A 72089-nucleotide genomic window follows, 5' to 3' on the forward strand; every position below is an offset into this window, starting at 1 on the left:
ACATATATCCACAAATCATGCCCACAAAGAGTTAGCAAATTTTAATTTCTTCCCTCAATTGGGGCCTCTGGAGGTATTTTGACTACATGGAATGGGGCTCTTTTCAATGGTGAAATGATTTTCAAAAATAAATATCCTATCTCAGTCCAGTTTACTTGTAACACCACTAAACATTCCTGGATTCTCACTAATATTTATGGTCCTTGCAATCCTGAAGAAAAAATGGAATTCATAGACTGGTTCAGCTCAATTCAAATGCCTAATGAGACATAATGGATCATCATGGGGGATTTCAATTTTATCAGATCACCTGAGGACAGAAATAAATGTGGAGGGGATGTCAATCAAATGCTTATTTTCAATGAGGCTATTAGTAATCTGGGTTTGGTGGAACTACCTTGAAAAGGCAGGCAATTCGGCTAGAGTAATATGCAGGAAAGTCCTATTCTTGAAAAGTTAGATTGGTTTTTTACTTCTGCAGCATGGATGACATCGTTCCCTGACACCACTGCCCTTCCTTTGGCCAAACCAATCTCTGATCATCTTCCATGTATGATCAAAATTGGAACAAAAATTCCCAAGTCAAAGGTTTTCAGATTTGAAAATTATTGTTTGAAACATAGCTCTTTCAAGGACATTGTTCCGGGAGCCTAGAATATACCTGTGGGCTTCACAGACCCTACAAAGAAAATTAATACAAAATTTAAGAATTTAAGGAGGGCTATCAAATTGTGGACCAAGATTCTTTCATGTCTTAAAAAGCAGATTGAAGAGCTAAATGCTTGTATATTTCTTTGGGATATGATTGAGGAATACAAAGATCTCACAATGTTTGAAGCAAACTATAGGTCCCTGTTGAAAGAATTCTTGTTGGTGGTGCTAAATAATCAGAAGATTTATTGGAAGCAAATGGGGAAAATAAAAGGAGTCAAGTTTGGTGATGAGAATACCAAGTTCTTCCACACTAAATCATCTATCAATCACAGAGACAACAAAATTGCAATGCTTCTAAATGAAGATCAAGTGGAAATTACTAACCATGAAGGAAAGGCTGCTATTCTATGGGAAGCTTTTAAAAAAAGACTAGGACAATCCAATGGTCACACAATGCATTTTTATTTGAATGATCTATATGAACATAGAGTTGATCCTCAGATATTCCAAGACCTTGAGAAACCTTTTACCCAAGGGGAAATTGATGAAGTAGTGAAAAATCTTTCAAATGACAAATCTCTAGGACCAGATGGTTTCAATAATGAATTTATCAAAGCTTGTTGGGACATTATTAAGGGGGATATTACTAAAATTAATTATCATGGCTTTCCATGCTGGTAATGTCAATCTTGAGAGCATTAATACCTCATTCATTACCTTGATCCCAAAAAAGGAAGTGCCCCTCTCACCAAATGATTTCAGACCAATTTGTTTACTTAATGGAGTTCTTAAAATTATCACCAAGTTGTTAGCAAATAGACTACAAATAGTGATCCTACAGATGGTTCATCTTAATCAATATGGTTTTCTCAAAAATAGAATGATCCAGGATTTTCTTGGTTGGGATTATGAATATATCCATCAGTGTCACAAATCAAGAGAGGAAATGTTGGTGATTAAATTAGACTTTGAAAAAGCTTTTGACACTATTGAGCATTAGGCAATAATTGATATACTCAGAGCAAAAGGATTTGGGGGGAAATGGATTTCCTGGATGAATCTCATCTTCACATCTGCCTCATCTATAGTTATGTTAAATGGAGTCCCTTGGAAAAAATTCTACTGCAAAAGAGGAGTAAGCCAGGGTGATCCATATTCACCCTTGATTTTTGTTCTGGCTATTGGCTTACTTCATTCCATTCTTAATAAGGCTATGCGATTGGGGATTGTGACTCCTCCATTACAAGTCAATTCATGCCCTGATTTCCCAATAATTCAATATGCTGATGACACTTTGGTCCTTACGCAAGCAAATGCCAGAAAACTCATATGTCTCAAAGCATTACTAAATACTTTTGCATCAGCCACATGGTTAAAAGTTAATTATGGGAAGTCAATCATGGTGCCCATTAACATTGCAGAGGACAGAGTTAGTATCTTCACAAACACCTTGCAATGTACTAGAGGTCAATTCCCTTTTACATACTTGGGATTGCCTCTTGGAATTTACAAACCAACTATGGAGCAATGTTTGCCCTTGGTCCAAAGAATTGCTAAAAGATTAGCTGTGATTTCTACTTTTATGACTTAGGAAGGAAGATTACTTCTGGTAAAGTCAGTACTTGCATCCTTCCCAATTTTTTTGATGTGCTGCCTGGATGTACCTATCACCATCAAGAAACAAATCATCAAATATGCGAGGCACTGTTCGTGGAGGAGCCCTGATTGGGAAGATCATAGACCAGCTCCAGTAGCATGGCAAACTGTTTGCAGACCAAAAAGCCAAGGAGGACTAGGTGTTATGGATTTTTTCACACAAAACAAGACCTTGCTTATGAAAAATCTTCACAAGTTTTTTAACAGACATGATATCACTACAAAAAATACACTTCCATGATGATATGTGTTTGTCACAGTAGGTCACGTTTTTTGTCATGCATGTACATCCACGACGATTTTATGACAGAACCAAGATAGTCATACCTGTGCTGTCGTAGAAGTGTTCCATGACATTACCAAAATTATCATCACGGAAGTGTCCACTTCCATGACGATAAATTGTGCGTCATAGAAGTGCTTTTGTCAATGGTGACCGACACATGGCATCCACCATAACGGGTCGCCATTAAGCTATCGGGTTCCAGTTTGGACCCGATAACCCGTTAACAGCCCCGACCAATGGGGATTTTCCACATGCAAAATTCTCATTCGTCGGATAATGCACGTGTCAACTCATCGATGGGACAAATGTCATACCTACAATGGACGGAAGACAACTATGATATGTCGTGTCACACCCTAGCTAGTTCAAGCATTAGAGTGTGCATCATGTTTAAATTCCTTCTAAATTTGAAATGGGGAAGGCAGAAACCCCCAACACCCCCTGGAAACAACTAGGGTTTACTAAAATTATTTTCAATGAACCTGAAATGCCCTTCTAAAAAGTTCACCCTCTTTGTCTTGGGTTAGAATCTCTGGCAAAATTGGTGCACAATTTTCTAGGTCAACAGAAGGTCATTGAATTAAATCACAAGTATTTGAATTTGGGCATTTAAATGCTATAAAATAATTTAAATGCTCAAATAATTCTGGAAATAAATGTTTGCTATTGGAAATATTCTAAACAGAGCCCACAATTATTTTCAGGATTTTTGGAAAGGTTTTAGTATTTTTAATAAAGCCCAACAGTTGCAGTTAAATAGAAAAACAGAAACAAATCAAAAGAAAGAGAGAGAGAGGAAGCCCACCTGGGCCTTACCTGTGCTGGCCCAGCCCACCTGCCTCATCCCAGCCGACTGGCTTTGCCAGTTGTCGTCCTCCTCCCGCCAGAAGGACGAGGAGCGCGTGGCCGGCGCCCGCGGCCACACGCCGGCCACCTCCTACTTCTGCCGACGCCCTGGAGACGTCCAGGGATGCCACGCGACCCCCACATCCCCCTCTCATCCTCCCTCACTCTCCCCCTCGTCTCCCTCACTCTCCCCCGCGATGGCCGAGCGCGTTCCTCGCCGCCGTTCGCCGTAGACGCCACCAGAGCCACCCCCTCGCCCCTCCGACGAGCCTAATAGCTCCGCCTCGTCACCCTGGACCTCTCCGCTGACCCACGCGACTCCAAACGCCGCCGAACGCCGTCTTCGCCCTCGTCTTCAACCTCGGGCACCCGAGCCATCTCCGATCGATTCGTCGCCGCCAGGACCTCCCCGAGCTCGCTGACCCCCTCTCCGGCCCTGCTGTGAGCTCCTCTTCCTCTTCCCCTAGCTCCCGTGCTCGTTTGGCCTCTGTAGTCGCCACTTCCACCGCACCCGAGAGCTCCCCGCCGCTGGCCATGGCGCCGTCGTGGCCAGAGCCACAGTGGCTCGAAGCCAAGCTCGCCGTTGTGCTCAGCGCAGCACCAGGAACCCGTAGCCACCACCAGCTCCTTCTCCCGTGCACCATAGCGTCGAACCCAACCCCGCCCGAACTCCGGCCGCCGCCACAAGCTCGATTCCGGCGAGCTCGCTCCACCCCAGCTCCTCCCACTTGCCCCACTAGATGCGCGCGAGCCCCAGCTACGCGTAGGACCAAACCACGGTCGATTTGGTCGCCTGTGGGCGATTTCCGAAGCCCTCCGCCGTCCCGGCCTCGCCGGCGACTCAACGTCGGCGGGATTAGCCCCGCTGACCAGGGGTTTGACCCCAGTTTGACTCCCCTGAGTCAATGACAAGTGGGCCCCCCCTACTAACTAAATCAAATTCGTTTTAACTAAAAATAATTAGTTTAATTAACTACTGACACGCGGGACCCACCAGTCAGGTTTGACCTGGACGTCCCCGTTGACCACTGACGTCACCCTGACGCAATGTTGACGCAGTAATTAAATTACTGGAATTATTCTTATACAGGAAATTCCAGAAAATAGTCAAAACTTCTAAAAATCATAGAAAATCAACAATAGCTCCAAATGCAAAGATTTATATATGAAAAATTATCAGAAAAATTCAATCTGTCCATCTGTAATGGTTTCATGCATGACAAAACAAGTTTACCTTTCTGTTTAAGCAGAATGAGGTAATGCACTAATAAAGCCATGTTTAATAAGCTAATAATTGAATCTTTGACTCAAATGAGTTCATTCCTTTCTGATATAGCTTGCATTAGGCCAAGACAAATTCATATTGCCATGTCATAGCATGCATCATATTGTTGCATATCGTCATGTGTTGATTGTGTTCCGATGTGTTCTTCGTGGTAGGTTCCGCCTCCGAGGATATTCACGAGTATCCAACTGAAGGGCAGTATCCCACTACCACTCCATCAGGCAAGCAACCCATTGATCATTCCGATACAAACCCATGTTCTCGCTTTTGTTCTTGTTTACTGCATTAAGACAACGCGATTCAAACTGCTGTGTGCTACGGTAGTTGAACCCTTATACTCTGCATGACCTGTCATTGCCACAGTAACTAGATGAAACCCACTAGCATGTGTAGGAGTTGATTGAGCCATGTATGTGATTCCTACCTTGCTATGCCTGCTATGCTTAGAGTTGTGTCAGGTCTGGTTCATCTGGGTGATGGGCTAGAGTGAAATGCTTATGTCGGTAATATGAGGGATGTGTTGAACATGTTTTGGTAAAGGAATCGATGAGAGGCCATGTAGGAGTACATGGTGGGTTGTTTCATTGAGGCCGTCCCTAAGAACTGAGATCTGTATGTGTGATTTAAGATTCAGCTACTACCATGCATTGGGATCCTTAATTGACCCTCTCGGCTTCTTAATCACCCTAGTACTCTGTCCAGGAGTTGCAAATAGTTTCTGGTGTTTGTAGGTTATGTGTTGGCGGCCGTGCGTAGCGCTGACCCTAGGGGTGGGATATGTTGCGGTAGATACACCGTGGCACGGTGTATCGAGTCACCCGTTTGGTGTCTCGGGAACCCTGTTCACATCGTTCGGGGCCGTAAGTGGAAACCTCGGCCGGACTCCCTACGGATGGAACCTGGATAGGCGATAAACCTGGACTAGAGACTTAAGTGTTTAGGTAGGCCATGGCCGACACTCTCGCTGGGCTTCCGCTTGAAGGTTGCCGAGTACATGTCGTGTAAACGGCGGTAAGTGGTGAAAGCGTGTGTGAAGAAGTACACCCCTGCAGGGTATAAAATTATTCGAATAGCCGCGTCCGCAGTAAAGGACTACTTGGTTGCCTATACAGTTCATAGACAAGTTAATGGATACTACTAAAAGACTCAAGATAAGTGTGAGTACCGAGGATGGCCCTCCCGTAGGATGACGAGGGAGGATCGACAGTGGAGTATTGTGTTGGTGAGTAGTGGACTCGTGTGCGAAAACTATTTTACTAGTGAAGTTCCATAGGATAGCTTAGCCAAGAGTCAAAGCTGGCTTGCTGCAATAACCCCACCACCTTCTTGAGAATAAGCATGTATAGTAGGTTCTGATGTAAGACTTGCTGAGTACCTTTGTACTCATGTTTGCTTAATTACTGTTTTCAGACGACAACACCGCCCCCTCCGGTGGGTTCTACGTAGACCTTGACATCGACGAGTGACTAGCCACCCAGGTGGTGATCCTGGCCATGGAGGGCCCTATGTAGATAGACAGGCTTCGAGAAGCCTTCTTTCTTTCTAGAGTCTGTACTCAGACTAGTTGCTTCCACATGTGCTTGTATGATTGTATGACTTGAGTGTTGGGTCATGTGACCCCTATCTGTATGAACATGTTATGTATGGCTCTCTAGAGCCTTTAAATAAAGTACTTGAGTTGTAGAGTTTTGTTGTGATGCCATGTTGTATGTACTCATATCGGGCATATTGTGTGTATGATTGAAATGCTTGGTATGAGTGGGATCCGACAATCTAGTTATTTATCCTTTGCAGCCTTTCTTATGGGGAAATGTAGTCTAGTGTTCCTCGAGCCATAGTGGTCCGCTACAGCCCGGTTCACCGGAGTCCTGCTAGCCCAGCACTACTGTTCAGGACACTTGACTGGCCGGCATGTGTTTCACTTCGTTCCTATGTCTGTTCCTTTGGGGAAATGTCACGCGGTGATATCCGGAGTCCTGCCTAGCCTGCTACAGCCCGGGTTCCCCGGAGTCCTGTTAGCCCAGTGCTACAGCCCGGAATCACTCGCTGATGACCGACATGCTCGATGTGATTCATGTATGCCTGTCTCCATAGGTCTGTGCCGCTTTGGGTTCACGACTAGCCATGTCGGCCCGGGTTCTCTGTCATATGGATGCTAGCGACACTATCATATACGTGAGCCAATAGGCGCAAACGGTCCCAGCCCATGGTAAGGCGACACCCGTGGGATACCATGCGTGAGGCCGCAAAGTGATATGAGGTTTTACCGGCTAGATCGATGTGGCTTGGAATCGGGGTCCTGATAGCGTTGGCATCAGAGCCGGACTGCCTGTAGGTTCGTTGAACCAAACTGGTCGATGTTGAGTCTAGAAATGCTTTAGTTATATGTAGGGGAATTGATTGTGGGAGGGAACGTAAGGCTCTTTTACACCTTTACCCTATGCCTCTGATCTGAGTCATTCTCTTCTCATTCAACGTGGGTTAAGACCTAGGCTCTCTTCTTCTATCAGGTTCACGTGTTACTAATCCGTAGTAGCTTATAGGATTGTTGTTCAAGTCCTAGTTCAGTTTCTACTATTCTTAGTATGTTGCTAATTGGATCAGAACCTTGATATGATGTTGTTGAGTGGTATTGCCAACTGTTGTGGATGTCTCAAATCTTTTTCTGAGCATTTACAGCTGTTATGCTGTCCAATTTTCCCTAGAAATTCCGATGTCTTTGCATTGTGGTTGTGCTTTCAGATGGCCAACCGTGTTCAAAACCAAGTGGTTCGCCTGACCCGGTGTCTCGACGTGCCCGGTCATACTGCTATGTTAGTCCGGGTAATGATCGAGACGGGTTACCGTTGGTATCCCGAATACACCGTCGAAGAGCAATTCCGAGACTTTAATCAAAGCCAATATTCTGCACCGTCAGGATATTTCCTTCTTATCCTGGATCTATCGAGCCCCTTCACTGTTCCTATGGACTCGGGGTTACTGTTGAGATGGCTGTGCAGGATGCTGCCTATTCCATGATGACCATCATGCGAGTTCGGACTGGCCTGCTTCGGAACACCGACTTCCGTTACATGCCAGCTTCACTTCCGGGAGCGCAAGGGTATCTTCAGGCTATCTATGCTGACTCCACTCAGGAGGACTCATTAACTCGTACCACTACCGAGATGCTCGAAGATAAGGACCGAGAGAATCGGGCCTTGAGGCTGGAGCTTTTCAATACCTGTGCTGATCATTGGGCCACATTGACTCGGTTTGCACCTGCGGTGCAAGCTGGATGTATGGATACAAGGGATCTGTATCCTGTGAGATCTGCTTTGCCAGACATGGTGGATTGGCGTGATGTGGGAGGCATCACCCCACCCCGTGGTCCCCGCAGGCCACCGTTTGTTGGTCCAAGACCTCATCCTAGCCCCTATGGTCCACAGGCTCCTCAGGACCGTCTGTTCCCAGATGGTCACGTTGAACTTCCAGGCTATGGAGGTGACTTCTATGAGGACTACTACGGAGCTGTCTGAGTTAGTAGTAGTATCACTAGTATTGTAATAGTTGTATCTCCACTGTCCTGCGTGACTTGTGGAATATGACTTGGCGTGTAATCAATCCCGGAGGTGTAGACAAATAATGTATAGGAGCTTGGAATGCCTCCGATGAGATGTAACATCTTTCATCATAGTTGTACTGTAGCTTGGGCTTGTACTAAACTATGTATGATGTGTATGACCGTTGGTATATATATGGCAGTCTTATATTACCATGACATATAGATGAAAATCTCTACATTCCGTGTTATCCATTACATTCTGCACTTCCTTGCTAAGTTTGAGCCATCCTTATCTAAACCGTTGTCTTGTTTTTTCCTAGGATGGTCAACACCCGCAGCAACCCTGCTGCCTCGGAGCAGGGGGAAGCCAGTGCAGCTAGGGGTGAAAATCTGCCTCACCTGCCTTCTCTGGCCGAAGTAATGCTGGAGGCGGAAAGAAACAAGCGTGAGACTAACCGCCTGCTAGAGCGGATTGAGTAGAACACTGCATGCCATCCACGAAATGACTTGGTGTCAATCAATGACTTTATCAAGCTGTACCCACCAAAGTTTAACCATTCCGTCGAGCCCCTCGACGCGGATGACTGGCTTCGCAGCATCACCCACAAGCTACGTTCTGCCAACGTAGCCGAAGCCGACAAGGTTACTTACGCTGCCTACCATCTCAAAGGCCCTGCTAGCCTCTGGTGGGAGAATTTTGAAGCTATGCGCCCGGGCGGCCAAATCACTACTTGGGCTGAATTCAGTGAGGCTTTCGTGAGCATCACATTCCGGAAGGTCTCATGGATCGCAAGAGGGAGGAGTTCTGCAACTTCACCCAAGGAAGACTGACTGTGGATGCTTATAGTCGTGAATTTGGGAATCTGGCACGTTATGCCCCTGAAGAGGTATCTACTGACGCTAAGAAGCAGGCAAGGTTCCGCAAGGGACTTAGCCCTGAGCTTCGCCGCGATCTTCGTCTGCACGAGTGCACCTCCTTTCAGAAGTTGGTCAATAAAGCCATCAGTGCTGAGACAGGCCAGACTGATTATGACGCTTCATGCAAGCACTCCCGTGATTTTGGCTCTTCAGCCGGCTCTGGAGCTCAGAAGCGCCGGGTGTGGATTCCAAGCACGTCACTGCCACCCAGGTTCATCCCGAGGCCATCCTTTGAGGCGCCTCATCCCAACCAGCAATTTGCACCGCCCAAGCCCTATGGTGGCCCCGCTGCTAATGCCGCTCCACGCCCCAATGTGGTGACATGCTTTAAGTGTGGAGAGCCGGGTCACTATAGCTGAGAGTGTCCCCAGAACAACAACCCCATTCAAACTGGAAAGTCCGTTGGCCGTGGTAAGCCCGTGGGAAAGACATTCTACGCCAAGCCGGTCACCACTGCCCGTGGCCATGTCAACTATGTTTCAGCCGAGGAGGCTCATGAGGATCCTAAAGTCGTCCTTGGTACGCTCCTTGTTAACTGCCATCCGACATCTGTTCTTTTTGATACTGGAGCATCTCATTCATTCATATCCGAGAACTATGCTCGATTGCATAACACGACATTCTATGACATGCCCACTTCCATGGTAATTCAAACTCTGGGTTCCAAATGGCAAACTTCTAGAGTAAGCCATGGGAACGAAATTCTTGTCGATAGACTTGTCTTCCTTGCATCCTTAATAGCTCTCAAGTCCTCGGACATAAACATCATCTTGGGTATGGACTGGATGTCAGCTCATTATGCTAAGATCGATTGTGTCACTAGAACCGTTCAACTTACTCACCCATCAGGCAAGACAATCAATGTCTTAACTCGAGTGGCCAAGCGCCAGCTTTACTCCTTAAATGCCAACCCCCTTCCAGACCTTGAAGATGTTCCGGTAGTTCGAGACTTTCCAGATGTCTTTCCAGAAGAACTGCCAGGTGTTCCACCTGACAGGGGTGTTGAGTTTGTGATAGACCTTGTTCCAGGAACCGTTCCAATTTCTAGAAGACCCTACAAGATGGCACCCTTAGAACTAGCCGAGCTTAAGAACCAACTCGATGAGTCCTTGAAAAAGGGTTTCATCCGTCCTAGTTCCTCTCCTTGGGCTTGCCCCGTCCTCTTCGTCAAGAAGAAGGATGGAACGGATCGAATGGTTGTAGATTACCGACCTGTCAACTTGGTCACCATCAAGAACAAATACCCGCTTCCCAGGATCAATGATCTGTATGATCAGCTCGCTGGATCCTCAGTCTTTTCCAAGATGGATTTGAGGTTGGGCTACCATCAAATCAAAATCAGAAACAGGGACATTCCCAAAAACGGCCTTTGTTACTCGTTATGGCCAATACGAGTATACCGTTATGTCCTTAGGTTTAACCAATGCCCCAGCCACCTTCTCCCGGTTAATGAACTCGGTTTTCATGGAGTACTTGGATAAATTCGTCGTAGTATACCTTTATGACATACTCATCTACTCCAAGAATGAAGAGGAACATGCCGAACATCTAAGGCTGGTATTGATGAAACTTCGAGAGCATCGCCTTTATGCCAAATTCTCCAAGTGTGAATTTTGGTTGCCAGAAGTGACCTATCTAGGCCATGTAATCTCTGGTAAGGGTATTGCTATCAATCCTGAGCGAGCTCAAGCTGTCCTTGATTGGACTCTACCTGAGACGGTCAAGCAAGTTCGGAGCTTCCTTGGCTTAGCGAGCTATTGCCGCCGCTTCGTCGAGAATTTCTCCAAGGTTGCTAAACCTCTAACTGAACTCCTCAAGAAAGTTAAAAAGCTCGAGTGGACTCCACAGTGCGAGTTCAGTTTTCAGGAGCTGAAAATACGCCTGACATCTGCTCCCGTACTGGTACCACCAGACTTCTCCAAGGACTTTATTATCTATTGCGATGCCTCGCGACAAGGACTAGGTTGCATACTCATGCAGGATCGTCAGGTAATTGCCTATGCTTCACGGCAATTACACCCACATGAGGAAAATTATCCCACACATGATCTAGAGCTTGCAGCTGTAGTCCATGCACTTAAAACTTGGCAACATTACCTTCTCGGTAATCGTTGCGAGATCTTCACCGATCACCAAAGTTTGAAATATATCTTCACCCAACCAGATTTGAATCTCAGGCAAAGACGTTGGGTTGAGTTGATCTCGGATTACGATTTAGGAATAACTTACACCCCGGGCAAAGCCAATGTCATGGCTGATGCACTAAGCCGTAAGTCCTATTGTAACAACCTGATGTTACAACAAAGTCAACCACTTCTCCATGAGGAATTTCATAAGCTAAATCTTCACATTGTTCCTCGAGGATTCCTATCCACCCTGGTGGCGAAACCTACCCTTACGGATCAGATCATCAAAGCACAGAAGGTAGATCCGGGAATCTCCCGTATTAAGAGAAACATTAAGAAAGGGGTTGCGAATTGTTTCTCCATTGATGATCAAGGTGTCGTATACTTTGGAAATTGCCTAGTGGTTCCAAAGGCACGAAACCTGAGGCGGCTGATCCTTAAGGAAGCTCATGAATCCCCTCTCACCATTCATCCCGGTAGTACTAAAATGTATCAAGACCTACGCCAGAGGTTTTGGTGGACTAGGATGAAGAGAGAAATCGCTCAATACATTGCTAATTGCGACGTTTGTCGTCGTGTTAAAGCAGAGCACCAACGGCCTGCTGGCACCCTTCAACCTTTGGCTATTCCCGAGTGGAAATGGGATAAAATCAGTATGGATTTCATCACTGGGTTTCCCAGGACCAAGAGAGGGAATAATGCCATCTTCGTCGTGATCGACCAACTTTCCAAAGTAGCCCATTTCCTACCTGTTCGTGAGAGTATCACCGCTAGCCAACTAGCCGATTTATACATCTCCCGAATAGTGTCTCTTCATGGTGTCCCATTGGAAATTAACTCACACCGTGGGAGTCTCTTCACCTCTCAATTTTGGGAAAGTTTCCAAAATGCTATGGGAACTCGTCTCTCTTTTAGTACTGCCTTCCATCCTCAATCAAGTGGTCAAGTAGAGAGAGTCAATCAAATTCTGGAAGATATGCTCCGAGCTTCTGTCATCTCGTTGGGAATGAGTTGGGAGAAATGCCTTCCATTCGCGGAGTTTGCTTATAACAATAGTTATCAAGCCAGCTTGGGCAAGGATCCTTTCGAAGTTCTCTATGGACGAAAATGTCGAACGCCTCTTAACTGGTCAGAAACCGGGGAAATACAACTCTTTGGCACGTATATGATTCAGGAAGCAGAAGAGCAGGTTCGCGTTATTCGTGAGAAATTGAAAACAGCCCAATCTCGTCAAAAGAGTCAATATGATCGTAAACATAAGCCTATGACTTATGAAGTCGGCGAGAAGGCTTACCTTTGGGTTACTCCGTTAAAGGGAACCCATCGTTTCGGTATCAAAGGCAAATTGGCTCCTCGTTACATTGGACCCTTTCGCATTCTTGCCAAACGAGGAGAAGTTGCCTACCAATTGGAACTACCTTTGCATCTTTCCAGAGTTCACGATGTCTTTCACGTTTCTCAACTTAGGCGTTGCTTCGCGGATCCTATCCGTGGAGTGGACCACGAAATGCTTGATCTACAAGATAACCTCTCATATCAGGAATATCCCGTTCGTATCCTTGATCAAGCCGAGCGTACCACTCGACGTCGTAATATCAAGTTTCTCAAGGTTCAATGGTCACACCATTCCGAGAAAGAAGCCACTTGGGAAAGGGAGGATCGTCTTCGACTCGAGTACCCCACCTTCTTCCCGAAGGATCCTAAATCTCAGGACGAGATTCTTTTGAGTGGGGGTGAGTTGTCACACCATAGCTAGTTCAAGCATTAGAGTGTGCATCATGTTTAAATTCCTTTTAAATTTGAAATGGGGAAGGCAGAAACCCCCAACACCCCCTGGAAACAACTAGGGTTTACTAAAATTATTTTCAATGAACCTGAAATGCCCTTCTAAAAAGTTCACCCTCTTTGTCTTGGGTTAGAACCTCTGGCAAAATTGGTGCACAATTTTCTAGGTCAACAGAAGGTCATTGAATTAAATCATAAGTATTTGAATTTGGGCATTTAAATGCTATAAAATAATTTAAATGCTCAAATAATTCTAGAAATAAATGTTTGCTGTTGGAAATATTCTAAACAGAGCCCACAATTATTTTCAGGATTTTTGGAAACGTTTTAGTATTTTTAATAAAGCCCAACAATTGCAGTTAAATAGAAAAACAGAAACAAATCAAAAAAAAGAGAGAGAGGAAGCCCATCTGGGCCTTACCTGTGCTGGCCCAGCCGACTGGCTTTGCCAGTCGTCGTCCTCCTCCCGCTAGAAGGACGAGGAGCGCATGGCCGGCGCCCGCGGCCACATGCCGGCCACCTCCTGCTTCTGCCGACACCCTGGAGACGTCCAGGGATTCCACGCGACCCCCACGTCCCCCTCTCATCCTCCCTCACTCTCCCCCTCGTCTCCCTCACTCTCCCCTGCGATGGCCGAGCGCGTTCCTCGCCGCCATTCACCGTAGACACCACCAGAGCCACCCCCTCGCCCCTCCAACGAGCCTAATAGCTCCGCCTCGTCGCCCTGGACCTCTTCGCTGACCCACGTGACTCCAAACGCCACCGAACACCGTCTTCGCCCTCATCTTCAACCTCGGGCACCCGAGCCATCATTGGTCGATTCGCCGCCGCCAGGACCTCCCCGAGCTCGCTGACCCCCTCTCCGACCCCGCTGTGAGCTCCTCTTCCTCTTCCCCTAGCTCTTGTGCTCGTTTGGCCTCTGTAGTCGCCACTTCCACCGCACCCGAGAGCTCCCCGCCGCTGGCCATGGCGCCGTCGTGGCCATAGCCATAGTGGCTCGAAGCCAAGCTCGCCGTTGTGCTCAGCGCAGCACCAGGAACCCGTAGCCACCACCAGCTCCTTCTCCCATGCACCATAGCGTCGAACCCAACCTCGCCCGAACTCCGGCCGCCGCCACGAGCTCGATTCCGGCGAGCTCGCTCCACCCCAGCTCCTCCCACTTGCCCCACTAGATGCGCGCGAGCCCCAGCTACGCGTAGGACCAAACCACGGTCGATTTGGTCGCCTGTGGGCGATTTCCGAAGCCCTCCGCCGTCCCGGCCTCGCCGGCGACTCAACGCCGGCGGGATTAGCCCCGCTGACCAGGGGTTTGACCCCAGTTTGACTCCCCTGAGTCAATGACAAGTGGGCCCTCCTGCTAACTAAATCAAATTAGTTTTAACTAAAAATAATTAGTTTAATTAACTACTGACACGCGGGACCCACCAGTCAGGTTTGACCTGGACGTCCCCGTTGACCACTGACGTCACCCTGACGTAATGCTGACGCAGTAATTAAATTACTGGAATTATTCTTATACAGGAAATTCCAGAAAATAGTCAAAACTTCTAAAAATCATAGAAAATCAACCATAGCTCCAAATGCAAAGATTTATATATGAAAAATGATCAAAAAAATTCAATCTATCCATCTGTAATGGTTTCATGCATGACGAAACAAGTTTACCTTGCTGTTTAAGCAGAATGAGGTAATGCACTAATAAAGCCATGTTTAATAAGCTAATAATTGAATCTTTGACTCAAATGAGTTCATTCCTTTCTGATATAGCTTGCATTAGGCCAAGACACATTCATATTGCCATGTCATAGCATGCATCATATTGTTGCATATAGTCATGTGTTGATTGTGTTCCGATGTGTTCTTCGTGGTAGGTTCTGCCTCCGAGGATATTCACGAGTATCCAACTGAAGGGCAGTATCCCACTACCACTCCATCAGGCAAGCAACCCATTGATCATTACGATACAAACCCATGTTCTCGCTTCTGCTCTTGTTTACTGCGTTAAGACAACGCGATTCAAACTGCTGTGTGCTATGGTAGTTGAACCCTTATCCTCTGCATGACCTGTCATTGCCAAAGTAACTAGATGAAACCCACTAGCATGTGTAGGAGTTGATTGAGCCATGTATGTGATTCCTACCTTGCTATGCCTGCTATGCTTAGAGTTGTGTCAGGTCTGGTTCATCTGGGTGATGGGCTAGAGTGAAATGCTTATGTCGGTAATATAAGGGATGTGTTGAACATGTTTTGGTAAAGGAATCAATGAGAGGCCATGTAGGAGTACATGGTGGGTTGTTTCATTGAGGCCGTCCCTAAGAACTGAGATCTGTATGTGTGATTTAAGATTCAGCTACTACCATGCATTGGGATCCTTAATTGACCATCTCGGCTTCTTAATCACCCTAGTACTCTGTCCAGGAGTTGCAAATAGTTTTTGGTGTTTGTAGGTTATGTGTTGGCGGCCGTGCGTAGCACTGACCCTAGGGATGGGCTATGTTGCGGTAGATACACCGTGGCACAGAGTACCGAGTCACCCGTTTGGTGTCTCGGGAACCCTGTTCACATCGTTCGGGGCCGTAAGTGGAAACCTCGGCCGGACCCCTGCGGATGGAACCTGGATAGGCGATAAACCTGGACTAGAGACTTAAGTGTTTAGGTAGGCCATGGCTGACACCCTCGCCGGGCTTCCGCTTGAAGGTTGCCGAGTACATGTCATGTAAACGGCGGTAAGTGGTGAAAGCGTGTGTGAAGAAGTACACCCCTGCAGGGTATAAAACTATTCGAATAGCCGCGTCCGCGGTAAAGGACTACTTGGTTGCCTATACAGTTCGTAGACAAGTTAATGGATACTACTAAAAGACTCAAGATAAGTGTGAGTACCGAGGAATGCCCTCTCGTAGGATGACGAGGGAGGATCGACGGTGGAGTATTGTGTTGGTGAGTAGTGGACTCGTGTGCAAAAACTATTTTACTAGTGAAGTTCCGTAGGATAGCTTAGCCAAGAGTCAAAGCTGGCTTGCTGCAATAACCCCACCACCTTCTTGGGAATAAGCATGTATAGTAGGTTCTGATGTAAGACTTGCTGAGTACCTTTGTACTCATGTTTGCTTAATTACTGTTTTCAGACGACAACACCGCCCCCTCCGATGGGTTCTACGTAGACCTTGACGTCGACGAGTGACTAGCCACCCAAGTGGTGATCCTGGCCATGGAGGGCCCTATGTAGATAGACAGGCTTCGAGAAGCCTTCTTTCTTTCTAGAGTCTGTACTCAGACTAGTTGCTTCCGCATGTGCTTGTATGATTGTATGACTTGAGTGTAGGGTCATGTGACCCCTATCTATATGAACATGTTATGTATGGCTCTCTAGAGCCTTTAAATAAAGTACTTGAGTTGTAGAGTTTTGTTGTGATGCCATGTTGTATGTACTCATATCGGGCATATTGTGTGTATGATTGAAATGCTTGGTATGAGTGGGATCTGACAATCTAGTTATTTATCCTTGGCAGCCTTTCTTATGGGGAAATATAGTCTAGTGTTCCTCGAGCCATAGTAGTCCGCTACAGCCCGGTTCACCGGAGTCCTGCTAGCCCAGCACTACTGTTCAGGACACTTGACTGGCCGGCATGTGTTTCACTTTGTTCCTATGTCTGTTCCTTCGGGGAAATGTCACGCGGTGATATCCGGAGTCCTGCCTAGCCTGCTACAGCCCGGGTTCCCCGGAGTCCTGTTAGCCCAGTGCTACAGCCCGGAATCACTCGCTGATGACCGACATGCTCGATGTGATTCATGTATGCCTGTCTCCATAGGTCTGTGCCGCTTTGGGTTCACGACTAGCCATGTCGGCCCGGGTTCTCTGTCATATGGATGCTAGCGACACTATCATATACGTGAGCCAATAGGCGCAAACGGTCCCGAGGCATGGTAAGGCGACACCCGTGGGATACCGTGCGTGAGGCCGCAAAGTGATACGAGGTGTTACCAGCTAGATCGATGTGGCTTGGAATCGGGGTCCTGACATGTCGACACGTGGCACAACCCAACAGTGGCCAGTTTAAGGTAAAAAGGCTGGCCTAGCTAAAGGCCCGCCATATTTTCTCAGACACTAGTGGGCTGGCCCATTAACAGCCTGTCATGTTTTGGGTCAAATTGAGGCCCATATCAGATCAGGCCCGTTCATAGCTTGTTGTGTTTTGGGCCAAATTACAGCCCATATCGGATCAGGCCCGTTAACATGCCACTGTTCTTTTTGGCCCATTCCAAGCCAGGTTTGTATTTAAGCCTGTTAAATGCCCGTTTACCAGTTCGGCCCCATAATAGTTTCATCCTGTTAGCGGCCTGTGGTGAATCTGGGACGTTGTCGGCCCGGTTTAACTTTAGTCCATTTAACGACCCATGCAGAAACTGGGCTATTCTTGTTCGAAGTAACTTTAGGCCTCTTAACGACCCATAGTCTTCGTGGATAAATTTCAGCCCAACTGGCCTATCGGCTTGTTAATGGCATGTGTAATAGTTGGGCCTAATTACAACCCGCGTTGAATCCGGCCTGCTTACAGTCCATCTGATAATGGCCCGTGACACTTTTGGGCCTACGGCCCGCGTGGATACCGACCTGCTTAAAGCCCATAATTTTATTGGGCCAAACAAGGCCCAGATATATTTTGGCCTGTTAACGTCTCGTCCTATTTGGGCGAAACATGGGCCTTAGGAAGTTTTGGCATGTATTGGCCCGTGAATTTTTTGGCTCAACGCTAGCCGAATCTAGTTTTTAGCCTGTTAAAAGCCCATGGTATTCTCTGGCCAAGCTAGCTAGAACTTTACTCGGCCTATTAAAGGCGGAAAACTACTATAGGTTTAGACCTGCTAACGGCCCAAGATGATTATAGGCCCATGTTTTGGCCCATATGAGTAACGAATACCCACAACACTGAGATCCATTGAACCTTCCGGCCTAAATTATAGCATACCGACCAAGAATAAACCTAGACTATATAATAAAGAAATTATGGCATATTACATCCACTAGGAATCAAAGTTCACCACCGGTGATAATAAAGCGCAACGTGAACGCGGATTACATACACTGGGCATCAAAGGTCGCCACCAGTGCATATAAACGCGCCGACAAAAGAATATACAAAACTAAGAGCACTTTAGAAGGCATTATGCTTGGCCAGGACGGGTACCGCAAGTTGCCGAACAAGCTGATGAGACCTCAGTTGTGTCAATGATATATGCTCCATCCCTAGCTTTATAGGACCATGAGTGCAAGGCAGTCCTCTGAGATCTTCATTGCATCATTGACATCAAGTCGGAGCTAAGCTGAGGCAAGCCTTTCTGCTTTAAGTTGAGACTAAATAAGTTGAACTGATTTAGGCAGCGACTGCACAGAGGTTGTCTCACAGCTGCTGGTGAGTAGCTTCAACTCATTGTCTTCATCAAGACAAGACCTTGGGGTCATCTCGCTCTCTTCAAGATGGTTTGGCTCACTATCTTCCCTAAAGTTCTACCTGGCATAAGAGATACAAATCTGAAAGAGAAACAAGGAGACACGTAACAGGTTTCACAATTATATAAGCAAATAAATGGATCTGTTCTACATAAGGAACATGCTTTTACAACTACAATTTAAAACTGGTAGTTGTTGCAAACATCCAATCAGATGTAAATAGCAAAGTAAACAACAGTGGAGGAAATGATGCCTATCCAAATCTATACTAGAACAAAGTGTGAAGGCTTGAGAAGGATGAACTTACATTACATGGTAACACGAGCTAGACAAAGCCCTTCTCCATGTCGATGGTAGAATAATTCAATAAATTCCCTGAAGAAACTTCTTTATAAGCGTTGCCATTATTCTACGTTTTGCAAAGAGTAAATATAGGTCAAATAATATTGTAAGAAATAGAGGATAATTAAGCTCAGGTGCAGACTGATGATACATAGTCAAATAGAAATTAATTAAGTACAACGTTACAAGGCAAAAGGTACTCATAAGAGGAATGCAGACATCAATATGTGCAGTGGCATTGGCTTTATTCAACATTTTGGTAAGACTAAATGTAGATCTAATAATTTGGAGAAAGTGGAGGGCAGGGCAGATAAGATGCAGAGTAATGCTAGACAGTCAACTATCTCGCGATGCAAGTACACTAATACCACCACCGTCCATTATTACTGGTCGCTCAAATGGATGTATCTAGCACTATTAAGTTCTAAATACATCCAATTGATCAACAATTAATTCGATACAGAGGGAGTACATGACAACAGGTAATTACATGAGCAATCCAAACATTCATAACCATTGTGTTAAATCCACATTTATCCAATAGTAAATATATATCTTATAATTTTGAGCAAAGGGAGGATAAAGAAGCAAACATTTATAGTGATGCTACATAATCAAACAGAATGAGTGCCCAGTATTGTTGTGAGATCCTATGATACTTTGAGCAAGGAGATTCATCTGAAATTAGTTTTCATACAAGAGAGAAGGAAAGGCACATGCAAAAATTCAGGAGTTCAAATTTTGAATTGATATCATAGACAGTACCTGACGCTGGGCTCTCAGCAGTTCTAATAGGGGTTTGGCCAATGGAGTAGGGGTAAAGCGTGGTAAAGTTGGGCCTGTGTTTTTTGTGGCCGCTGATCTATCTGATTTAACAGGTATTACAAAAGAACAACATTTGACTAGAAAAACATAGTATGATGGCACATGGAATAGGTACAGAAAATGGATAGGTATGTCATATACTCATATATGATGCTTAAACTAAGCAGATGGTCACTACTGCAGGATGCTGCTAACGCGACACTACGATCAGAGACCCTTTGACAAAACTGTGTGCCATGCATTAATCACAAACGGGGATGTCAAAAAACCATCAAAAAATGTGCAAAACATTTGCGATGGATGATGCATCAAACACGGTTCAGATTTTAGTTGCGTGTGCGATGCAGGGCACACAGTTAACCCGTTCGAACTGTTTGCGATGAGGCAGAACAACAGAAATGGGTAGCCATATCAATGTGTGTGCGATATATGGCATATAGTTCACTTCGATGATCCATTTGCTCTTAGGGAGTGCAATATAAACGGTTAGCCAGATCAAGGTGTGTGTGATATAGGGCATACGGTTCACTCGGATGAACTGTTTTCGATTAGCGGACGCACCAGAAATGGTTCAACTTAATAAGATGTGTGTGATACGTGGCCAACAGCCGACTCAGATGAACTGTCTGTGATGAGAATTTACAACACAGACAGTTAATATAGTTAGTTCGTGTGCCATTCTGTGTGTAAAAAAACTTTGAAAAATGCAAACTAGTTGCTTGTGGTAGCTAGGAGTATCGCACACGATCCGTCTGCGAGTACTCATGTGCGATGATTAGTAAGTTACACATGCATTTCCTTATGTTAAAAATTGTGTGATAAGTAACATGTGGCAACTACATGGTCAACCTTCTACCATCAATAAATTTTGACCTTGTTTCTCGTCACATTGATGATTACAACACAATAAGTAATTGCAAATATGTTCACACCTATCAAACTAATATGTGTTCACACTTAGCACCTGGCTATAAAAACTACCCACTCGAAAATTACTTCACAGTTCCTCTCCTCATCACCCACAAACTGGTTTTTCTGTCAAGTCATTCCGCCATGACCGGTAGGAGGAGTTTAGGGTGGACATATAACCAAGTAGCAAAGACCAAGGCCGTGGAACCACTAGAGAGGTCCCGCCGCGAAGCCGCAGCTGCAACAGAGATGTCCCGGCGCACCGCGGAGCCCTCGAATGAGCTCTCACGGGCACGCGAGGTCTCTCACAAGCGCATTCGCGGCGGCGTCCATCGCGACGAGCCGGCGTTCCTGAAGTCCTTGGCCGGTGATGACAACATTCTCGCTGGCGTCACTATGTAGCAGGAGCTAGTCGATGGCTTGATGAAGCTGCTCAAGATCAGCGATGCCTCGGTTGACAAGGCGACCGTCCTCGTCGAGCAACTCATGGGTGACAATGCGAAGCTCCTCAAGTTGGTCACCAAGAAGGAGGAGGAGGAGGCCGATAGGAAGATGCTGCATGAGCAGAGTAGTGCCTCGGAGATGACGCTGAAAGCGGTCATCGAGGAACTGATGGGTGCCTTGAGGAAGCTCCGGATCGAGCGCGAGGAGGAGGTGGAGGAATCCATGACTGCTTTCAAGCAAAGTCATGAGGAATTGAAGAAGGAGCTGGAGGATTTCGCCGCCCGGCGATCCATCGACGAGTAGAGACAGTACCAACCCAGATCATTGTCTGCAATTTCCTTCTTCTCTTGCCCTCGTGTCTTCCGAGCTTTGCCGCATGTGCCATTTGAAAGTGCGTTATATCGACTAGAGGGGGGTGAATAGGCGATTTTTATGAAAGTCTTCAAAACGTGGAAGTTATGAAGACAAACGATAGAAATAAACCTATTACCCTGCAGCGGAAGGTAGACTACACTAGGCAAGCCATAGTCAAGTATTCAATGGAGTGAAAGCACAATGACTAATAGCAGCAATGTAGTAAGGATCAGGTAGGAAGATATTATGAAGCCAAACAGAAAACGCAGTCACTCAGTGAAGATAAAAGATAGTGCAATCATACAATGACTTCACAAGGAGTAACAGTAAGTAAAGGGAAGGGAAGATGAAACCAGTGACTCGTTGAAGACAATGATTTGTTGGACCAGTTCCAGTTGCTGTGACAACTGTACGTTTGGTTAGGGCGGCTAGGTATTTAAACCTTAGGACACACAGTCCCGGACACCCAGTCCTGAACACGCAGCTCAGGACACCCAGTCCTCACCGTATTCCCCTTGAGCTAAGGTCACACAGACCTCGCCCAATCACTCTGGTAAGTCTTCAAGGTAGACTCCCAAACCTTCACATACTTCATTCATCGGCAATCCACAATGTCTCTTGGATGCTCAGAATGCAACGCCTAACCGGCTGGGGGATGCACAGTCCTCAAGTGTAATAAGTCTTCAGATCACACAGACAAGAAGACTTAAGTGATGCCTAATTCTCTTTGGCTCTGGGTGGTTAGGGCTTTATCCTCGCAAGGAATTCTCTCTCAAAGGCTTCGAGGTGGGTTGCTCTCAAACGACAAAAGCCGTACTCTGAATCTGAGCAGCCAACCGTTTATGGTTGTAGGGGGTGGGCTATTTATAGCCACTTGGCAACCCGACCTGATTTGTCCGAAATGACCCTTGGTCACTAAGGAACTGACACGTGTTCCAACGGTTAGATTTCAAACTCACATGGCAACTTTACTTGGGCTACAAGCAAAGCTGACTTGTCCGACTCTGGACAAGATTCACTCTCAAAGTCTTCACTCGAAGACATAGGTTTTGTTTAAGCATCACTTCAGTCATTCTGACTGGTTATCTTGGACCCCACTTAAAAGTACGGTGGTTCCTATGACTCAACAAAGAGGAAGAAAAAGAACTACGAAAGATCTAAGTCTTTGAGCTCCATAGGCTTCATGCGATGTCTTCTCTTGTCATAGTCTTCAATGTGAATATCTTCATATACCACCTTTGACTTCAATGTCTTCATACATTTTTAGGGGTCATCTCTGGTAGGAAAACCAAATCAATGAGGGACTTCTACCTGTGTTATCCTGCAATTATCACAAACACATTAGTCCCTCAACTAGGTTTGTTGTCAATACTCCAAAACCAACTAGGGGTGGCACTAGATGCACTTACAATCTCCCCCTTTTTGGTGATTGATGACAAACTAGTTGAAGTTTTCAACGGGGAATATAGTCTGTGAAATTGTAAAGGATAAGGAATTGTCTTCATAAGTTGCAAGGGCTCCCCCTCAATATGTGCATATAAGTAATTTTCTTTTGGAATGCAAATGCACATGGCAGGTTGTACTTGTGGAGATCCACTTCAACTTATGATGACAATCCACTATGCATGAGAAAGTATGCGAAGATAATGACATGCATAATGGAAAATGGACGTCTGCAGAATGATCTAAGTGCGGAATTTATCATCGCACATGCGGAATTTATCATCGCAACACAAGGTGGCAAATAAGTAGCAGACGGCCATCGAGTTTAAGTGTTACAACTCAAAGAACCAAATGTAGCAAAACGAGAGTTGTAAGCACGAAGCAAAATATAAAGCGCCCACCCATATGGACCCGCTTGAAGACTATCAAACTCATATGCTTCTCCCCCTTTTGTCAGGAAGGACCAAAAAGGTTTGAAGACATAGAGCATCTACTCGTTCCCATGAAGAGTAGGTGAAGCAGCAGGGTCATTGGTGGTGTTTGGCGGTGCAGAAGAGCTTGGAGCAGAGTCGAAGCGTGCTGGAGGAGGTGGCGGTGAAGTAGCATCATCTTCATCCTCGATCACTCTGGCATTCACAGTTGCAGCAAAGGAAGAGAACTCAGAGTCTTCAAGGGATGGAGTTCGTCGCAGCACTACCCTTCGAGGAGGTGTGGAGTCAAACTTGAATCACTTAGAGAAGCCATCCTCTTGAAGATCATCTTTAGAAGACATCAGCGTCAGCCCTTTCCATGTGCGGCGAGAGGTTTCATGGGAAACAAAAGCATTCTTGGTGGCAAGATTGCGAATGCGATTAACATCCACCAAGAGGCTTTGCATTTGACGCTTCAGCCAGTCATGATGCCTATCCTATTTTTGATGAAGAGCCACAAGAAGCTCTCGGTCGTTGAGAACACGAGTGCGCTTCTTGGGTCGTGGAGCAGTTGTACTGTCAGTGGCTTCAGTGAGAGCAGGATGCGGTGCACGTGTAGTGCCAGCCAAAGGATACACACGAGTTACGGCTTCAACTCCTTCAACGTTCTGAGAAAAACTTTGATGCTCTGCATTCTGAAGACTTAGAGGTTCCTTGGCAGGCTCAGGATAGATGGCTTCAATAGACATATCCACATCAGGCAAAAAGATCTGATGATTGCGGGCAGAGGGCTGATATGAGATAGCGGAGTGAAGTTTGATCAGCCGCATCACCCAAGGGGCGTAGAACTTCAAACCAAACAGATCAGAGCCAGATGCAGCAAGTTGGCGAATGAAGAAATCCTGTGTATTGAAGCATTTTCCATGAAGAATGTATAAGACCAAAGTCTTCATTGCACCTTCCAGCTTGGAATGGGGAGAATGTCCTTTGATTGGCCAGAGAGTTCGCCTTATGATGTGATAAATGGTTCTTGGCAGATACTCAAGGTCTTCAATGAAGAACTCCGTGGGATAAGCAGCATCTTGGGGCAATGGCTTCATCATACTGAGCATCTGACTCATATTAGGTTCACTCTTCTGAAAGATGCTCTCAATAGCTTCACTATGAAGCTGACAGCCATGCTCGTAGAGATCGCCAGGAGTGGGCAAACCAGTGAGCTCAATGATGTCAAAGGCTTTGGCTTCGTGATGAACGTTTCCTATCATCCACTCCAGGACCCAAGTCTTCGGATCTCTACTATACCCGCGGATGTGAAGTGTGGCATAGAATTGGAGCAGCAACTCTTCATTCCAATGCTCTTGGTCAGTGACGAACGGTAGCAGTCCAACCTCTTTGAAGCAATCCAGAGCTTCTTCCAGACAGGGCAGACCAGCTATTGCTTCAATGTCAAGGCGCTTGTGTGGGAAGATGCGACCTTGGTTGTAAAGAACGCATGAGTAATAGCTTCGCTGCGGATAACTCCAGAACCAATCAGATGATATTCTTTCCCTTGAGTAGGGGTTCCTGGAGCTATTGAAGAATGTGTTGTCTGCTCTGAAGCCATTGATATTGAAGGAGCCAGGTGCTGATGTAGGATCTGGGAACCTTGGCAATCTTGGGATTGGCTTCTGCACCTGAGGCCTGTGCTCAACACGATAGTCGAACTGGGGACCGGCAGTAGACGCAGGAACAGAAGCGGCGGGATCAGTGGCTTCGCTGACTTCTGGTGCTTTTGTTGGTGAGGGCTCCACATTAGCTTCAGCCATGACAGCGTCAGTGGCTTCAGTGGTGTTGGTGGTGGCAGCATCAAGATGTTCAACCTCCACTTGACGAGCAGGAGGGTCAGTCACGATCACGTTCTCCTCGAGAACCGCTTCTTAGTGGGACAGGGGAGTGGCAACTTGTGGGACTTCTTCTTCAGCGGCTGATGCAGCCGGATTGTCTTCAGCAGAGACATGAGGCCTTGGACCTTTGCGAAGCCTGCGCAACGCGGGTGACGCCTGTGGAGTTGCTATTGGCTGGGCCTCAAAGTCTTCTTCCTCTTGTGGGCGATCCACCCATGAAGCATCATGTACAATTGGCGTCAGTGGATGACCAATGCTGATGAGTTCGCTGTGCGTGAGCACATGCGATGATACCTGTTGGTGCTCTAGCTGAGGAAGGGCTGCATCATCTTCAACATGGTCATGGTGACCAATTGAAAGTGCAACTATCCCTAGGTGGTTTTGGTAATTCATAACAACATATAGCTCATTGAGCTAATGCTATTCCAAGATGATTATTTCAGGAAAGCTCAATGATTGGCATGGCATGGATGTGAAAGTAGAACCCTCAAAATGCTAAGGACAAAGGATTGGCTCAAGCTCAAAAGCTCAAGACTCTTCTTTTTATATTTTAGTGATCCAAGATCACATTGAGTCCATAGGAAAAGCCAATACTATCAAGGAGGGATGAGGTGTTGCTTAATGAGCCTCTTGCTTCATGTGCTTAATGATATGCTCCAAAACCCTCAACTACTTTCCCATATCCACATATGACCTAAACTCTAAGCCAAACTCGGTCCTACCGATTTTTCCTATCCGGCGCCACCGAGTTTCAATTGTCATTAGCCACTGCCAAACCCTAGCAATTCGGTCCTACCGATAAGGATCTCGGTCCCACCGAGATGGGGTTGCAAACTCTCTGTTTCCCTTTCGTAACTTTTCGGTCCCACCGAAAGAGCGAATCGGTCCCACCGAGATTGCAATGTAAACTCAGTGTTTCCCCTTTGTAACTTTTCGGTCTCACCGAGTTCCACTCGGTCTCACCGAAAGAGCAAATCGGTCCCACCGAGTTTGCCTGACCAACTCTCTGGTTAGCTAATTACCAAACTCGGTCTCACCGAGTTTGTGTAATCGGTCTCACCGAGATTACGTTATGCCCAAACCCTAACCGAATCGGTCCTACCGAGTTGCATGTCAGTCCCACCGAAATTCCTAACGGTCACTAGGTTTACTATTTCGGTCAGACCGAGTTTATTGATTCGGTCCCACCGAGATTGGAAAACTGTGTGTAACGGTTGGATTTTGAGTGGAGGCTATATATACCCCTCCACCTCCTTCTCATTCGATGAGAGAGCCATCAGAACACACACATCATTCCTACTCATATGTTCTGAGAGAAAACCACCTACTCATGTGTTGAGATCAAGACATTCCATTCCTACCATATGAATCTTGATCTCTAGCCTTCCCAAGTTGCTTTCCACTCAAATCTTCTTTCCACCAAATCCAAATCCTATGAGAGAGAGTTGAGTGTTGGGGAGACTATCATTTGAAGCACAAGAGCAAGGAGTTCATTACCTACACACCATTTGTTACTTCTTGGAGAGTGGTGTCTCCTAGATTGGCTAGGTGTCACTTGGGAGCCTCCGACAAGATTGTGGAGTTGAACCAAGGAGTTTGTAAGGGCAAGGAGATCGCCTACTTCGTGAAGATCTACCGCTAGTGAGGCAAGTCCTTCGTGGGCGATGGCCATGGTGGGATAGACAAGGTTGCTTCTTCGTGGACCCTTTGTGGGTGGTTGCTTCTTCGTGGACCCTTCGTGGGTGGAGCCCTCCGTGGACTCGCGCAACCGTTGCCCTTGGGTGGAGCCCTGTGTGGACTCGCGCAACCGTTACCCTTCGTGGGTTGAAGTCTCCATCAACGTGGATGTAGGATAGCACCACCTATCCGAACCACGGGAAAAACATCCGTGTCTCCAATAGCGTTTGAAATCTCCAAACCCTTCCCTTTATATTCTTGCAAGTTGCATGCTTTACTTTCCGCTGCCAATATACTCTTTGCATGCTTGCTTGAATTATGTGATGATTGCTTGACTTGTCCTAAAATAGCTAAAATCTGCCAAGAACTAAAATTGGGAAAAGGTTAAGTTTTTATTTGGTCAAGTAGTCTAATCACCCCCCCTCTAGACATACTTTCGATCCTACAAGTGGTATCAGAGCTTTGGTCTCCATTTGCTTGATCTCCATAGCTTTTGGTGGTCATAGCCTTGGTTTCACAACCTAGGAGAGTATGGCGTCTAGCGAGGGAAATTATCACCGTAGAGGTCCTTACTTTGATGGTACTAATTTTGCTAGTTGGAAGCATAAAATGAAAATGCATATTCTTGGACATAACCCCGCCGTTTGGGCTATTGTGTGTGTTGGTTTGCAAGGTGACTTCTTTGATGGGAAAGAACCAAACCGTGAAGCTACCGCGGATGAGTTGAAGATGTTGCAATACAATGCTCAAGCTTGTGATATTCTCTTCAACGGATTGTGCCCCGAAGAATTCAACAAAATCAGCCGCCTTGAGAATGCAAAGGAAATTTGGGACACTTTGATTGATATGCACGAAGGTACCGACTCCGTCAAGGAATCCAAGTTGGATGTGCTTCAAAGCCAACTTGACAAGTTCAAGATGAAGGATGGTGAAGGTGTCGCTGAAATGTACTCTAGGCTTGCTCTCATCACAAATGAGATTGCCGGCTTAGGAAGTGAAGAGATGACCGATAAATTCATCATCAAGAAGATCCTAAGAGCCTTGGATGGAAAATATGATACCGTGTGCACATTGATCCAAATGATGCCCAATTACAAAGATCTCAAGCCAACGGAGGTGATTGGAAGGATTGTTGCTCATGAGATGTCACTTAAGGATAAAGAGGAACTTCACAACAAATCAAGTGGTGCCTACAAAGCCTCATGTGAAGCCCCTACATCATCAAGTGAGAAACAAGACTTCAATGAAGAATTGAGCTTAATGGTGAAGAACTTCAACAAGTTCTACAAGAATAGAAGCTCCAAATCAAGGTCCTACAATGACAAAAGATCTTCTAGTCGAGAGCGAAACTGTTACAATTGTGGAAGACCCGGACACTATTCCAATGAGTGTACGGATCCCTACAAGAGAAGAGAAGATTCTCCAAAAAGAAGAAGCAAAGGATCACCACCAAGAGAGAGAAGGAGTAGAGATGATCGTTATGAACGAAGATACTCACGGAGAAGCAAGGATTCGGAAAGGAAGGAAAAATCATCAAGGAGCTACACAAGACGAAGACATCAAGCTCATGTTGGTGAATGGGTATCCGGCTCCGACTCCGACAGCCACTCCGAGAGAAGTTATCACTCCGACTCCGAAGATACTCAAGATGAAGGTGTTGCCGGTCTAGCACTTGTGTCAACCAACTCCTACGACATATTTGACTCACCAAATGAAGGAATTGGAAGATGCTTCATGGCCAAAGGTCCTAAGGTAACACACCCCGAGTATGTTGATTTCAATAGTGATGAAGATGACTTGTTAGGTGATGATTTGATTGGTGACAACTCTAGTGATGAATACTATGATGAAAGACCAATTAATCATGCTAATCAAGATAAAACGAATGACAATGATAAGGAGAAGATTGAGGCTCTAACTAAAGAACTAAAAACTCTTAAGTTAGCTCATGACACTATCTTCGAAGATCATCGAGAACTTTTAAGGGCTCATGAGAAGCTACGCTTTGAAAAGCTCAATCTTGAGCAAGAGCATGAGTTCTTAAAGGCAATCAATGATGATCTCCGCAAGAAAAGTTCTTCTTACATTGCCAAGCGTTTACTCTTATCCACTTACATGCCTCAAGTCAAGTCTAACAAGAAAGATTCTTCCTCTAGTAGTAACAATGATCATGCTAAATCCAATATTGTTGCTTCTAGTAGTTCTCTTGATTCCACTAATGATTCTCTTAGCCAAGTTACACTTGAGCAAGAAAATAGCTTATTGAAGGGAATTATAGAGAAAGGAGTGTACAAGAGCCTTGCCGGGAGTAAGCAATTCGAGGAAATTGTGCGCAAGCAAGGAATGCACCGGAAGAATCAAGGTGTTGGTTTTGAACGAAAGTTCAATGCCAATGGAGTTGAATGGGAAGAAGATCAATACCCCAAGACGAAGTTTGTCCCTCAACAAGAGAAGTATACTTCTTTCAAGGGGACACAAGCTCAAGATGATCTTCCACCACAAGACTACGAGCAAAAAGGCAAGGACAAGCTTCAAGAGGAAATTGATGCATTTGAAGAAGCTCCTAAGACCTTAGTCAAGTGGATTCCCAAGACTACTTCAAGTTCCACTTCATCAAGTACGACTACAACTCCAAGGATTCCCATCAAGATGATGTGGATCCAAAAGAAGAAGAACTAGAGAGTTCTTGAGGGTGACTCCGCCAACATACTTCACTCTTATCATTTTGGCAAGAACAAGTGCAATCAACTTCCACATCTTGCACTAGTTCAAGGAGTCACAAACCCTCTTGTTGGTAAGACAAGGGACAAGGTAACCTAAAGTTTTCATGGACATCATCTTTTGTGTGCATCACTCTATGTCTATGGATATCCTTGTTTGTTCCTTGTGGGACTAACCCATGTAGGTATTGAAAGTGCAATTCACTCAAAAGGATAGCTCCAAGAGATCTACATCAACATTGAGCATCCACATCTTCAATATCTACATGAAGTCATCATCGACAAAACCCAAGGTTAGTTCATCCCTCTTAGGGGGGATATCACATCTAGGGGGAGCTTTACTCTAAGACTTGAGCTAAAGCAACTCTAAAGATGTGAACAAAACAATGCTTTATGTAAAAGTGGTAACCCCACTTGAGCTTAAACGATGAGTATGACCTACGATCAAGTGTTCTCACTTGACTCCTAAGTCAATATACTCATATATAGATGACCTAGTCATCGCAATTTGCTTGATAGATGCTAGAATTGGTTGTGCATGCTTTGCCACATATTTCATTTTCTATCTTATTGTGTGAGCATGCTGATTGCAATTTTTACTCATTCAAGGACATCCACTTGTTGTTTTGATTGTTTGGCTTTATCTTCTTTTGCCAAGTGGATGGACAAGAATGCCTAAGAACCTCCTCTAGCTATCTATGCTTTTCTCGTCTCAAACTCTATTCATGCTGCATCACAAAATTTGATCAAGTCAGATTCGAACCACTCTGTGTGAGGAGCGCTCGGAGTCCCCGATTCGTCATAGACTTAAACTTCCAAAACCTCTTTATGAATCTCGGTCTGACCGATACTCCATTTTCGGTCCTACCGAGTTCATTAAGTTGATCTAGGTTTTTGATCTCGGTGCAACCGATTTGAACTTTTCGGTCACACCGAGTTGCAATAACTGCACACAGTTTTGCATCTCGGTGCCACCGAGTTGTTCCACTCGGTCACACCGACAGGGTCGGGCTATATATAGTGACGGGCAGAATTTTGGAAATTTCTCCGAAACCTCCTCGCCCGCGCGATAGCCTGCTCTGCCCTCGAGGTCTCCGGATCGTCTCCTCGCCGCCAGCAGCCTCCAGTCGCTGGTCTTCGCCGCCGTCAACGGATTTCTGCCCCGCCGTTGCCGCCGTAGCAAGTCCACGCCGAACTAGGGTATGGACTTGATCATTGTGCTATTCCTCAATCTGATTCCTAGCACATTGTGATCATCATGAATCTTGCCACGATTGATAAACTTCTATCCAGTCAAAACGCTCGTAGATTAGGTTTAATTCGAAAATTTTAGGGTTAGGTTTCCGCCGAAACCATCTCGGACCCACCGAGTTGAAAAACTCGGTCCCACCGATCTGGCTTTTGCCATTGCACAAGTTAAACTCGGTCTGACCGAGAATAACTTATCGGTGCGACCGATTTTGGAATTCTGTGAAACCCTAGCAGTCTCGGTGCCACCGAACTGTGACTCGGTCTGACCGAGTTCACCAGTTCTGGTGCCAAAACTGCTTCGGTGTCACCGAGTTTGAAAATCGGTAGATCCGAGATGCTTTCTGTGGAAAACTAAAACTAAGTTTTTGAATTAATCTTTTGCAAAAATCTCTGCTTTTTGTGATGCTCATCCACTCTATCTCTTCTATAATCTATTCACAGGGTCAGCAGTCAGTTTGCAACATGTCTGATCAAAGTGACAGCCAGAACCTCTCAGAGCAGCAAGTTGTGATGAGTGAGGGCACTAGCCCCTCAAGTTCTTCTGATGATGGCAGCAGGAGCACACCCAGCAATCTGCCTAAGGCTGCCACACGTCAAAGGAAGAAGAGAACGTCTGATTCTGAGGATGAAGACTATGTGGCAGAGGAAGAGGCCACTTCCAAGAGGGTTGAGCCAGCTCAAGGCTCAAAGCCAGGCCTGAAAATCAAGAGGCCAGCAGGCAGGCAGCCAATGTCAAAGGCTAGAGCCTCAACTGAGAAGCCTGCACCTGCTCCCATTGAGCCCATTGCTGCTGAGGGTAAGAAGAGGAAAGAGAGAGTAAAGAAGACTGTAGCCAAAGTGCTTGGGAGAGCCTCCATCATGGTAGAAGAGGAGGAGGAAGAAGAGGTTGCTGCACCAGCACCCAAGGCAGCCAAACTTATGGGAGATGCCATAAGGTCAGGGAGAGCTGCATCCAAGCCCAAGGAAGCTCCTAAGGCTGCATCTAAGCCTAAGACAGCTCCAAGAGAAACACAAGGAGTATACCTGCTGCAGAAAAGAACAAGGCCCCAGTGCCTGAAGCTATTGAAGAAGAGGAAGAGAGTGTCCTTCGGAAGCTCAAGCCCAAGATCCCAGACCACAACGATGCTCATCCTGTGGCTGAGGACATGAAGCTCAGGAGAGACTCAGGGCTCAGGAAATGGAGAGAAGCAGATCCATATGCTTCTAGGAGAAGGACTGCCGTGGACTACAGATTTCACACAAAGGAGCAACAAGATTTTTATGAGACTGTTTTGCTTGACAAGAAGCCAATCGTTTGTGACATGAGATGGGTCGACTGGACCTATATCAAGGAGAATGAAGAGCACTATCCAGGAGTTTAGGACAGCTTCAGAGCGTGTGGAGTAGAGGACTTTGTTGGGCAGAAGCTCACAAAGTGGAACGAGGAACTCATCATGCAGTTCTACTCTACAGCTCACTTTTATCCGGATGGAAGGATTACATGGATGTCAGAGGGTACAAGGTACCAATCTACAGTGGCTGAGTGGGCACAGATCATCAATGCCCCAGAAGAGCAAGATGAGGACTTGGACATCTATGCCAAGAAGAAAATGGACCATAACTCCATGTCCAACATGTACAAAGAAATTCCCAATGAAGCTCTTGACACATTCAAGTTTGGCTCAGTGCACTATCTGCTCTCAGGATTGCCTACTATCAATTGGATACTAAGGCACACTCTGTTGCCTAAGTCTAGAGATCACAAGATGATCAGAGGTCACGCAATCAACCTGCTTCATGTCTTTGACGTGCCTCAGAAATTCAAGGTCATGAGTCTCATTGTGGAAACCATTAAGAGGACAGCTGCAGATCAAAAGAGGAGCTGTGGATATGCCCCTCAGATTCAGGAGCTCATCAACTCCAAGATGGGCACGGGCGTATATCTGTTGGACAAGGAACACCTGCCCATCCGTCCAGATTTTGAGAACAATGAAGTTGTGATGACAGAGAATGAGCCATCGTCTGCACAAGCATTTGCAAAGAAGGAGAAGGCGAAGAAGGAGAAAGCTGCCAGGATGCCTACTCAAGAGGAGGGATCTGAGTACTTCTTGAAGACCAAACAAGAGCAGCTCAGTTACTTGATTGCATCCTCGCTGAGAATTGAGCAAAGTCTAGCGAACCTCACTAAAAATCAGCAGAGTCTAGAGAGGATCATGGAACAGAAGTTCTATGACTTGGATGTCAAGGTAACAGAAGTCCAGTCTGTAGTGGAGCAGCTCCAGGAGGACATGAATGAGAGGAGAGGAAGGACCACAACTCATGCTTTTTCTAGAGTGCCACGAGGTCTGAGGTCGTCTGCACTGCCAGTCGCTGACACCAGAGCCACAGCCTCAGCTCCAGCGTCTACCTCAGCTCCAACTCCAGCGACTACTTCAGCATCTACAGAAGCCTTCGTCCTTGGAGTGATCCAGACTCCACCACCACCTGAAGATCAAGCCTGAGCGACGACTTAGCACTATGCATTTTCTAGGAACTTTTTGGTAACTTGTTGCCAAAGGGGGAGAAGATGTATAGATCATAGGCTTCGAGAGAGAGAGTGTTGCTTTTCTCTCTTGTTTTATTTGGTGGTCTTTTCGAACCTTTTTCTGCTTTTGAGTGCTTGATACTATGTCATTATTTGTGAGACATCGATGATCATGTGTTTGATCATAAGCTACACTTAATGTTTGCTTAATGCTTGCTTAAATATTATCATGCTATCTATCGTTTGTGATCATTCACTATTCTTGGTGATGAGTGCATGTATTTCATTCTTATCATTTTGAGCGCTCCACCAAGATGTATGTGACACGGAAGAGTAACCCATGACTCTAACTCTTTGTGCATTTGCAGTCCAAAGCAAATTTTATATATGCACAAATTTAGGGGGAGCTCTTACTTATCACATACTTCTCAAAGCAACGATATACTTCATGCTTATTATCATTTGTCGAAGCTTTGATCTATATGTTGTCATCAATTACCAAAAAGGGGGAGATTGAAAGTGCAACTATCCCTAGGTGGTTTTGGTAATTCATAACAACATATAGCTCATTGAGCTAATGCTATTCCAAGATGATTATTTCAGGAAAGCTCAATGATTGGCATGGCATGGATGTGAAAGTGGAACCCTCAAAATGCTAAGGACAAAGGATTGGCTCAAGCTCAAAAGCTCAAGACTCTTCATTTTATATTTTAGTGATCCAAGATCACATTGAGTCCATAGGAAAAGCCAATACTATCAAGGAGGGATGAGGTGTTGCTTAATGAGCCTCTTGCTTCATGTGCTTAATGATATGCTCCAAAACCCTCAACTACTTTCCCATATCCACATATGACCTAAACTCTAAGCCAAACTCGGTCCTACCGATTTTTCCTATCCGGCGCCACCGAGTTTCAATTGTCATTAGCCACTGCCAAACCCTAGCAATTCGGTCCTACCGATAAGGATCTCGGTCCCACCGAGATGGGGTTGCAAACTCTCTGTTTCCCTTTCGTAACTTTTGGTCCCACCGAAAGAGCGAATCGGTCCCACCGAGATTGCAATGTAAACTCAGTGTTTCCCCTTTGTAACTTTTCGGTCTCACCGAGTTCCACTCGGTCTCACCGAAAGAGCAAATCGGTCCCACCGAGTTTGCCTGACCAACTCTCTGGTTAGCTAATTACCAAACTCGGTCTCACCGAGTTTGTGTAATCGGTCTCACCGAGATTACGTTATGCCCAAACCCTAACCGAATCGGTCCTACCGAGTTGCATGTCAGTCCCACCGAAATTCCTAACGGTCACTAGGTTTACTACTTCGGTCAGACCGAGTTTATTTATTCGGTCCCACCGAGATTGGTAAATTGTGTGTAACGGTTGGATTTTGAGTGGAGGCTATATATACCCCTCCACCTCCTTCTCATTCGATGAGAGAGCCATCAGAACACACACATCATTCCTACTCATATGTTCTGAGAGAAAACCACCTACTCATGTGTTGAGATCAAGACATTCCATTCCTACCATATGAATCTTGATTTCTAGCCTTCCCAAGTTGCTTTCCACTCAAATCTTCTTTCCACCAAATCCAAATCCTATGAGAGAGAGTTGAGTGTTGGGGAGACTATCATTTGAAGCACAAGAGCAAGGAGTTCATTACCTACACACCATTTGTTACTTCTTGGAGAGTGGTGTCTCCTAGATTGGCTAGGTGTCACTTGGGAGCCTCCGACAAGATTGTGGAGTTGAACCAAGGAGTTTGTAAGGGCAAGGAGATCGCCTACTTCGTGAAGATCTACCGCTAGTGAGGCAAGTCCTTCGTGGGCGTTGGCCATGGTGGGATAGACAAGGTTGCTTCTTCGTGGACCCTTTGTGGGTGGTTGCTTCTTCGTGGACCCTTCGTGGGTGGAGCCCTCCGTGGACTCGCGCAACCGTTGCCCTTGGGTGGAGCCCTGTGTGGACTCGCGCAACCGTTACCCTTCGTGGGTTGAAGTCTCCATCAACGTGGATGTAGGATAGCACCACCTATCCGAACCACGGGAAAAACATCTGTGTCTCCAATAGCGTTTGAAATCTCCAAACCCTTCCCTTTATATTCTTGCAAGTTGCATGCTTTACTTTCCGCTGCCAATATACTCTTTGCATGCTTGCTTGAATTATGTGATGATTGCTTGACTTGTCCTAAAACAGCTAAAATCTGCCAAGAACTAAAATTGGGAAAAGGTTAAGTTTTTATTTGGTCAAGTAGTCTAATCACCCCCCCTCTAGACATACTTTCGATCCTACACCAATGTCTTCAGCAGCGATGGGATCAGCTGCTGGAAAGTCTTCAGCTTCATGAGCCTCTATGAAAGCAGGCTCATGGACAGTCAGTTGACGTTCTTGTGGATCGGCGTCGGGGTGAACCATGGAAATGGGTTCAACAATCAAGGGCTCTGTGGGAGCAGCTCGTTCCTTCTTGGTCTTTCTTTTCTTCTTGGCGGGGGCAGTAGCAGAGGCTTCAGGATGTTTTCTCTTCCTTGCTTCAGCCTCAGCAGTCCTGGTCTTCTTCAGTTCTGAAGCGGTTGACCTGGCCTTTGGCTTTGGGCCAGTCATGCTAGTTGGGAAGACAGGGGATCTGCTTCCTGCCTTGGTGCTTCGGGTTCAGCCATAGCAGGCTTCTTTGTCTTCTTGGCAGCCATCCTGGGGTCGATGCCAGGACGCCCAAGGGCCTTGCACTTCTCAGCCTCATTGTAGGCTTGCACACACCTATCAGCCAAGACCTTCATGCGCTCACGAGAACCCTGAGCTTCTGCACGTTTCTTTAGAAAGGCTTCCTTGAGCTCGTGCAGCATAATCTTGAAGTTCTTCACGTCTTGCACACTGAGCTTGGCCATATGCTTCTTGAACTGAGATTTCTCAAAGTCAATCTTCTGCTTCAGTTCAACAATGCGCTGGGCGATGGCTAACTCTGAAGCAATGGCGCCATGGAAGGCGACACTGAGGCCAATGGGTAGTTGCAGATCGTCGAAGCTGATGTTTGGCGTGTCAAACCATTCATCAATGAAGTTGTGGATGATTGTTACATCAAAGAGAGGCAGATCATTGAAGATTTCTGCTTCTTCTTTGCTCTCGATGAGTTGCTCAAGAGCGTCATCTGCAAGATCTTCATCACTTGACAGATCAATGGCATCATTGTGCAGAATGGCAGCAGCAGTTAGCTCTTGGCCGGTGTGTGGCAGAGGCATCTTGACCTTCTGGGGCTTGGAGATGCGTGACAGATCTTCAGACTGCACACTGTCTTCAGGAGGTGCAGTTGCCAGAGGCTTCGCTCGTGAGATTTTTGGTGAAGGGGCAGGCTTTGAAGCTTTAGGCTTCTTCAACTTCTTTGGCTTCGGCGCTGCAGGCGCTTCATCTGATTCAGCGTCAGCTGCAGGCTCATTCACGGCTGTCCCTTGAACCAAGATATGGGTGATGAGACCTTCAAGGTTGTAGAAAGGACCGACGACATTGGGTTCTGCATCACGGGTGCCGTCAGCCCTTGGAGCATAAGGACCAGGGTTGAAGTCTAGTCCCAATGTCTTCTTGTTCTGCTTCGCTAAGTTCTGGGCAAACTGAAAGTTGTGCTTGAACAGAATGTCGTCACGACACCATAGCAGTGACGATGGGTCAGCATCCGCGGGCTATGGTCCACGGACCATGCAGGGATAGAAGCCTTGTTCAATGGCTTCATCTCTGGTCCTGGGTTGAAGATTTTTGTAGAGGATGTCTCCTCATGGTCGCTTGATGGCATTCTTTTCAGCATATTCCTTGGTCACAAATCTGTACTTGAACCACTGTTCTTCCCAATAGCGTCGAATCCATTGGATTCGTGTTTTGCGCTGATTGTAATCCTCTTCAGGATCTGTCTTGTACAGTTCTGAGAGGTCATCTGGCAGATCTCTTGATGTTTCTCCACGACGCTTTCTGCCACCCTTCCTTGCTGATTTCTCTGAAGCCATGAACTTTAAACTGAAAGGCTTCAATACATTCAAAGGCTTCAAGGGCTTTCGCTTGCTGGACAGATAGGAACTGGCTTCGGGAGAATTGATATGATGCTGTAAGAATTATGCAAATGAATGCAGACTATGAGAACCAAGGGATTCTCCCACGGACATGTACCTGTGACAGCATTAAGGTGCGAGGGAAGGGGAAGAGGTCATATGCATTTTCAGAAGATTTTGAATATAAATAAGTTTAGAAGACATTGACCTCATCGTGCAAAGACATTCACTCATAGATAAGGAGTTGGTTCCAGATTTGTACGAATCCAGAGATCAGTACAAGTGAGGAATCTAACTACTTTATGAAGCATAAGTGAATATACTAGGCATGTTATGAGATGTAGTATGAGAGAGATCTAACTTGTGTGAATAGAAACTGCTTGTGGTAGAAAGTGACAAAGCCATAGGATCAATGGTGCCGTAAAAAGGAAGTTTTATTTAGCACACTAAGAACTGCTAGACGGAGTGGAAGAGGAGGCCGAGCAGTTCGATCTTCCGTGCCCTAACTTGGCGACGGAGGACACCTACGGCGACGGCGGATAGGACGATGTCCGCGGTCAGCGTGAAGACGGCGTCGGAGAGGTTGCGGAAGCGAAGCGCTTCGTCGCCGGCGTCGTCGAGGGCTAGCGGTGGCGCTAGGGTTCGTGCGAGAGTGGAAGAAGAGATAATGACCACTGTGAAGTGTGTATTTATAGGTACAGGGGCGGCACTGCGTTATTACACAGGTTCCCCTGGCGATTCGCATCTGAGGAACACATGGCCATCATGCAGAATTTTGGGGTTTGTTCCACGTCCCACGCACGCCTGGATTGTCGGGTGGTCGTTCCTACTTCTCCGGGTTTCATGTGGAGGAATGAGCATTGAAAGCGGACTTAAGGTTTGTCTCTGTATCTTTTGCTGACAAGGACTGACAAGGACGCAGAGAAGACATTCGACAGTTTCAATAGAATGCATATGATTTGGGGAGATAGAGTTTGAGATAGAAAGCACAGAGAGGTTAGGGTCCGATCACATTCACTTAGTTCAAAAGATTCAACAAGAAGACATAGCTATAAGTGAATGTTGTAGAGGACAGAACACTAGTATATATATATATATTATCAACATAGTGAAGATAATCATGAAAACATGTTGAGATTGAAGCCAAACCAAATGTGAAGACATGGCATGGTAACACCATGAGTGAAACACTTCAAATAGAACATTTGGTGGTGGCGTTACCCACCGTATGGGAAGTATTAGACCCAGACATGGCACACAATTATCGTGGCGCTCCGAAGTCAAATTCCACATTAATGTATTCACACTTAGAATGTATGTCTTCATTGATTGAAGATATACTTTACTTCGTGTGTTGCACATCTAAGTCATCAATATGCATAAGGGTTAGGATGTGTGCCTAATCATAGGACATTTGAGGATTCCAGGATATTTAGCTCACACCGTAACTTGCAAAATCTCTTCTCATCCAAGGGCTTGGTGAAGATATCTGCCAATTTCTCTTCAGTGTTGACGTGTATGATATCAATATCTTCCTTCACAACATGATCTCTGAGAAAGTGATGACGAATTTCAATGTGCTTTGTCTTCGAGTGCTGAACTGGGTTGTTGGCAATCTTGATGGCGCTTTCGTTGTCGCAGTAGAGTGGCACTTGCTTCAGATGAATGCCATAGTCCTTGAGTGTTTGCTTCATCCACAGAAGCTGAGCGCAGCAAGATCCAGCAGCAATGTATTCAGATTCAGCAGTGGAGAGAGATACACAGTTCTGCTTCTTTGAAGACCAACATACAAGTGATCATCCCAGAAAATGACATGTGCCTGATGTAGACTTGCGATCCACTTTGTCACTAGCATAATCAGCATCCGAGAATCCAACCAGATCAAACTCTGAGCCCTTTGGATACCATAATCCTAGAGTTGGGGTGTGAGCCAAATATCGAAGAATTCGCTTCACAGCTAAGTGATGCGACTCCTTTGGTGCCACTTGGAATCGAGCACACATGCAAACACTAAGCATAATATCTGGCCTAGATGCACATAGATAAAGTAAAGAACCAATCATGGAGCGGTATAACTTTTGATCGAACTCTTTACCATTGTCGTCAGGACCCAGATGATGCTTGGCTGGCATTGGCGTCGTGAAGCCTTTGCAGTCTTGCATACCGAACTTCTTCAGGAAATCTTTGAGATACTTCTCTTGAGATATGAAGATGTCGTTGCGTTGCTGTCGTATTTGAAGACCGAGAAAGAACTTCATCTCTCCCATCATAGACATTTGATATTGCTCTTGCATCATAAATCCAAACTCTTCACTGTACTTCTGATTGGTGCACCCGAAGATAATGTCATCCACATATATTTGGCACACAAACAGTTCACCATCATATGTCTTCGTGAAGAGAGTGGGGTCGAGGGAACCAGGTATGAAGCCTTTGCTCTTCAGGAAGTATTTGAGTGTGTCATACCAGGCCTGAGGGGCTTGTTTGAGGCCATACAGTGCCTTGTTGAGCTTGTATACCATGTCAGGATGTTTTGGATCTTCAAAGTCAGGTGGTTGTGCAACTTACACTTCTTCTTCAATCTTGCCATTGAGAAAGGCGCTCTTCACATCCATTTGATAAAGAAGTATGTTGTGATGATTTGCGTAGGCCAGCAGTATGCGTATGGCTTCAAGTCTAGCCACAGGAGCAAATGTTTCATCGAAGTCAATGCCTTCCACTTGAGTATATCGTGAGCAACGAGACGAGCTTTGTTTCTAACAACTTGACCGTGCTCTTGTTGTGTAACGCGCCGGACACACCCGCTGGTGGTCGTTACTCCTGGCGGGATCTAGACTGGCCCCACAGATCAATACTAGTCTTTTATGTGCACTTTGTCCTCACTCATGCGCACCCGGGAGCAACTTCCCGATCGGTCACCCATCCTGACACTACTCCAAGCTGAGCACGCTTAACTTTGGAGTTCTGTCTGAATGGGCTACCAGAAAAGAAGGAATTCCTTATTGATATGAGTAGTCTATCATCCCTAATAAGCCAGGCCATCACATACACCCCCACTCAGAGGAACCGACGTCCTCGTCGGGCCACAGGAACATTCCCTCTTGGCACATACGTCTGTGCTTCTAGTCTAGTACATGTGACATGCCGTGTGCCATGACGGGTCACAAACGTCATGAACAACATGACCACGCACCTGTCCGCAAGCATCCGTGTAACCGCGAGGGTCGTCTCTGATACCAACTTGTAACGCCCCGGACACACCCGCCGGTGGTCGTTACTCCTGGCGGGATCTAGACTGGCCCCACAGATCAATACTAGTCTTTTATGCGCACTTTGTCCTCACTCGTGCGCACCCGGGAGCAACTTCCCGGTCGGGCACCCATCCTGACACTACTCCAAGCTGAGCACACTTAACTTTGGAGTTCTGTCCGAATGGGCTACCGGAAAAGAAGGAATTCCTTATTGACATGAGTAGTCTATCATCCCTAATAAGCCAGGCCATCACATATATGCATTTTTGCCATGCTAGTTTGAACCTGTTAATGGATGAATTGGCCGTGGCTCAGTGCTAGACTTTTGTTAAGCATCTTGAATGCATCCCTGCCATGTATTTTTATGCCATGTTTGGGTGCTGTAGCTTGTTCATCTCATTGCATTTAGATGGCTACTTGCTGTAAATCGCAGAACGTGGTCATATTTGAATTGCTTGCCATTTCCAAACCGTAACTCCGATTCCGACGTTCTTTATATCGTTTTCAAGCGATTTCATCTCATCTTTCCAGTGGCACACTTGGATTTCCAAGTTGAGACCAGGTTCATGCATTCCTTGTCAAATCTTGCATATGCATCCCGCATAGCATACCATCTTTGCATCATGTTGTTTGAGTTTGCACGTGGTTGATTGTGCTCCGTTTGCTTGTTTGTCTTGTTTGGGTAGAGCCGGGAGACGAGTTCGCTAACGAGGAGCCTGTTGAGTTTGCTTTCGAGGATCCAGTCAACTCTGACAGCTTTGCAGGAAAGATGATCATACCCTCGAAATCACTACTATCTTTGCTTTGCTAGATGCTCGCTCTTTTGCTATGCCTATGCTACGATGCCTACCACTTGCTTATCATGCCTCCCAAATTGCCATGTCAAACCTCTAACCCACCATGTCCTAGCAAACCATTGATTGGCTATGTTACCACTTTGCTCAGCCCCTCTTTTAGCGTTGCTAGTTGCAGGTGAAGATTGGAGACCGTTCCTTGTTGGAACATTTATTTACTTGTTGGGATATCATTATATTGCCATGTTATCTTAATGCATCTATATACTTGGTAAAGGGTGGAAGGCTCGGCCTCTCGCCTAGTGTTTTGTTCCACTCTTGCCGCCCTAGTTTCCGTCATATCGGTGTTATGTTCCCGGATTTTGCGTTCCTTACGCGGTTGGGTTATAATGGGAACCCCTTGATAGTTCGCCTTGATTAAAGCTTTTCCAGCAATGCCCAACCTTGGTTTTACCATTTGCCACCTAGCCTATTTTTCCCTTGGGTTTCCGGAGCCCGAGGGTCATCTTATTTAAACCCCCCCCGAGCCAGTGCTCCTCTGAGTGTTGCTCCGACCGAGTAGACTGCGGGGCCACCTCGGGGCAACTTGAGGGTTGGTTTTACTCGTAGGATGTCTCATCTGAGTGTGCCCTGAGAACGAGATATGTGCAGCTCCTATCGGGATTTGTCGGCACATTCGGGCGGTGTTGTTGGTCTTGTTTTAACCTGTCGAAGTGTCTTGAAGAACCGAGGTACCGAGTCTGATCGGAACGTCTCGGGAGGAGGTCTATTCCTTCGTTGACCGTGAGAGCTTGTCATGGGCTAAGTTGGGACTCCTCTGCAGGGATTTGAACTTTCGAAAGCCGTGCCCGCGGTTATGGGCAGATGGGAATTTGTTAATGTCCGGTTGTAGATAACTTAAACCTTAACTTAATTAAAATGAATCAACAATGTGAGTTACCGTGATGGCCTCTTCTCGGCGGAGTCCGGGAAGTGGACACGATGTTGGAGTAATGTTTGCGCAGGTTGTCCTCTAGTTTCTCGCCCGCGCTTTGCCTTCTCTTCTCGCTCTCTTTTGCGAACAGGATAGCCACCATATATGCTAGTCGCTTGCTGCAGCTCCACATAATTACCTTGCCTTTCCTATTAAGCTTAAATAGTCTTGATCACGAGGGTGCGAGATTGCTGAGTCCCTGTGGCTCACAGATTACTATTACACCAGATGCAAGGCCTGATGATTCCGCTCCAGGTGACGCGCTTGAGCTCAAGTGGGAGTTCGACAAGGACTCTCAACGATACTATGTTTCTTTCCCTGATGATCAGTAGTGGTGCCCAGTTGGGGGTGATCGGGACCGTGTCGCATGTTGGGTTATCTTTTATTTTGGCGCCGTAGTCGGGCCATGAGTGTTTGGATGATGTAATGTTATTTATGTACTTGATTGACGTGGCGAGTGTAAGCTAGCTATGTTATCTCCCCTATTATTATCTATATATTACATGGGATGTTGTGAAGATTGCCTAACTTGCGACATATGCCTTCAATGCGATTATGTCTCTAAGTCGTGCCTCGACACTTGGGAGCTATAGTCGCATCGAGGGTGTTACATCTTGTTTGTTGCGGTATATCCATTTTGTGCCTATTATGTTGTGCTTCCGAGGATTGGGACGCTTAACCAGTTCCCATACATTATTCAGCTCAAACTGTTGAAGCTCTTCTTGCATAGCTTGAATCCATTCAGGTTCCATGAAGGCTTCTTCAACTTTCTTGGGTTCTGTTATTGAGACGAATGTGAAGTGCCCACAGAAATTTGCTAGCTGAGTTGCCCTTGAATGAGTGAGTGGACCGGGTGCATTGATGCTATCAATTATTCTTTCAATCTGCACTTCATTGGCAACACAAGGATGTACAGGGCGAAGATTTTGCTCTTGCTGATCATTATCGTTGTTAGAGGGAATGTCTTCAGGCTGAGCATTGTCTTCAGGTTGATCAGGTGCTGAGATGATAAGTTCTTCTTCAGGATGAGCTTCAGAAGGTATAATTTCTCCAGTTCCCATTAGCTTGATCGATTCACTGGATGGAACTTCATCTAGCACATTTGGCAGGTGCTCTCTTTGTGAACCGTTGGTCTCATCGAACCGCACATCCACTATTTCAACCACTTTATAATGAAAGAGATTGAAGACTCTGTAGGAGTGCGAATCCTTTCCATATCCAAGCATAAAACCCTCATGTGCTTTTGGTGCAAACTTTGAGGTGTGATGTGGGTCCTTGATCCAGCACTTGGCACCAAATACTCTGAAGTAACTGACATTTGGCTTCTTGCCAGTAAGGAGCTCATAAGATGTCTTGTTCAAAAGCTTGTGAAGATAAACACGATTGATTGTATGGCATGCAGTATCAATGGCTTCAGGCCAGAATTTTCTTGGAGTCTTGTATTCATCTAGCATCGTTCTGGCCATCTCAATGAGTGTTCTGTTCTTGCGTTCGACGATGCCATTCTGCTGTGGCGTGTACGGGGATGAGAATTCATGTGTGATGCCCAAGGTATCAAGATATGTATCAAGGCCAGTGTTCTTGAATTCAGTGCCATTGTCACTTCTGATATGCTTTATCTTGGCGCCATAGTTGTTCATTGCTCGATTGGCGAAGCGTCTGAAGACATCCTGCACTTCAGTCTTGTAAAGGATTATGTGCACCCAAGTATATCTAGAATAATCATCAACAATGACAAAGCCATAGAGACAAGCAGTAGTAGTAAGAGTTGAGTAATGAGTGGGACCGTAAAGATCCATGTGAAGCAGTTCGAAGGGTCGAGTAGTAGTCATGATTGTCTTCGAGGGATGTTTGGCCCTCGTCATCTTTCCTGCCTCCCAGGCACATCATAAGTGATGTTTCTTGAACTTGACGCCCTCGATGCCTATGACATGCTTCTTCTTTGCCAGGGTGTGGAGGTTCCTCATGCCAGCATGCCCAAGCCTTCGATTCTAGAGCCAGCATTCTGAAGCTTTTGCTAGAAGACATACGGCAAGCTGTGGTCCTGCTGAGAAATCTACCACGTACAAATCATCTTTTAGATACCCTTCAAATACTAGAGACTTGTCAGATTCCATTAGAACAAGGCAACGATATTTTCCAAATATTACGATCACGTTTAAATCGCAAAGCAGTGAGACAGACATTAAGTTGAAGCGAAGGGATTCAACAAGCATGACTTTATCCATGTGTTGATCCCTTGAGATTGCAACTCTACCTAGACCCAATACCTTACTTTTACCAGTGTTAGCAAATGTGATGTGGCTCTTGTCGGATGGACGTAAGGTTGAGTCCATAAGAAGGCTTCTTTTGCCAGTCATGTGATTTGTACATCCACTATCAATAATCCATTCTGAAGACGCTGGTGTCGTACCCTACAGTGCAGTTAGGGGGATAGGCTTCACGAAGAGAATTGTGAAGCAAAAAAATTTGACGAACCAGTGGGTTATGAAAGCTTAGATCCAGATTAGGACTAATAGGGAGAGTAGCAAGCAACTCAGGAATGAAGTACATAGTAAGACCATTCGAGCATTTGATCTTGCGCCCTACAAGATGTTTAAGGTCCCCAGCAATAGCGTCAGACGATTTTGGTTTTCTGCTGGAGACCTTTCCCTGCAAAAGAGAGTTAAGCTTTCTTAGCCACCCACATCTTCAATGGTGGCTTAGAAGCAATAAGTCTAAGTGCAGCATCTGAGAACTTTGGCTTTGGAGCCCTAGCAAACAGTCTTGCAGGCGGACAATAGTACTCATAAGAATAAGCAGAATAGTTCTTGGTCTTATGAACATGGCGGTTTGATGAACCACTCTCATATTCATAGGCCTGAGTATGGTTTCCCTGCAAAACATTTGCTTTAGTGCGACTCAGGTGAGTCCTTTGTCTGTATGAAGCCTTTGGACCGTATGAAGCCTTTGGTCTGAGGTTTGTCTTCTTCACATGAGGTGTCATGATGACATTCATAGGAAGATTCTCCAGACACTTTTTCGGAACCCAGATCTTCTTCATAGGCGGTCCATTCCTGCAGTTAGTACCAATGTACCTGGCAAACACTTCACCATTCTGATTCTTAAACACTTTATAGTTTGCATCAGAGGATTCATCAATGACAATGGGGTTTGCACAAGTGAACCCAGATAGAGTGGATGGGTCTGCTGAAAATTCCTTTGCAGCAACCCATGTGGTTTTGGGGTACTTCTCAGGTTTCCAGTAAGAGCCATCAACATTCATTTTCCTTACGAACCCAGCACCCTCTGTCCTCGGGTTTCGGTTCAAGATCTGCCTTTTGAGGACATCACATAGTGTCTGATGCCCTTTAAGACTTTTGTACATCCTTGTTTCAAGCAATGTCTTCAACCTAGCATTCTCATCAGCAATAGCAGTGGAATCCTCAGCAGAGGGGTTAGTTCCCACATCAACAGTTGAAGATATTGCAACAGTAACAGCAGTAGAACATTCAGCAACAGTAGTAGCATTATCACGCTCAATGCATTTAAGACATGGTGGTTCAAATCCTTCCTGAGCGGAGCTGATCTGTTCGGCGCGAAGTGACTCATTTTCCTTTTGAAGATCTTCCTGAGCCGCTCTCAATTTCTCAAGATCTTGCTTCCTTTGAAGATAATCAATGGAAAGCTTTTCATGAGTTGTTGAGAGCGTTTCATCACGACTTTCAAGTTCCTCATACTTAACGTGAAGATTTTTTATGTCTTCAATTAAGGACTCAGATCGAGTCATTTCAGCACCTAACAGATCATCGCTTCTGTCTAGCAGTTTTTGAATATGTTCCATACCTTTCTGTTGTTCAGTTGCAATTTTAGCAAGTGTTTTGTAGCTGGGTTTTGAACCACAATCAGAGTCATCGTCACTAGATGTTTGATAGTGAGTAGTGCGTGTGTTTACCTTGGCACCGCGTGCCATGAAGCAGTAGGTAGAAGCGGAGTAGTCCTTGTCATTTGCATCGGTGTCGGTGATGACGTCATTGTCTTCAGTGTTGAAGATGGACTTGGCAACGTATGCTGTAGCCAGACTTGCGACGCCTGAATCGGACTCCTCCTCAGACTCCACCTCCGCCTCCTCAGAAGCGGACTCCTCCTCTGAATCCATTTCCTTGCCAACAAACGCACGTGCCTTGCCAGATGAGCTCTTCTTGTGTGATGAAGACTTTGAGGAAGACTTGGAAGAAGACTTTGAGTATTTCTTCTTCTTCTTGTCGTCAGAGTCATATTCCTTGCTCTTCTTCTTCTTTTTGTTCTCATTGTCCCACTGCGGACACTCAGAGATGAAGTGGCCAGGTTTCTTGCACTTGTGACATGTTTTCTTCTTGTAGTCGTGAGCAGAAGCTTCATCATTCCTTGAGCTTGATCGGGAAGACTTTCTGAAACCTTTATTCTTGGTGAATTTTTGGAACTTCTTCACAAGCATAGCAAGTTCCCTTCCAACGTCTTCAGGATCATCCGAACTGCTGTCAGATTCTTCTTCAGATGAGGAGACAGCTTTTGCCTTCAAAGCACGAGTTCGCCCATAGTTTGGACCGTAGATATCTCTTTTCTCAGAAAGGTGAAACTCATGTGTGTTGAGCCTCTCAAGTATGTCAGACGGATCGAGTGTCTTGAAATCAGGACGTTCTTGAATCATCAGGGCTAGGGTGTCAAATGAACTATCAAGTGATCTCAGTAGTGTCTTGACGACTTCATGCTTGGTGATCTCAGTAGCGCCGAGGGCTTGAAGCTCATTTGTGATGTCAGTGAGTCGGTCAAATGTGAGCTGGACATTCTCATTATCATTTCGCTTGAAGCGGTTGAAGAGGTTGCGAAGGACACTGATTCTCTGATCTCTCTGGGTTGAGACGCCTTCATTGACCTTGGAGAGCCAGTCCCAGACCAGCTTAGATGTTTCCAAAGCACTCACACGGCCATACTGTCCTTTGGTCAGATGACCACAGATGATATTCTTGGCAGTAGAGTCCAGTTGAACGAACTTCTTGACATCAGCAACAGTGACACCTTCTCCAGCCTTGGGAACGCCATTCTTGACGACATACCATAGGTCGACGTCAATGGCTTCAAGATGCATGCGCAGCTTCTTCTTCCAGTAGGGATATTCAGTTCCATCGAAGACGGGGCACGCAGCGGAGACTTTAATTATCCCTGTAGTCGACATAGCTAAAACTCCAGGTGGTTAAACCGAATCACACAGAACAAGGGAGCACCTTGCTCTGATACCAATTGAAAGTGTGTTATATTGACTAGAGGGGGGGGGGTGAACAGGCGATTTTTATTAAAGTCTTCAAAACGTGGAAGTTATGAAGACAAACGATAGAAATAAACCTATTACCCTGCAGCGGAAGGTAGACTACACTAGGCAAGCCATAGTCAAGTATTCAATGGAGTGAAAGCACAATGACTAATAGCAGCAATGTAGTAAGGATCAGGTAGGAAGATATTATGAAGCCAAACAGAAAACGCAGTCACTCAGTGAAGATAAAAGATAGTGCAATCATACAATGACTTCACAAGGAGTAACAGTAAGTAAAGGGAAGGGAAGATGAAACCAGTGACTCATTGAAGACAATGATTTGTTGGACCAGTTCCAGTTGCTGTGACAACTGTACGTCTGGTTAGGGCGGCTAGGTATTTAAACCTTAGGACACCCAGTCCCGGACACCCAGTCCTGAACACGCAGCTCAGGACACCCAGTCCTCACCGTATTCCCCTTGAGCTAAGGTCACACAGACCTCGCCCAATCACTCTGGTAAGTCTTCAAGGTAGACTCCCAAACCTTCACAGACTTCGTTCATCGGCAATCCACAATGTCTCTTGGATGCTCAGAACGCGACGCCTAACCGACTGGAGGATGCACAATCCTCAAGTGTAATAAGTCTTCAGATCACACAGACAAGAAGACTTAAGTGATGCCTAATTCTCTTTGGCTCTGGGTGGTTAGGGCTTTATCCTCGCAAGGAATTCTCTCTCAAAGGCTTCGAGGTGGGTTGCTCTCAAACGACAAAAGCCGTACTCTGAATCTGAGCAGCCAACCGTTTATGGTTGTAGGGGGTGGGCTATTTATAGCCACTTGGCAACCCGACCTGATTTATCCGAAATGACCCTTGGTCACTAAGGAACTGACACGTGTTCCAACGGTCAGATTTCAAACTCACACGGCAACTTTACTTGGGCCACAAGCAAAGCTGACTTGTCTGACTCTGGACAAGATTCGCTCTCAAAGTCTTCACTCAAAGACATAGGTTTTGTTTAAGCATCACTTCAGTCATTCTGACTGGTTCTCTTGGACCCCACTTAACAGTATGGTGGTTCCTATGACTCAACAAAGAGGAAGAAAAAGAACTACGAAAGATCTAAGTCTTTGAGCTCCATAGGCTTCATGCGATGTCTTCTCTTGTCATAGTATTCAATGTGAATATCTTCATATACCACCTTTGACTTCAATGTCTTCATACATTTTTAGGGGTCATCTCTGGTAGGAAAACCGAATCAATGAGGGACTTCTACCTGTGTTATCCTGCAATTCTCACAAACACATTAGTCCCTCAACTAGATTTGTCGTCAATACTCCAAAACCAACTAGGGGTGGCACTAGATGCACTTACACCATTTTAAATTAACCAGAATATGTAAGACAATTATTATCTGCGCCATTGTAAATTTGTCATCGTATTATCCGTTGCCATTTTATTTGTGGTCGTATTATCCGTTGCCCTATGTGGCAATTTAAATTTGGGCGGAATACAAGTTGGAAACACGAACAAAGCAAATGCTGCCATGGGATCACAAGCAAACACCCTTCGTCCAGGTGCTTTAATTAACCCATTAATGGAGAAGTTGTGAGCGAGGCAGGCGGCGGCTGGTGCATGGAGGTCAAAGAGCTCGCTTCCCGGTGAGCATGGGCAGCCTTGCTACTCGCACATGTCCCGTCCAGCCTGCGAGGTGGACAGGATGCACACGTCCCGTCGAGCCTGCGCGGCGGATTGCTCGCACGCATCCCATCGAGCCTGCATGGCGGACTTCTCATGCTCGTCCCGTCTAATCAAATAGCTGCACGCACGCCACCGAGTATGGTCAAATTTTGACACAGTAAATATAATAAAACCGTTTGCGATATTAATGTGTCAGCTTTTTGTTTTAAAAAGGACTTCGTTGGCTACTAATGTGTGCGCCTCTTCTCAAACTGGACGATTTTTTTACCATGGCATATATGTGCCATGTCATGAAACCATGCCAAGTTTCTTGTTTTTTGGGTGACTTTTTGATTTACTTGGATTTAAAAACCGAGATTCTCAATGTTTCAGGACGACGACAAGTTTGTAATTCATTCTCATTCCTCAAACGAGACCTAAACATGCACCCATTGACACATGTACGATTTCTGTAACATCCCAAAATTCTAAATTTTGGAATGTTATAATAAAAAGATAGATTTGATTGATTGTTTGATTGATTGTGTGAAATTGAGTGAAATTCGAAACCTTTTTGAAAGTTAAATAAGAGGGAATAAAAGGACTTTCCCAAACTTTCATTTTGCATTCGTGATCTCCATGAATTCAAATTCTTTTCATCACGAAACCCTGGAGAGAAGATGACATGACTTCTTCCATTTATTTAAATGACAAGGGGTGTTGAAAATATTTGAATTTCATTTGAGAATATTTCCAATTCTAAAACTTTACGCAACTCAATGATTTTCACGAGCGAAGATAAAATGACTTCTTCAAATTATATGAAATGTGAGTTGGGAGTTTCAAAGAATTAAATTCAAAGTTCTTTTGAATTTATTTTCAATTGGGAATTATTTGAGTTTTATTCAAATTATTTTTCTCCAAAAACAAAATACATGAAAATTAGGGTAACATGATTCCCTACAATAGAAAATTGGAGAAAAATTTATTTGAAATCATTTTGGTATTTTTTAAATGATTTTTATTGGATTTTATTAGAGCAGGAGCATTGTTTGAATTATCTGAATTTGTGTGTATTTTATTTGGTGCTAGAAAAATGTTCACGTTGTAGGAAATATTTTTCTGAAAATTTTGATATATTATATGCCGCGGCCCAGCTCGCCCGTCGTCCCCGATCGGGATTCCTCCCGAGTCCACATTAGCGCCGCCGCTCGCCGTGGATGCTCCGGCCTCCTCTGCCCCTTCCCCACGCCACCTCCTCCCCTTCCCTATAAAGCCCCGTCGCCCCTCGCCTGCTCTCTCCTCCTCGGCCCGCCCTCGCTTCGCCGCTGCCGCATCCCGCCCGCATCGCCACCGCCGCGGCCAGAACCGCTGCTGCCGCCGAACGCCGCCGCCGCTTGCGCTCGCCGCCGCTGCACCACCACCACCGCGTCGCGCCTGCTCGCCTCGCTGCCGTGCTGCCCCGCGCCACATCCACCGCCGCCCATGCCGCGTAGCCCCGACCTCGCCGGAGATCGCTGGAGTTAATAGCCGCCGCCGGTTTTCAAAGAAAACCGTCCTGACTGGTAAAACCGTTGCCCCGGTACGCTTTGGTTTATTTTCGGTTAAGTCCGGTTTCTGAAAAAACCTAGATTTGTTTTTTTAGGTTTATTATTTAGAGAACGTTCGCTGGTTAGGTTTAGAAAATGAACGTTCGCTTTTTAGTCTTTTCCTTTTTCTGTTAGTTTTAGACAGGGACTTCTTTGTAGATGTTTTATTTACAGTTTAGTCCCTGATCTTCAAACCCTCATAACTTTTTACTCGTTAGTCCAAATCCAACGAAACCAACGCTCACGTCTTCATTATGATCTCCTCTATCCAGTAATCCAACTAAAACATCTTATTGAAAAGTTTAAAAATTTGAATTAGATCAGATTTGAATTCAAACTTCGTTTGATCATAACTTGAGTTTCGTAGCTCTGTTTGAGTTGATTCTTTTTGCAAATCGAAGCTCTTGACCTAAACTTTCTGATAAGGCCAAATTCACATAATTTTGGTACTATTAGAAATTGTTTTATGTTGCAAGAGTTATTTTCTTGATTTTGTCGTTTTCCGAATTGTTTTCTTTGTTCTCTCCGATCTTTGAGTGATTGCTTATGTGTAGTTACTATTGCTTGCTTACGATAGATTGACCGGAGTGTGACGAGTAGAGCTATCAAGATTTTTGAGTGTGAATCATCTTCATCAACATTGTAGGCAAGTTCACACTTTGATCATATCCTCTTTCATACCCAGTTTTTATTGCATTAGATCAAACCTCAAACATTGCATGATTAGGATCTAATTAAATTGTGGGTATTGGGAAGTAGTTGATGAGGTAGGAACCTATTGCCCTACATTCAAACCTTGGGAGTTACTATTACGTTATGCTTATAGTGCCATGCTATGCTTGTAGACGTGGATTGGGTTTTGAGAGTATTCATGACAGATGTGAGATTGTTAATTAATGGTTTACTTAAGGTGGCAACTTAAACACACATCTGGGTGGATTGAGGTACCTGGTTATTCCAGGATTGCCTGTCTAGGCACCTGGGTAGACCAAGATTGTCTATTTTGTATGGACCACCACCCAGGCTCAAAGGGATCATGAGATTATTCATACTAGAAACTTCCGTGTGCAGCCACAAGCTATTATGGGCTCTAGCATAGTTGACTAAGTCGTGCAAACTCTTAAAGTGGTAGACTAGCAGATGTAGGGGAAAGTAGGTGTAACGGTCTACCCATCGTAAGGTGCTAGCGCTTCTGAAAGACTATGTCTCAGTCATCCGTTTCTCAAACACCATGTAGTGCGAGAAATCCAACGAAGGCGATCGAGTCTTGTGGGGAAAAGTGCGCAAACCTCTGCAGAGTGTATAAACTAATCATGATTAGCCGTGTCCCCGGTTATGGACAACTTGAGTATCTAGTACCTGGATTATCATGTGAATCTCATCACGTTACTTTAAATGAATATTGTTGGGTTTTAATGATGTGACTTAATTGGGATTGAGAATGCTGTCAACCATTCTCAATGTTCAACAACCTCCATGATAGTTAAATAAAATTTATTCCTTTGCAGTAGGGAAAAATTGGCTTTTCGCAAAACCCTTATAACCGTACAGCTTTTCCACCAGCCATATATGCATGTAGTGATAGCCATTATTCATCATTGCTCTATAGTGTGAATTTGCCAGTACATTCAATGTACTAACCCTCTGTGGCTGCAACGTCTCATGTTGCAGGTTTATCTTAGGACGAGTAAGTGATACGTTAGGGTTACGATTTCTACACTCCACTTTGCCGTTGGTGTTGATGGGAATCCACAACCTTGTTACTTCCGCTATTTGGATTGAGGTAATAATATTTACGTTACTTTATACATGTGATTTACCTCTGTTATAAATCCTCGAGTACTATGTGTGTCAGCATACCGATCCAGGGATGACACTTAAGCATAGAGACTTGATCCATTCGGGTCGGGTCGCTACAAGATGGTATCAGAGCACATGTTGACTGTAGGATGTGACCCTAGAAACTGGCAAGCCCATAGCAAAGATTTTTCTCTACAACTTTCCCTTTCAAAAAGATCTTTTACCTCTCTTCTCTTTTGAGCTTATTCAAATATCCCCTTTTAGTGAGACTATACCCTTTCCCCCTTTTGACCACACAAAGATTCGACGGATGAGACCACTTCGAGAAGTACAAGATATCGGACAACTAAGACCATTTGGAATGAAGAGGATTTTTCCATACATTATGATAATGGAAACTACAGTGGTTGAAGACTCCGAAGACTAGGAGATTTGAAGGCTCTCAAGAATTCCCAGATTTTTATGACCTAGGGAGGCTGCCCTTATGGAACTTGGCAGACTAAGGAAGCTGACAATACCCGAGATCAAGGTGTATCGGAGAAAGACTGGAACATGGAGCATCAGAACCCAAGGTTTTGTCAAGAAAACCCTAAGGCAGGAGATATCAACTATGGAAGATAGCTCATGGGAATGACAAGAGCAGAAACACGGTTATCCGTGATGTCATCGCTCGCTGATGCTATTGTCACCGTGCTGAGTTAAGGATTCATTTCTTCACAATGGATTTGATGGAAGAAGGCTGATGGAGCACCTATTAGTAAGATGAAGTTTTAAACTTAGCCGATGTATCACCAGGATCTGGAGTAGTACATCAAGAAGTTTAAGGTGGAGCTCCATGAAGCGTATTAGACAAGGAAGCATTTTGTGAAGAACTCAGGAACCAAAAGCTGAAAGTAGCCAAGCTAGAGGAGCTACAACCTCGAGATACCGGAGATTTGTCAGGAACTGAAGGACAATATGACCTTGGTTCATGTGAAGGATGTTGAAATCAGAAGTTTGGAACACAACTCCAGAATATTAAAGGACGTCACGAGAGACTTCGCATCAACAGAGTTGATCTGGCAAAATAACTTGAGAAAGACAAGCATGATCGGAAGAAGCCATTGGATGCATGAATAAGGCTTGAAGAGTTTGGCGGTTTTGAAGATTTATTGACTTTAGAAGACCAAACCCCTGTTACATACCTACGTTAGATGCGACGTTTGTGAGCTGGAGCATGTGGTTGTAGTTCATTTGAGCATGTGGTTGTAGTTCATTTGAATTATGGATTACATTAAATGCATGGAAAACTTAGTAATTAGTAATATATATATATATATATATATATATATATATATATATATATATATATATATATACAATGGCCAAATGAACCCTGAACAGTTGAAATTTCATCCCGACACTCCTATTATTCTATGTTGCATTTAGAAAACAAAGTTCAAGGCAAGAAGAGGCAATGATTGTCATTTAAATTTCAGCACGGATATCCTGTCGTTCCATGTTGCCCATAGAAGAAAATACAAGGCGAAAAGAAGCAGTGATTATGTTTCGCCCACCAGGGGGACACATTTCCCTATCGGAACCACGAGGCTTCTTTGAGAGAAGCTCCAGTTTTGTAAGAGGTTTGTAATAAAGCTTGGCCCAAATTGGACAATGTTTTTACCACGGCATATATGTGCCATGACGTGACACCACGCTACCCTTGATGACTTTCTGGTGAGTTTAGGATTTATGGGGACTAAAAAGCCGAGATTCGAAATGTTTGAGGATGATCCATGACACCAGTATGGTTGTAATTCGTACCCATTCCTGGCATGGGACCTAAACATGCACCCAATGATATATGTATAATTTTTCTGGCCATTTTGGTGAACTGGAGCATGTACTGGTAGTTCAGATTTGAATTATGGACATTAAATGCCTAGGAAACTCAATTAGTGTATAGAAAGGCCAAACAAACCCTGAATAAATTTAAATTTCAGCACAAATATCCTGTCATTCTATGTTGTCCGTGGAAGAAAATACAAGGCGAAAAGAGGCAGTGATTACGTTTTGCCCACAAGGGGAACACGTTTCCCTATCGGAACCACGAGGCTTCTTTGAGAGAAGCTCCAGTTTTTGTAAGAGGTTTGTAATAGAGCTTGGCCCAAATTGGATTGTTTTTACCACAACATATATGTGCCATGACGTGACACCATGCCACCTTTGATGACTTTCTGGTGAGTTTATGATTTATGGGGACTTAAAAACCGAGATTATAAATGTTTGAGGACGAGCCATGGCACCGGTACGGTTGTAATTCGTTCCCGTTCCTGGCATGGGACCTAAACATGCACCCAAGGACACATGTATAATTTTTCTAGCCATTTTGGTGAACTAGAGCATGTATTTGTAGTTAATATTTGAATTATGGAAATTAAATGCCTAGGAAACTCACTAATGTATAAAAAGGCCAAACGAACCTTGAATAAGTTTAAATTTCAGCACGGATATCCTGTCGTTCCATGTTGCCCATAGAAGAAAATACAAGGCGAAAAGAGGCAATGCTTACGTTAAGCCCACAAGGGGGACACGTTTCCCTATCAGAACCACGAGGCTTCTTTGAGAGAAGCTCCGGTTTGTAAGACGCTTATAATAAAACTTGCGCCACAATGGACAAAAAAATTCCTCGACATATAAGTGCCATGTCGTTACACCATGGCAGGTTTCACGATTTCAGCTTGGTTTTGCATTTACGGGGATTTAAAAACTGAGATCACGAAATGATTTCAAATATCACACGGTTCACTCATGGAAGCCGATATTCAATGAAAACTTTGTGGAAACCATATTTAAGGTTTCATAAAAATCTGAAAAAACGTGGGATGTTAAGAAGCTGATATTTTATTGCCACACAAAATTTCAAGTTGAATTACATTACGAGATGTGAGCTATGAAAAAGACAAATTCCACCCTGAATAGTGACATTACAATTCAGCATTATTCAACACTGATTTTGTCTTTTTCATAGCTCACATCTCGTAATGTGTTTCAACTTGAAATTTTGTGTGGCAATAAAACATCATCCTCTTAACATCCGGCATTTTTTGGAATTTTTTTGAAACTTCAAAACATTTTTTCTCTCATGGTTTTCACCGATTTCTACCGAATGTTGGCTTCTGTATGATATCCCCCCCGCTGCATGCGCGATCTGAGTCGTGCGTTCTGACTGGCCAGAACCCAAACCCCACGGATCGTATGTGTGCACCGTTGGATGCTCCTAGATCGAACGACAACCTTGAGCCCTTTCGACAACACATACAGTACATGGGTAAGCACAGTGTGCATGCCTCGTGTAGCTCACGCTTCCTTCTCTACTAGGTTTTCATTCAAAACAGGGTATTGTTTCTCGCCACTCCTCTCATCAGTTTCCCGCCTCTTCTCCCAGATGTGCATGATGTAGATGTTCGTTTAATTCTTATAGTTCATCTCATCCAAAATGAATTAGTTTTATAAAAAACTATTTTAAGATTCATGGAATTGTGCATTGTAAAGGTAAAAACAAAAAGTGACAATTCATTTAGAAAAAAAGGTTTGGGCAATTAAGATATGGAAGATTCTAGAGAACAAAGGAGAAGTGCTTGTGTTTTGAGGTTTGTGCATTACACTTGAGTTCAACCATGGAGTCTTCTAGATTGTACATGTGGCAGAATCTGGTGGAATGTAGATGATATGCAACGGCCAGTAGTGCTCGGATTTGCCATCTCTATACCATCGGATTGGCTTCATCCAACGAGCAACTTTCAAAGTTATTCGCACACTATATAGGTGTGTAGATATAGATGTATATATATATAGATGTGTCCCATGCTAGACAAAAAAAAAGTTTGAGCGCATCCGTGGGAGGACCCACCCCCCCCCCCCCGCGCCGCCTCGAAGTTGGGAAACTGACATCATAGGTATTGAACCAGGCTTGGAGTCAGGTACGGTGTTCGGTTGTAATGTACTTGGCGTGGCCCATCGAAGTTGTGCATTTGGGATTTAAACACATCATACACCATCATACCCATACATATTTTCGGGTCGCATGCAGTGTATACGGGGTCTTCTAATCGACCACGTCTCCCTTGTGCAGTTTTTTGTGACGACATGGATATCTGTGGGCTCCCCGAGTGTATATATATCATCCCTTTGACCGATAATGAGGGGTATGTGTTGGCCATTAATGGATTCCTCCTAGTTCGTGTTAGGGCCGGTCACCGTAAAATGTCGGTCAACCAAATCTCGAGCTCATGCGTTGTCAGGATTCCCTCCCAGATGTTTGGATTGCTGGGTTTGACCTACATCAAACCTTGCGTACGTATCTCGTCCTTAACTACCTTGCCTTCATGGTTGTTGTCTGTATCGAGAGGTAGGCACCACATCTAAATTGTACATTACTCTATATTGAAAACACGCATCACCCCTTCCCAATGTACATCATTTTGGGCCGCATGCAAGAGGTGCTGGTTTTGTGGTCCCTCTCATGCGATTTTTATGATGGTTCAATCTATTGGCCTAAGCGGTTTATCAACAACAACAACTTTCATTTGACCAAACGATAGATTCATTGGTCTGTCTTATGGTAGGTCATGGTGACATGCATGTATGACCAAAGTATCGATATTATGTGCATCCGTCCCACTGACACGAAGTGGGAGGTGGTGGGCCAAGCATCCTAGCTAGGTACGACATTATGTCATTATATATATCCTAGCTAGGTGGTTGTTAGGGTGCTTTCGGGTTTGCGAGGCAGGTGCCACCAAAGTTATGCATTGTGTATTTAAAGTTTTAAACATCCCCAATATTCGTACGTATATTCGGCCACTTCCAGGTGGTTCTTGACTTCTGGCCCCTCTCATGGATCTTCAACGACGAGCCCAACTGTGGGCCTGCAGGGTCAAAGTTGTGCATTGGAATTTTGGACATCACAGACCACCCTTTTCACTCATATATATATATATATATATATATATATATATATATATATATATATATGGGCCACATGCTGGTGTGGCTGTCTTTTGACCCTCTCTAACGTTATTTTTTGCTGCAAAGACTCTGATGACCCTCAATGGACATGGGGTATAATATCTTAACCGTGTGCGATACAAGTGCGATGTGAATCACCATGCCTACGCAAGCGCGAGCAAATTAGGGTGGAGGTACTGGCTCATCCGTGTGTGTTGCAAGTGCGCTGAAATCACCACGGCCACGGAAGCGCGAGCAAATTAAGGTGGAGGTACTGGCTCAACCGTATGCGATGCAAGTGCGCTGAAATCACCACGACCGTGCAAGCACGAGCAAAGGGTGGAGGTACTGGCTTAACCGTCTGCGATGCAAGTGCGTTATAAAACCACCACCTATGCAAGCTAAAGGAGGGTAAGTTATTTGGAAATTAGGACAAACCGTGTACAATAGACCAGCTAGCTAGAAATATAAAAAACAAACTACCCGCCATAAGCATTGCAAAAATCGGCGAATCCGCACTACTTTTCCTTATTGTCATACACGCATATTGTTATTGGACCATGCACGATCTTGGGCACTCCCTCCCCACATCAATTCCTTTACCCAAATTTTAGTAGCCGCCGTACTTCAACCATCGCCCACACTCCTCCAACATCGACCTTATAGTAAATTTGCAGTAGCTGAGGCATTTGAACCGTCGCCCTCCCTCGTCCACCTCCATCTCCACCCACCATTACTAAAATTTTCAGTAGCGGTGACGTATCCTCAAACACCACCCCCTCCATAGTCCCCCACCCGCCCCTCCCCCCTCGAACCCTAGCTCGTGGCCGCCACCGGTGCCGCCGCCAACCCCTGTCGGTCTGCCCGTTCCTTCTAGCTTAGATAATAAAGTACAAGTTACCCAGCGATTCCCATACTGTCGCCCCACTCCCCTGAGTTTTTAGATGAGGCCTGCGGTATCCCTCCCTGCCAAATCCACATGCCCCTGCTCCAAAATGTCGCGGCCTAAGCTCGACCACATATCCCGGGGAGCCCGACAAGCGTTCGGCCAAGAAGCCGACGGACGTTGGCGAGGTGGCCGCCGTTCGCCCTGACCTGTTGATCCCGGAGCAACACGTCGCTGCAGAAGCCGGCGAAGACATTGAATACATTGCCATGCCGAAGGCTTCATCTCAGCAGGCTAGCATATTACTATATCTCGAGAAAGCTGGCTACGACATCAAGCTCGTCCACACTGACGGCTTCACGCGGGCCATGTCGCAGGTTAAGTGGTCCATCCCCAACCCCTCTGGTTCAACCGTCGTCGATCTCTTCGACGGCCCTGCTATTGATCTCCTTCGCCAAGCAGTCAAGGATTTGTGAGATTTATACGCCATCGAGCCCATTTTGTCACTTCTGAAGGACACATTCTACGACGGCGGCTTGGGATCCTCAATTTCCAAGTCAGATCTCATCGACCACGACCACGAGGAGGGCACCCACGAAGGTTCTTCCAAGGTGAAACAACCCATCGGTGACATCAGAGAGCGCACCATGGGTCCGTGCTCTTCCAACTAGAAGGATCATGTCCATGAAATGTGAGGCAACATTCTATCAGCAAATCTTGCCTTTTCTAGCTTGCCAACCCGTACCCTTTGTTTTAGTAGCATTTGCCGTGTGGTGCTTTAACTGTGCCATGTTTAATTATTTCAGTTATGCAAAAATGTATTGTTCAATAGGTCTTCTATATTTCAGTCATTCACAATGTGTTGTTCACAATGTGTCTAATTATTTCAGTTATGCAAAAATGTATTATTTAAGTATGAATTGCCCACTTCAGTTTCACGAATGGCTAAATTTGGTTGTTTCTAGTGAGTAGATGCCTTGTTTATCTGTATTTGGTTGTTAGGTTGGTTGGAGTGAGCATTTTTCCATTTATCGAGCAGATGCCTTGTTTATCTGTATTTGGTTCTTAGTTTGGTTGTAGTGAGTATTTGTCCAGTTATCAAGCAGATGCCTTGTTTATCTGCATTTGGTTGTTAGGTTGCTTTTTTTAGCATTTGTCCAGTTATCAAGAAGATGCCTTATTTGTCTTTATATGCTTGTTAGGTTGGTTGCAGTGAGAATTGGTCCAATTTTCAAGCATATGCCCTGTTTATATGTATTTGCTTGTTAGGTTGGTTGTAGTGAGACTCTATCCAATTTTCAATGGCTATATTTGGTTGTTATACTGGTCATTTATGCCTTCTATATTTCATTCATTCACAATGTGTTGTTCATTATGTGCAAGTCGGAACTGTGCCGCTCGACTACATCAATACCAGTTTGAACGGCTATATTTGGTTCCAGTTATTCCTGGTGGAGTTAACACATGCCCTTTATTTTAGTTTTACACATTTATCCAGTGTGATGTTTAAGCATTACCTACGTTCTATTCATTTTCAACAATACCAGTTTGAATTGCAATATTTGATGGCTGTTAAGCCTGCTATCGGTAACATTGCCTTCCATTTTATATCTGCTTTAACAGCATGCTGAAACCAACACATTCAAGCTATCATTTATAGATGATGTTGTTTACCTTTGCTATATTTTTTGGATGTTAAGATTCTGTACTTATCATGCCTTTCCACTACTTATGCAGGACAACAACGGGAGTGGCCACCATTTTCTGCTAAGGTTAGCTTCATCCCTCAGCTTGTACTCCCCCCGTACTTCCATAATGTAGTGCATATAGATCCAGGCCTGGACACTAGTTATTTTCTAATATTGACTTGCTGCTTGTAGGTACATATGCCCTTGACAAGGATCCACGCATCGATCCTTTTTGCGTATGGGGCAATGAGATATTGATGAACAAGCATCAAGTGAGGAAACTGATAAGGATTATTAGCAAAAAGATACGAATGGTGGCAAGCAATTTATTTGTTTATGCTCTATCCAACACAACGATGAGCTATAGGATGGTAACTACAAACTCTGCAGCCTTCTCTTTTTACTGCCCATAATGAGTTCTTAGACAACAATGTCTGAATATTTTTCGTTCCCAGTGGTTCCCGAAGCAGTTCACTCAAGATTACCTCGCAAAGTACAAGATTGGTGGACACACAATGAAGGTTAAAGTATTTCACCCAAACTACAATGAGCATCGAGAAGTCCTAATGAAGACAGTGAAGGATGGACGGGCAGCCATCACAAGGGGTTGGCCTAGAGTCGTTCGCGCATTACGCAAGGAGGAGGGCACAATATGGGCATTCTGCTTCACCTTCTCCAGCAACCAGAATGTCTTTCGCCTCTCTCTTCACAGTCTTTAGTACAAATGTGGTTCATCATTCTTTACTTGGTGCTTCTATAGATCTTCAATATATGTACCTGTGCATCGAATTATGGATTCATGGTTGAACCTATATTTGTAATAAACATGGTTGGATATGAAATAAGTGATTGCCTACTTTCAAATTTAAAACATGTGATTTTTAAATTATGGATTAATTAGGGATTACACTGCACACGGTTTGCGAAAGCAAAACGTCTACGATATACGTGGAGATCAAAAATATTTCTATGATCCACTACGTGTGCGATCAATCTCCATTGCACACATGAATTTCTCTTGAAAATTGTTTGCGTTAGGCCACCTTGCGCAAACATTTACCACATAAAAAGTGTGTGTGATGGACAACCTTTTCCACACAGTTTCTTCTACACACCATGTGTGATGCATTCAATAACGCAAACGATAAAATTATTAATATTGTGTGCAATGGCAACGCTATCACAAATGATTTAACGGGAAAAATTGTGTGTGATGTACCAGTGAACGGAAACGTTTTCCTTGGAGCAACTATGTGGGATGTACATATGAACGGAAACATTTAGCGGGGACTGACTGTGTGGGATGTACTTGTGACCAGAAACAATTTTGCCATATAATTTTATTTTTTAGCTCTACTGTATGTATTTCCGTATTTGAGCGCTCGCCGGTCGCACACGACCTCATTTTGTCGAGCTTGTGTGCCAGGAGGGCATATCCCCGATGGTTTCTGGGTTGTGTGGGAAGGACCCCCCTATCACCTACACTCACTTGGCGATGATTCCAAATGCCGTTGCGGAAAGGGGTTAAAACTATTTGTTTAGGACCGACGCACACCAGTGGGTGGTGTAACAAAGTAGAACTAATGCAAGAGGTCATATGCAAAATATGTGCGACCAATACAACCTTGCCAAGTTAGAGCAAGCACCTTGATGGGTGAATAAGACATGCCATCCTCCACCATGCCAAGTTTGTTAGCAAGTGGATTGTTCCACAATAATCCTCTCGTGCGCCCATTCTCATATTCATTTTGATCATGTTTAATACCTGACATGCATGAAAACATAAAAACAAGTCTTTGTAATGCAGAAGTGATTATAATCCAATACTGCCTCCATGTAAACCCCTTTGTGCTATCTCTGCAATTCTTTTGAGAGATGCCATGCATGCTGTAATTTGGTGTGTGTATTAATATAATGTGGCCTACTACTCAAAATATGAGAGCTCCAGAAGTGATGATACTTCGCAGATGACAGCTTCAACATATAGTAAATAAGAACAAGTCAACCTGACCTGACAGATTCAAAATATACTAAGGGAGAACAACTCGACCTGACCAGTCGACCGCAAATGTCTCTACTACTCTTCCCAACAAGGAACATACTTATTGAAGAAGAGAAGATGATCATGTTAAAGAAGAGCAGAAGAGCAAGCAGATTGAAGATATTACAAGTCTTTCTATACAATGTATGTTGCCCACCCATGATGAACCAGAGCACACAGAGAAATACTATTCCTTCCGATCTCTCCATATGTGGCTCACATGCATTTCGAAACTAGAGTAGGAACATTTAGCTGACCAAACATGTCTCAGTTTTACTAATATCAGCATAATATCAGATTTGAATTTGTACAACTAAGCTCATTTAGCTCGCTGGGTGGAGCAGTGCTATTACGACATTAACCACGTAGGCTAATCGTGGTCATCATAAAATGGGGAAACCGTAAGCATGATAAGTATAGTGTTGACTGTGGCAGTGGGACGGCAAATCTGAAGCTACAAACCGCGCAAAGGGTAGTTAGAAACCAATGTTCGCTTTGAAATAACAACTAAGATTTGGTATGGACAAGAAAGTAAAGTCAACAAGTGACAAAGAAATGCAAATCTGTTGTCTCTCTATATGTTGCGACATGCATTTGGAAACTCAAGTGGGACCTTTAGCTAACCAATTAAATGTTTCTGTTAACTAATATCAGTATTATATCACAATCATATTTGAACAACTAAGCTTTGGAATTATGAGTGTTGTGTTGTTTAGCTTGAAGGGTGGAGTACTTCTAGTACGACAGAAAGCACCTACGCAGTTCATAGTAGAGTAGATAAAAGGGGAAAACCCTAAGCATCAAGAGTAAAATCAGGAAAGTGGAACTAGCTGGACCAGTGGGTGGCGCACATGATTTTCGAAAAGAATATAGGAACATTAGGTGACCAATTAAATATTCTCTGTTTTTGTAATATGAGCATCATATCATATTCATATTTCAACAACTAAGCTTTGGAATTATGAGTGGCATGTTGTTTCGCTTGATTGGTTGAGGTCTTGAGGAGCAGTGCTAGCACGACACGAAGCAGCTACGATGATGGTAGTGATTATAAAGGGGGAACCCATAAGCTTTACAAGTATAGAGAATATAAAGGGCGGATCTGAAGGTGCAAACCGGACAAAGCTACTTCGCAACCAATGTTTGCTTTCAACTAGCCACTACGATTTTCTACAGACAAGAAAAGTACAGTAAACAAGTTACGATCTATTTTCCGGGTTAGATCAAAACTTAAGCAGATATGAAAGAGTACCACCTCTCTTGCGATGACGTGTAGGCCCCTGCTGATATGTTGAGGGTGCTGTGGGTGCGATGGATGTCGGTGGCGTGGAAGAAGACTTTAGACGGCAGACGGCCATGTCGGGGGATATGTCCTGTTGCCGTGGACGAGGCGGTCGTAGGAGCGGCAACGGCAAGGAGGACGGTGCCGATGAAACGAGGGGACACGATGAAAGGATCCTGGTCCGGCGCCGTGGATGACATTGATGCGGAGCATCCTATGGTCATCCCCATGGACCTACCATCGTCTCACGAAGTGCCAAGAGGACCTATAACTCGAGCTAGAGCTAGAGCTCTCGAGACCGAGGTGACTTCTCTCCTTAGTGATATTACATATGATCCTCTTGAGACATGGATACTACCTAAGTCCGAGATGTTGTGCATGATTAGGTACCAAGAGGACCCTCCCAAAGATGCACGTGAAGACGGACAAGCCGCCAAGTCTGTGGATGAACAGGAACACCGAAAGGAGAAGAAGGCAGCTCTAGGACCCAGACATCCGGCCCCGACCCCGGACATCCGGCCACTGGAGACATCAACTACAGCAGCATCCCCGCTGCCGAGCATCTACAGGCCCCGGACATCCAGCCCGGCCTGGAAATCTGGCCCCAACGCCCGGATATCTGGACAAGCTACATCCAGAGGACAGAAGAAACGCCCCACCAGCACGGACATCCGGCCCCAGCCTCGGACATCTGGCTACTCCTGAAGGCCCGGACATCCGGCCCGACGCCCAGACATCCGGCTCCGTCTGTCTGCACACAGTAAAAGGGTCGAGGCCCATGTACCCTTTCCCCCCTCAACTATATATACTCCCCTCCTACCTACGTTTTAGGATTAGCGTTGTGATAGCTCATTTGAGAGATGGAGCCTCGATCATTCCATCTCGGATCTACTCCTTGAGAGAGACCGCGGCCCCTCTTCAGAGAAGTTCCCTTTGGATTCAAGACCTCCTTGAAAAGAAGACCATCAAGACCTCCTCATGGAGAAGACCGGTTACCATTTGTATCGTCCTTTGTTGATCGTGGATCTTGTATCTCTTCTCGTGTTTCGAGGATCTAGCACATGTGTGACTTAATCTTGTTGGTTTGAGTGTTTCTCTTTGTCCCCCTTTGTGATTTCCCCTCGTGTTTCCCCTTGTGTTCATCGCGAGATCCACTCCTTTCGTGAAATATCGGCCCCTAGGGTTTCCACCCTACATCATCTTGGTATCTAGAGCCACGTTGATCACGATTTTGGAGCCTCCCCGTTGTGTTTTCTAGCCTTGTTTTGTTGATTTTTTCCCTAATTTGGAAATTCCCCACAAAAATAGCCCCAATTTTTTTTGTGATTTGTTGGTGTGATGAAGTTTTGTTGGATTTCATCAGCGGATTTCATGTGTTGCAGGTAGATCTAGCTTTCCATCATCTTTTCCCCAATTTCCATCCACAAATTTCTCCGAATTTTGCCCGGATTTGACCTCTCCATGCGAAGTTCATCGAGTTCGTCCACGGATCAAGAGCCCGGATATCTGGCCCGACAGCCCGGACATCCGGCCACCCAGACATCCCGCCTTCAAGCCCGGCCGACCCCTGGCGGCATCACTTCCATCCACCACCCCGTTTCCATCCAAATTTGGCCAAATTTTGTTCCGGTGCCCACATACACTTCCGCATACCACCACCACTTCCGCATAGCACCACCATATACCACATACACCACCATTGCTTACCACTACCAACTCCGACAATTTTGTCACGTTTTGCTTTGAGAATTTGAGTTGTGGTTCCGTGTCCTATTATGTTTCGGCTATTTAGGTACAGTTCGACATCAACATCACCCGCCGCTCATCTTCGGCACGGACGCGTCATCGACAACAACCACTACACCATTTTGACACCATACCGTAAGCAAGAAGCGGTAAACTCGTCTTGGTATAGTGATACACCATTCTTGCCATTACATCAATAACCATCATAGCCTTACCTTTTGTGTCTCTTACCCATCGAGACTAGCCTTTGAGTATTGCTGGCAACGTGACTTGTGCACATTAGTGATCATACTTCCCATAGCATACATACATAGCATTGATGCATATCTTGGTATCATCTCTTGTGTCATAAGGTTGTCATCGCATACACAATTCCTATCTTGGTTCGTGAAGCATTGCATGAGAAAAGAGCTCAAACAACAAAGAGCCAAACAAGCTTTTAAGCAAAAGGGGAATATAAGCAAAGAGATCTTAAGAAAGAACCATAGCATCATAGAACATTAAGATTGTCATAGTAGATCATCTTGGATCATATCATCGAAATACCATACATAGAGCATACTTGGGATAGAAGTCGTTGCATTTTTTCTTAGTAGGTTGTGCACAAGTCTTCGTATCCGCCTATTGTGCAATCGTGCTAGCGTCTCTCTAGTGTTGTGCAGCAAGAGCATTTTCGTGGATTCCACTCTTTGGCTCATCCTTGGTTGCACGACCCCACTTATCTCTTTGCATGTGTGTTTCCGTGTACCATATTTTGCTTGGTCTACTTGTTGCATTGCAAACTTGTGAATCTTTTCCAACATTATTGAAGTCCACTAACAATTGCATCAAATTTTGTGCCACCAACCTAACCTAGCTCCACCATAAGCTTTTACTTGTGTAGGTGTGATAAACCGACAAAAATTTGTACCAATTGTGCTATTTCCTTGTTCCACATTGGAGTGATCTTTGATCCATCTTCAACATCGGTCAAGGTACATTTGGTATACATTCATCTCTTTCTCCCACTCACATATTTCTCTTGGAATGATGCATAGGCCAAGTACGTCTACCAGCCCACTCTTCATCAGGCAATACGATGACATGAACTCCTACATCACAAAGAGCCACCTGTTTGGTGCACAACATGCTTTGCATCAAGAGCAACAAGCAATGAGTGACTACATCGACAACCTCGCCACTGACTTTCGACTCTCTGAGAAACGTACAAGAGGCTACTTCGACCACAAGCTCGACGACCACAAGCAAGAGAACGATGCAAGAATGGACGAGATTCGTGCTTCGTTGCTCAACCGCTCTTCTTCCACTTCGTCCTCATCAAGACGGAGCCGCTCAAGTCGACACTCCGACTACACCATCTCCGGCTCAAGTACACTGACATTGAATACTCTTCGTCGTGCTGCGTGCCAAGATCGTCAAGCCAACCACTTGAGGCACAACAAGGTCTCCAAGAATCAAGTCGATTCATAGCCAACCGAGGCCAACAAGCTCGTGAACATGAAGAAGCACTTCGCGAAGAAGTTCACGAACGCATATATCAAGCTCCCGTGCAACATCAAGCTTGACAAGTTCCTCCACAAGCTCACCAAGAACATCAAGTTCAACAAGAGCAAGAAGACAATGGAAATCCTCCACGGTAAGAGCAAGTTGTGAGAGACGATCCTCCTCGTCAAGGACGTCATCATCCCCGACCCAAACACAATGAAGAGCAACGCTATGGCAAGCAAAAGTTCACCATGCCCAAGTTCAATGGAAGCAATGATCCCGAAGAGTACCTTTCATGGGCATTGAAGGTCGACAAAATCTTCCGCTTGCACAACTATGAAGAAGAGAATAAGATCGTGATGGCATCCCTTGAGTTCCAAGACCATGTCCTCATTTGGTGGGAACAAGTCATTGAGTGCCGAGAGGCAAAAGGTGAACCACCCATCACTACTTGGGCGCAAATAAAGGATGTCATGGGAGCACGCTTCGTGCCTACCTACTACAACCGTGACCTCTTCAAGAAACTCCAACTACTCAAGCAAGGAATCAAGAGCATTGAAGAGTACTACAAGGAAATGGAGATTGCAATGATATGCTCCAATGTCACGAAAGATGATGAGCAAACTATGGCACGTTTCTTGAATGGACTCAATCATCCCATCAAGAAGATCGCCGACTTCCAACCATACTCGAACCTCATCGAGCTAGTGCATCAAGCTACCAAAGCGGAACGTCAAGTGCAAGAAGACTTCAAATATGCCAACTTCTCATCCAAGTCATACGGCTTCTCCAACTCCCAAGCTTCAACGACTCCAACACCTTCTACATAAACCAAGCCTTCTACAGGCAACAACGACAAGTCGAGTTACAAGAAAGCTTCGACAACTCCAAGTCATCCTCCTACAATGAGAAACTTCAAGCCGAGAGCTTCATCATCATCTACCCCAACCGATGAGACTGTCAAGACAAGTTCCTTCAAATGATTCAAATGCGGAGGCTGAGGCCACAAGTCCTTTGAGTGTACCAAAAAGCGAACCATGATCCTCAATGACGATGGTACATACGACTCCATGAGTGAAGGAGAAACGGAAGCACTTGAGCAAGTCGCCATGCACCGGCAAGTGAACAATGAAGAGGAACAAGTCTTTTGTGATGAAGATTCAAGTCCCGCTCTCATTGTCTCCAAGGTCTTGACCCTTCAACATCACCAAGTAGAAGACCAAAGATGCCACATATTCCATACCAAGGTCAGCATCAATGGAAGGTCCGTCAAGTCATCATCGATGGAGGGAGTTGCCATAACTTAGCAAGTGAAGAACTTTGCTCCAAGCTCCAATTGCCCAAGAGGAAGCACCCACATCCCTACAAAGTTCATTGGCTAAGAGACTCCGGCACTATTCAAGTGGAGCATAGACTGCAAGTATCCTTCAAAATCGGAGGTTACGAAGACACTTTGGAGTGTGATGTCGTTCCAATGACCGTTTGCCACCTTCTTCTTGGACGACCATGGCAATTTGATAGAGGTGTCATCCACAACGGTCGAACGAACCACTACATCTTCAAGATGAAAGGAAAGGAGTACAAACTTCGCCCTATGTCTCCAAGCCAAGTGATCACCGACAAGCAAGCCACTCATTGTGGAGAGAATAGTGAGAGAGCGAACCACCAAAAAGAGAGTGAGCGCCACAAGCCCAAATTGAGTGCCTCCATGATGAGCGACAAGAAGAACTTAGTTTTATTTGCCACCAAAAGTGAGATAAGAGGAGTGTGTGACAACCCATCTAGTGTCCTACACTATGTCCTTTTGTGCAAGGACGAGGCACAAAAAGCTAACACCTCTCACACTCTACCTTTAATGTTGTCTTCTCTTTTGCAGGAATTCCAAGATGTTATCCCCGACGAGCTACCGCCGGGACTACCTCCACTACGAGGCATCGAGCACCGCATCGACCTCATCCCCGGAGCACCCCTTCCAAAAAAGCTCCCTACCACGTCAACCCCGAAGAAACCAAAGAAATACAAAGGCACGTAAAACATCTCATAGACCATGGACATGTGCGTGAAAGTTTGAGTTCGTGTGCCGTTCCAGTCATTCTTGTGCCAAAACGAGACGGTAGCTTTCGCATGTGTTCCGATTGTAGACCTATCAATGCTATCAACGTTTGCTATAGGTATCCAATTCCATGCCTTGATGATATGCTTGATGAACTTAGTGGTGCCACTATATTTTCCAAAATTGATCTTAAAAGTGGTTACTATCAAATCCGCATACAAGAGGGTGATGAATGGAAAACCGCTTTCAAAACAAAGTTTGGTTTGTATGAGTGGTTAGTCATGCCTATGGGTTTATCGGAAGCACCGGGTACTTTTATGCGTCTTATGAATCATGTCTTTCGCCCTTACATTGGTGAGTTTGTTGTGGTCTACTTCGATGATATCCTTGTTTATAGCAAATCTCTTAAAGATCATGTCACCCATGTTCGAACCATTTTGAAAACTCTTTGAAAAGAGCATCTCTATGCTAACATGGAAACATGCCTTTTTGGCATTGATAAGCTCATTTTCTTGGGTTTTGTTGTTTCCTCTAAGGGTGTTCATGTTGATGACTCCAAGATCAATGCTAATAAAACTTGGCCACAACCAACCAACTTGCATCAAGTGCATAGCTTCCTTGGTTTAGCCAGTTTCTATCGTAGATTTGTGAAGGACTTTAGCACCATTGCTTCACCTTTGCATGCTTTGAGCAAGAAAATTGCGCCTTTTGTTTGAGGACCATCCCAAGATACCACTTTCAATGAGCTTAAGAATTTTCTTACTCATGCTCCCATGCTTGCATTACCGAACTTTGACAAGCCCTTTGAGATTCATAGCAATGCTAGTGTTAATGGCATAGGAGGTGTGTTAATGCAAGAGAAGCGCCCCATAGCTTACTTTAGTGAGAAACTTTCCGGAGCGCAACTCAATTACCCCATCTATGAAAAAGAGTTATATGCTTTAGTGCGAGTTTTGCATGAATGGGAACATTATCTTCGCCATCATGAATTTATCATCCATACCGATCATGAAATACTTAAATACCATAAGGATCAAACCAAGTTGAACAAGTGTCATGCTAAATGGAGTGAATTCATTGAGTATTTTCCTTATGTCATCAAGTACGTTGAAGGTAAGGAAAATGTTGTGGCGGACGCTCTTTCCCGCATATGCATGCTTGTTACTCAACTTGAATTGGATGTCATTGTCTTTGAGCACATAAAAGACTTGTATGCACATGATCCCACTTTTGCTATTCCATATGCCAAGTGTTTGACGCATACATCTTGGGAATGCTATTGCATCAAAGATGGATATCTTATGAGAGCTAACAAACTTTGCATCCCCGAGTCTTCTCTTCGTTTGTTGCTTTTGCAGGAATCTCATGGAGGAGGACTAATGGGACATTTTGGACGCGACAAGACTTTCGCTACGCTCTCCAAGAACTATTATTGGCCCAAGATGTTCCGCGACGTCAACCGCTTCACCAACCGATGCTCTACATGTCGCAAAGCTAAGTCTAAAGCTCAATCCCATGGCCTTTGCATGCCTCTCCCAATTCCATATCAACCATGGGAAGACATTAGCATGGATTTTTGTACTTGGATTGCCTAGAACTAGAAATGGAAAGTATTGGTATTTGTGGTTGTGGACCGATTCTCTAAGATGCACATTTCATTCCTTGCAACAAGATAGACGATGCTTCACATGTTGCCAATATCTATTGTAGGGAAATCTTCCGGCTACATTGTCGGCATTCTGGGAACGGGGTCCCCAGACTTGCCTACCTGCGGCCCGCAGCGTGGCTCCACTAGCGGCCCTATACGGCCCATATTCACCAGCAAACACTCAAGACCCTCGCGAGGGGCCAAGCCTCGCGAGGCGGATGACGCAAGACCTCCTCAGTGGCGGCCTCACCAGGCTGGCTCACGAGGGGCAGAGAGATCAAGGCAAGGGAGACCTCGCGAGGTTTCTGTTATGCAAGCCATGACGACTGGAGCCAGGCGGGTGCCAGGCAGGCACCAGCGTGTGTAGTGTCCTCATTTCCTTTTGGGTGCTAAAGGGGAAAGCACAGGCGAGGAGTCCCGAGGCATCAGGCAAAGGTTTCCATACCGGTGCAACGAGACCAAGACCAGCAGGACGGCAGGACGGAGTTCACCATGGAGCCCAAGACGGCGTCACCACCAGAGCCTTTGGTAGGCGAAGACTACTTTTGCCAGGATAGCTTGTACTAGTTGTCTCCCTTCAAATTTGGCTGTTGTCGGATCCCTTCCTGCTCAATATTTGGGAAGAGGACCAGGGCCCCTATAAATAGGACTAGCCACCACCATAGCAAAGGGGCAAATCAGAGAGAGAGAGAGCATCAACTCACCAAGCACAAGAACACCTCACCTTGCGAGGCTGTTCTTTCCGTGTAACTGTTCATCCTCAGCCCAAGAGGCAATCCACCACACCACACTGGAGTAGGGTATTACACCACAGCGGTGGCCCGAACCAGTATAAATCTTGTGTCTCGTGTTCTTTGGGTTCATCGAGCTAGGCCGTGAGATCGTAGAGTGTGCGAGCGAGAGAAGGGGAGAGATCTTTGTGTGCACCCCATAGCTCGAACCTCAAGGGTTTTGCCGGAACCCAAAATCCAACATTTGGCGCGGCAGGTAGGGGTGCGCCGGAGCTTCTCTTCCCCCGGTTGATCCGTCGATGCTCCGTGGTTCCGATGTCCAGCGACCCAAGGACCAACGCCGGCTGCTGGGCAACTTGGTCGGCCTGGGCAGCGTCGCCCACCCAAGAAGACCTCAACCCAGCGCCCCAGGCGGCGTGCGCACCGCCAAGCGCCGCGGGGCGCGGGCGCCGCAGTCAAACGCCATCCGCCCTCACTCCACGACAAGTGCAGGAGGCCGCAAGTGCCTCAAGCCATGCTGCGACCACAATGCCGCACACCCGACGGGAACAAGCAAACATGAGGGCCGCACTCACGGTGGCTCGGGAGCTGCTAAGATGCCAGCCGATGGAGAGCGGCGGAGATGCATTACTAGAGCGCGTCACCGAGCTACTGGACGCCGCGGCCTCGGGAGCACCGCCCTTCTGTTCCCTGCTTACGCCTCAGGCCATGGCTGGATCGCATGGCAGGCCTCGCCGCGCCCACGCACCCCTAGGAGCGCCAGGAGGCTTCATCGACACCGGCGCGACCAGAAGCGCCGGATGCCCACTCGCGCCCGCGCCACCTCCGATGGGTGCGGGCACGAGCGTTGCCACCCGCGGC

Source organism: Triticum aestivum, chromosome 6A (assembly GCF_018294505.1).
Source record: "Triticum aestivum cultivar Chinese Spring chromosome 6A, IWGSC CS RefSeq v2.1, whole genome shotgun sequence".
NCBI classification, from domain to species: Eukaryota; Viridiplantae; Streptophyta; class Magnoliopsida; order Poales; family Poaceae; genus Triticum; species Triticum aestivum.